The sequence below is a fragment of the Phasianus colchicus genome, chromosome 1 (assembly GCF_987193195.1).
Source record: "Phasianus colchicus chromosome 1, bPhaCol1.hap1.1, whole genome shotgun sequence".
Taxonomy (NCBI): Eukaryota; Metazoa; Chordata; class Aves; order Galliformes; family Phasianidae; genus Phasianus; species Phasianus colchicus.
The window spans coordinates 112,936,648-112,995,609 of NC_143436.1; the positions used below are offsets into that span (position 1 = coordinate 112,936,648).

Sequence of the window (58,962 nt, forward strand, 5' to 3'; positions counted from 1 at the left end):
AGGAAGACAGGGACCAGAATAATCTCAAGCCTAAGTAAGGTGGATGTTAACCATCTGTAACCATAGCTATCTGTGATAACTGTCCAAACAAAATGACTTTCTTCTGCTTTTAGAACAGCCTTGCTCCGCATTCAACATTTCACATGGGATTTGAAAAAAAATATGTACAACTGTTATTTCTGGCAGCCATTTAATAATTGCGTGTCCCTCACTATGAAGAGGTCTTGGAGTTTGATTTAATCTGCTTGAATGACACAGATTGTCTTTTAATTGTATTTTAAATTTATTTTAATGTATTTAATTTTAATGTATTTCTGACAAGAAACACAAAAATTGCACCTTCTGTTAATTCAGCCTCAGCAGCCTCCCAACAACTTTTTTTTATTCAAGTTGCTCACCTATTTATCTCTTCAGTGTTAACTACTTTCCTCAAAAATAAGGTACTTCTCCCTGTAAGTAATCCGTCAGGTGGAACTGTTTCAGGCAGGGCTGGTAACACTCAGAAAAACTGTTTTCAGAGGGAGATATTTATTATGCTTTTAATGAGGCAAATGTCCTTATCTGGACAATGCTCTCAGACACATGGTCTGATTTTTAGATGGTCCTGTGTGAAGTTAGGAGTTGGATTTGGTGATCTTTATAGGTCTCTTACAATGGAGGATGTTCTATGATTCTATGGTTACTGCTATCCACATCCACAATGATGGAAAATTTCAGAGACAACTGATCAAGAACAAGAATGGAAAAGAAAACTCCCATGGCCTTCCATAGGCTATGTGGAGGCAACACGGCTCTGCAGATCTGGTGATCAGCAGCAATCATCTCCCAGCATCTCTCTGAAACACATACATGCCTGTTTTCCACTGCCTCTAACAACACTAAGTCCCAGTTCATCCTCAGCCATCCCGAAACACTATGTCAAGCAATAAACACAAGGGCAACAAGAAAAAAGAGATGAGTCCAAAGTGATTAACACTGCAGGCTGTTGATCTGAACCCATCTTTATTCTGCCTCCTATCTCCTACATTTTCCTCCCTTCCATTCTCCTTAAAAAGACAAGACTACACCTGCTGTAGTCAATATTTGTGACTCCTGTCACAGCTCTCTCTGTCTCTGCACACCAGAAACTATCAAGTGAGTTATTATGGAAGAGAGAATTCTGTCCAGACTGTTTCTTCCAATGTATGGCTCCAGAAAGCGGAGAAGGGCATAGAATCAGAGAATCACAGAATGGCCATGGTTGGAAGGGACCTCAAGGATCACGAATCTCCAACCCCCTGCCACAGGCAGGGCCACCAACCTCCTCATTTAATGCTAGACCAGGCTGCCCAGGGCCCCATCCAATCTGGCCTTGAACACCTCCAGGGATGGGGCATAGACTGATAAGTGCCTTGGTTCAGAAGGTTCTTGGACTTGAATCCCTTCTGCCTTGAGCTAGCTGGGTGGGGAAGATCAGGTATGACTAACACAGCTACTAGATATAAGCTGTATGGATAGAGACATAGAACTTAGGCTTAGGATGAAAGGGACATTAAAGATCATTTATTTCGAACCCCCTGCCATGGGCAGGGCTGCCCCGCACCACCTCAGGCTGCCCAAAGCCCCATATTTGAGCACTACTTCGAGCAGCCTGTGCTGGTCCCCATTGCCTTCTGTGCAAAGAATTACCCCCTAACATCTAACCTAAATTTCCCCTTTTTTAGTTCTCACAAGGACAGAGCAGAGGGGGACAATCACCTCCCTCTCCCTTCTGGCCTCCTGTAGTTTGTTACAGCCCAGGACACCATTGGCCTTTCAGGCTGCAAACATACACTGTTGGCTGATGTTCAGTTTTTTTGTCCACCAGAATCCCCAAATCCTTCTCAGCAGGGCTGAGAACTCAGAGAGTTCTCCCCCCCAGTCTGTGTATGTATCTGGGATTGCCTTGATCCAAAGACAACACCCTGCCTTTGGCCTTGCTGAACCTCAATAATTTCACTTCTCAAGCCTGCCCAGGTCCCTCTGGATGGCTTCCCTTCCTTCTATTATGTCAGCTGTACAACTCAGCTTGGTGTCATCTGCAAACTTGCTGGGGGTACAACCGATCCCACAGTCTATGTCTGAGAAAAAACACGTTAGCACACATGTACCATCTCCAGACTCCTGGAGCCTCGCTTATAGTTAAAGCAGAAATCCAAGAGATCGAAAACCGTGCTGGGTTTGTACGGAACCAGCCTAAAGACCGAAGGTGAAGGTGTTGACACTTGTTTCTGGAAAAGCCAGTCTTTTTCTCTCCTTTCACTATGGGCCCAACCCCGCGGGACGTAGGCGAGAACAAGGTGCCGTGACCCCCCTACACCGGCCTCACCCCCGCCGCCTCCCTAGGCGGGCTCCCTCACAGCCGGGGCGACGAGAGGCGGTGCCCGGCGGCTGGGCGGGGCTGTGCTGCCCGCCCAGCGGAGCCGGTCCGGAGCCGTCGCCGCGACAGGGCGGGAGGCAGCGCCATGGCACAGAAATGCGACGTGGTCGTGGTCGGGGGCGGCATATCAGGTGGGTCCGGCGGGAGGGTGATGGGGACGGCGGCTCCGGGATGGTGTCTTGCGGGGATCCCCGCCCCAGGAGCTGGGCGCTGCCGGGGACAGCTTGGGGGAGGCAGAGCCGGTGTCTCAGTTTAGGAGTCTTTAAGTGTAAAGTGTCCGTAATTTGGGCTGTGACACGTTGTACAGACTTATGTTCTGCCCCAACATCCTCCAAACCGACGTCATTCCTACCCCTGGAAGTTTGGGATAGATGAGAGGTATGCACTCTGTTGCTTCTAGGTTGAGTCTAGGGATGTCACGGCCCTCGGTCACAAATGACTGATGTAAGTGTTGGGATGTCTTCTGTTTAGAGCAAATAGAAGCATAAAGGAACGATGTCAGAAAGCAGCTGGGTCATTTCCCCAGTCTCTAGTTCCTCTCAGCACAGGTGTGATGGAGGTGAGACCCAGCAGCTTGCAGAAAGCAGCAGCAGGCCTGGGAGCTTTGTTGCAATTTGCTTTTTAGACTAATCCTGCTGGAAGGGTGCTGTGCGTGCCCAGGATGAACCTTGCTCGTGCATTTTGTTCTGAGATGCATGGGCCCGATTAAATTGCATTACGTGTGACAGATTATTTTAGTTTTTCTTCTGCGCCTTTGACGTATGAAACAGCTGCTATTTGGGCTGTGCATGTTGGAAGGTATGCAATGTGGTAGTTCCTCTGCTAATGACATTTTAGTCCCATTAGTGCATAATAGTATGCATGTCCACAGATCCAAACAGCATCTCTTGTGTTGGAAACAAATTAATCGAGATATGTTACAAAACGTACAGAATCATCATTAAGGTTGGAAAGCCCAGTAAGATCATCCTTCCTTTTTTATTCAATGTGGCTTTTAATATCCCCTACTTATTCATATAAGGTGTATTAATTTTTGCATAACCACTATGCTGAGATGTGCACCATAGAAGGAAAGTGTACAATATGCAGTGGGTAATGGTGTGCTCGTTCCACAGGGCTTACCCACCGTGGGTGCCTTAGAGCTGATTATTTCCATAAGCTGCCTGGGCCTTTAGACTCTCATATCTTTTCCTAAGGATGGTGGTCTGATAAGAAACTGCTGAATAATTATTAAATGTTTAAAGTGTATTTATGTGGTTAGCAAAAATCACTGTTTTATGAAACAGAATTGATTATAAACATGCTGTTATGGCTAATTTTTAACTTACACCTTGTTTCATAATGAAAACATTACAGAAAATTAACCACTGTTATCTATTCGTGTCTTCTAAAGCCTCAGTGGCATGTTTTTGTACAGAAGCAGTGCTACAGGTTCCTTCTCTTCAATGAGTTGGAATCAGAGTTAGTGTAACAGATTTTAATATGTCCTCGCTTTTCATTGTTGCTATGGGAATATTATCATGGCAAGCTTGCACAGACTTCATATGTTTTCTCTTGTAGCAGAGCAGCAGTGCTGCGTTGTGTTCGCTTATGTGCTTCACTTTTTTCTACCTGCAAACAGAAGCAAGTGGTGTGTGGTTGTAAGAAACCGGTTTTCCATTTACTTTTTTCTACACCAGGTTGCTCCAAAGTACTCTGTTCTTGTGCTGTAGCAGCTTTTCTCCAGCTCCCACACAGAGGCTTGAAACATAAACACACACAAAAATTACTAGTGACTCTCTTCAGTCACTTTACTTTAGCTGTTACTTATTACTCCAGATTTACCTTATCTTTTATCTGTGTGCTTTTAGTAAATCATTGGACTTGCACCCAGGTGCATATAACACCACGCTTTTATATCTTCTTGCCCTTATTGAAAACTGCCCGTGGCATGCTAAACTGCTGCAGAGAGCTGGTCACCTGTTGACTGGAGAATGAAGCTTTTGAGTTTTGAAATGGGTCGCTTTTTGGAGACTAGGTTTCCTAGTGCTCTAGGTTTGATTTCCTTCAGAAAGTCACTGTTTCTGAGCTGTTCCAAGAGCAGCTGACAGAGATTAGCTGTTCTGCCTGTAGAGGAGGCAGGCATTGGTAGGTGTGCTGATGTAAAACAGCAGAGTGCTCCCCTGTCCTTCAGGCTGTGTTGTTGACTTGGCTGATAGAGCAGTGAACACAGAAGCTGATCAATGAAGAAACAAAAAGCTGCTGTACTGATGCAGAAATGCAAACAAACATTGCAGAGACAGCTTCCAGCTCTCTGTTTTCTAGCTATTTACTTTTTTTAAGGTAATACAAACTGTTCATTTGAATACTGCCACAGTTTGATATTAATTGCACTCTCAGCAAGTCTGGAGGCAACACCAAGTGGTACAGTTGAAAGGGCAGATATAAGGGATTCCATCCAGAGGGACCTGGACAGGCTGGAGAAGTGGAACCATGTGAGCCTGGTGAAGATCAGCAAGGCCAAATGCAAAGTGCTGTACTTGGGTTGGAACAATCCCAAACACAAATACAGGCTGAGTGATGAATGAATTGAGAGAAGCCTTGTGAAGAAGGACTTGGAGGTACTGACAGATGAAAAATTATGCGTTAGCCCGCAGTGCATGCTTGCAGCCCAGAAAACCATCAAAAGAGGGGTTGCCAGCAGGGAGAGAGGGTGTGATCCTGCTCCTCTATGCTGAGATTCTGCATCCAGGCTTAGGGCCCCCCAACACAAAAAGATGCGGGGCTGTTGGAGCAGATCCAGAGGGGGCCATGAAGATGATCAGTGGGCTGGAGCACCTCTCCTGTGAAGACAGACAGAGAGAGCTGGGCTTGTTCAGTTTGGAGAAGAGAAGGCTCCTGAGAGACCTCATCATGGCTTTCCAGTACTTAAAGGGGACCTATGAGAGGGGCAGAGACTTTTTACAGGGATGTGTAAAACTTGTCCTATATAATAGGAACAGCAACAGGAGGATTTATTGAACAGTAGGTTCTGTTTTATGTACAAAACTGCTGCAATCTTTGACGTTACTGTCATGGTGTAGATTAAAAAGAAGTGCCTGTATGTATGAAAAGACTTAGCCACAGACTGTATGGAATATGCTTGATGCTGAGGAATATTTATATTGGAAATGTAAGGGAGTAATTAGTTCCGTGGAGCTTTCAAAACCTGCATAGTGACAGGATCTTCTGATTGTTTAGAAGCATTGGAAAACTTAAGAAATTTTCTTAAATCAAATTTGGGAAGCTGTTCAGAGGTTTCACTTAAAAACTTCCTCTGTGTGTTTTCAAACCTGCCTTCCTGTCCCTGCTTTTGCTGTGAAGACCTCTTTCCTTTTTTTCAAAAGACCAGATTTTGCTCATACTTTAGTCATTCTCAGTCATACTTAAGAAAATACTTCTCATAAGTTAGTCATGCATAGATTTTGCAATCAAAGTGAGGTTAATCAATTCTTTGTGAAAGGCAGTCTTTTTTGACATACAGTAATGTAATTTGAGGTATGTTTAGTGCTTTCTTGTTCACAAGCAACCCGATGTGTTCCTGTATGTTCCTGACTGAAAACCTGCCATAACAAAAATATTTCTATTGAAATGGTAGATTTATAAAATATTTACACTCCTATCATTGGCGTATTGAATTGTGATTGTACTCTTCAAGTCTTTCTCTTTATTTGTGTGAAGGTTTAATGCACTGTATGATTACAGTATCTCTCACTCCATCTTTAAGTCAATTTCAATTTACTTCGAAAAGAACAAAACAGAACAGGTCAGGTGTTCTGGGCGCCGTTATCTGAATATGTTCAATTTGTTTTAAAATAGACTGAAGCAGAGGGCAAAATCAGTTTTTGAAACAAAATGTAAGATGCACTGCAAGAGAAGTATATGTGAGATGCATAACTTCTGCTTGCTTACTGGTGTTTTCCTTTTTCTCCTTGGTGGATATCTACAGTGTCATAATAGGTTTCTCTTGTAGAAATCCAGTTTGTCAAAGATGGCACTATTTTTGGAGAGCATTCCCAGTCTAGCAGTCCTATACCATCTGTCTATTTGGAAAAACAAACAAACACACAGGCATTATTGAAATAGCTGTGAATGATGTCTTGGATTGGACCCTTCTGAGGGAGGACTGTGACTATCTCCAAGTCCCTCTGCAGAGGGGTACCACTCTCAATGGTAGGATGCAGCTGGCAAAGAGAATCTTGGATATTTCTCTATTGGTTGAAGCTCTTTGTTCACATTTTCAATTGTCTGTCCCTGCCATCAGGAGTTCTTCCTTCTGTTTTCAACTGTGTTCATGGCTACTGCAAAGGAACACAAAACAATTAAGTGGAGCCTGCCAACTGACTTAGATTTTTCACACAAACCTTGGCAGTACATAACAAACAGTGCAGAAAGCAGCTGTGTAATGCCGTGAGATAGGCTGGTAGTCTAGGCAGCAGGGACAGTAGTTGTAAGTCATTCACTGATACCTCCTAATTGAACTGAAAGCTGATTTGATAAGAAGCTTTCCCTTCTGTCTGAAGGAGCAATCTCATCTCCCAAGGCTTGAAGCAATGCATCATTAAGCAAAGCTTTTCCATTAACTTATTTAACTGTTATGAAAGGCTGGAAAGTTCATCACATGCAGACAGCAAAACAAGAAAAACACCTCAGGAGCAACTAAAAGGTAAGTTGGGATACTAAAACTTTCAGCAAGAGATTCCTGAGTAACTGTTACAGAAATAACAGCTGGAGAATGCAAGTTTGTGTAGCAGTTCGTGTTAGTGTTACAGACTGCAAAGTTCACTGTTGTTTTCTTGTCTGTACAGCTGAATTAGACATAGGAGAGGATGAAAGTCCTTTGTTAGAAAGTTCAGTGCGTTGTTTGCTTGGGAACCTCCCACTGTGATACTTGTAGTTCAGTAGATTGGTCAGAATCTGGTTTAGCACTGAACTACCACCTAGTGACACCAGGGGGTGGTACTAGATATTAGTGTGCATTAGTGTGTTGGGTCAGAGCAGGTGTGTACCTTAAGCAGATCTCTTGATTGACCCTATTTACTGCTCTATGGTGTGTATCACAGAGCAGTCTCAAAGCATACACACTGCATTAATTTTTCCTTGAGAAGTCACGCTCTAGGAGCTCGCCATTTGAGCTCCAAGCCCTGCATAGGATGTTCAGTCTGGAGGATATAAGAACTAGTCTGAAATAAAGCTCCTTTAGCATACGTGACGTGGGATGTTCAAGGTACAGTTGTTTTGCTCTGCGAATCTCCTGTTCTGCAATATTTGTTAGCATAGACACTGCAAACTTGCTGTCTTGGAATACTTTTAGTTACACAGTTCAAAGGTAGTAGCATGAAAGGAGTAAACTTTCCACTTCTTCTATAGAGGTGCAGTCAAAAATAATTTGCTGTGCCACCCTGATGGCAGATATGTACCTGCATCCCTTGTCTCCATCCTCTATGTCCTCTCCTTGCCTAGTTTTATTCTTTCTTTCTATAATTGTCTTGTAGCATCAGTAGATTGTGGAAAGGTACATTTTGCATTCCTATGAATTTTGATTTGCCCATTTTACTCTTTGGCTTCAGTAAGGATAGGAGTAATTTTAAAGTCACACAGTTCAGCATGCTCCTCCCAGCGTGTCTGTAGCATCATTCTCCACCAAATGGCAGAGATATTCACCACTATGACACAAATCCAGGTCAAACTCCATTTCCCAAAGCACTAGAGGCTGTGAGGAGCAGCCCGTTCCTCTGGCTCCATCCTTGGTTTGTTCAGGGTGCTGATGTGATCTCAGGAGTATCCAAGGACTTAAAGAGAGCTGGTGAGTTGTGTTAGTCTTTCTAAAAGGTGGAAAGCTGTGGCAAAAAGCTAAGTGGGCCTGTTTGTATTGCTTTAGTAGACAGCCTGAGCAATGCAAGCTTAGACAGCCTGATTGTCCCAGAAGTAAACTTCTAACGCTGCGTGTAGCATCATAAACCAGCAGAGAGTTTGTTCTGTTTACATTTCTCACAGCAGCTAATGACAATGAATTAGGTCTTATACATAATTCAGTCAACTGAGAAGGCTTCTCTTCTTCATAAGTTACTATTGTGTGTGCAAACAATCTGGGTGATCTTGGCATGCTTCCATTTTGCTTCTCTGTAGTGCAACCAACAGCTATAGTTAAATAGTTCTGTTAATTAAAGACAAAAAGCAATATTGTTTCACTGCTTCTTTCAAGGACAGGAGGAGCTTGCCTTTGTGTTTTGTCTCCCTTTCTTAGCAGCTACTTCATAGAGTGGTACAGTGGTAAAGTTTATGTTAGTTATAAAAGTTTTCTAAGCAGTGCCATGGTTGTTTAAAAAACCTTTCTTTAGTTTTCCTTTACAGAGGACTTATCTTGATATATTTATAAAGCACTCAGTTACGCTGTTTCTGAAATCAGTCGTCATTTAGTTGGGGCTTTAATTACATGAGGAAATTGCATTCATATCATTATAGTTTCAATCATTTAATTTTTGTGTTGCTGTCTTTGAACTTAACATGATTTTCCTCCAGGGCTGATAACCTATTTTATGCTTGTAAACTTATGTCAGATATTAAGGTTCTTGCTTTATGAGATGGTTTGTTAAAATGTGATCATTCATCTAATGGACTAGTCTGTGTAGAGGCTGATGTGTTTAACGTTTATGTAGGATCCTTGTTTGAAGATACATTTTTCTGATTTTAGTGGTCAGTAAGAGCACGCTACAGTACCTTGTTACTTGAACCATGAATGTCTCAATAACTCATCTGTGCATTTGTATTTTGCTCAGCTTCTTCTTTCCTGTCAGTTTTCAGTATCTCAGTTGAGGAGATCCCAAGTTCTGAGTGGCTTAGCAAAAAGATTGGAAAGTGCATATCAAGCCACACCAATGTTGCCTTGACTTTAAAGTCTATAAACAGTGATGATGCTACTTATGGGTAAAACAGGCTTCCAAGAAGAAGAAAAGTAAAATATTTTTAGGGACAAATCTGCTTGAAGGAATTCAATTCATCTTTTCCTTCATCTGTTCTTTTCTTCCCTACCCCTTTCCATGCTGCCCTTGCTGCCACCCACCTGAGAATTTGTACAGACCTGGTAAACAGGCAGCTGTCTTGCTGAACTGAATAGTCTCTGAGTAAGCTTGGGTGATTTCTATCTGAGTTTGCCTCAGCTACCTCTTTTTTTATTTAAAATAAAATTAATTTTGAGGAATGATGTTGATGCTGAAATTATGCCATATTTCATTATGCCTGAGCAAGGTGGGCATGCAGCTGCCCTCACCTCTATGCCTCTACTCTGTGTGCTCTGTGCTTAGCAGTGAATGAAGAGTCTGGCTGTGGTTCATTAGGGCCTCTGGCATCTTGCAATTGCAACAGTTAGGATAATGACCTCTGTTTGATATCCCTTGCTTCAAGAGGTTCAAGAGTTCCACGAAGTTTTAATTAACTCAAAGCCTTTCTATCTATTACATTATGCCTGTACTATTATTTACATATGCCTGTACTATTACAACATGTCTCTATTATTCAACTACACTGTGTTTTCCAGTTTCTACAATATGACTCAACTGGGAGTGAAAAGCAAAAAATACCTCAAATATGCCTCTGTAGCCTTCTGCCTCTCAGCCAGCTAGTTTCTGTAGATGAACTATGCCATCAGGGTAGAACATTGAATACAGTCTTCATGGTGGACTGCACACAGCAACAGCTGATCAAACAGCCAGTTCATTCTATATAATATCCTGGTGGCCTGGATAGCTTGCATATAAACTTGCACTCTGTTTGCTCAAGTGATAGATCTGTGTTTGAATCATTGAATATTGGACCAAGACACCTCTTTTGTTCCAGTATGAGTTAATAGTATGAGACTATCTTCATTAGAGGCTGAATCAGTGAGTCGTGCTAAGTAACGAGCAGAAGTGAGGAAAGGAAAGAGTGTAAATTCTTTTGTTTTACAGTTTGGATGCTTCTTTCTTCCTTTGTGTTTCCTTCACTTTCTTTTTCCTTCACGCATTCTATCAGAATGGGGAAAATACAGTGGTAATGTGTTTCTTTTTTCATAACATGTTAAATAAGCTGCTAAGCTCATATGGCTAAGAGTGGTGATGCAGTGGAGCGGGCTACCCATAAAGGTGGTGGGGTCACTGTCCTTGGAGGTGTTCAAGAAGCATGAATGTGTGGCACTGAGGGACATGGTTAGTGAGCATAGTGGGGATGGGTTTGTGGTGGGACTAGATGGTCTTAGTAGTCTTTTCCAATGCTTTTGGAATGATCTTAATGATTTTATATGCTTTCTCTTGCCTGTAATTAGAGATAGAGGGAAGACAGTCAATTGGAAATCTTCAACGGTTCCCTTTTGAGCTTCCCTGGGTGACATCTATGTCCTCAGCTTTTGGTTTCTCAGCCCAGCTGTCTTAGTTCAGCTAGGCAGTCCTTCATCCTGAGCCAGTTATCAAGAAATGCAGTGATCAACAAAAAGCTGTCAGGCATGTATGATTATTCAGTTGATTATTCAGGATACAGGGCAGCAGAACACTTTTCAGTTGTTCAAGTGGGGGCAGAGTTCACAAATCTTTGTAAGCTGCACAAGCTATCAGCACTTAGCTTATACAGGTGCATGTTTGTATCTACTTGTATACATGTAGGGTGTACATACATGTAGCACAAGTTCTCAAAGAATGCCAGAGCATGATATGGTGGATATTTGAAAGTGACACCCAGACAAGCCCCGGCAATGTAAATCTGTAACTAATAGGGGCAATTGGATGAAAATAATTAGTGAGAGATCAAGCAAAAACTAAATGAAAATGAACAACCATAGAATGAGGATGTGGTTGCTTAGCTAGGGGCTTTGATAGCTTCCCTGTGAACTGAACATCTCTAGATGGATGTCTGTGAATAACTGGAGAAATGTGAGAAATTACATGTGTTCCTTAATGTCAAGATCTGAGAGTGATAGTCTGGTGATTTTTTTTTTTTTAATTTTTTTATTTTTAATAAATTTAAACATGTTTGATGTTATATTTACTTTTCTCTTTAGAAGGCTTACAAATAAACAAGTAATAATGATGTGTTTAAGAACATGCAAGGTTTATTAAAACGGATGAACATTTCTAAGGCAAGTGCTGCATAATTTTGCAAAATTTTCCAAACTTAATTGAATCTTTTTTTCTCCCCACATTACAGCGTAGAAAGAGAAACTCATTTTAAGGGTAAATCTGCCTGGCATTTTATTTGCTTTTATATATTTATGTAACAGTAATGCCTAAAAGGATGCTTTTAGTAAGTTGCCCTTGTAGGGCCTCAGCCAGGAAGGGGCTGACTCATGCTCCAGGTCACTGTGCTAAGCTTTGTTTGTTCTAATGCCATGGTATGTTTGATGTAGTGCTACCTTGTCTTTCAGTTATCTCTGTCTGCTTTGGTTCTTTCCTCTGCTTGTTGTGTTTTGAGGCAGCGTAAATTGTAAAGTAGCAGGAAAAGGATTAGGATTATCCAAGCTGAAGGAGGCCCTAGGATTGAAACTATTGGATAATATTGCAGTACAGATAATAATAATAATAATAGAAATGCAATTGATGTTAACTCTTCAGCATATCATAGAATCATAGAATCGTTTGGGTTGGAAGGGACCTTTAAGATCATCTAGTTCCTGCTATAGGCAGGGACATCTCTCTCTGGACCAGGTTGCTCAGAGCCCCATCCAGCCTGGCCTTGAAGGCTTCCAGGGAGGGGGCATCCACAACCTCTCTGGGCAACCTGTTCCAGTGTCTTACCACCCTCATAGTAAAGAATGTCATCATAATATCTAGTCTAAATCTACCCTTTTCCAGTTTAAAGCCATTTCGCCTCATCCTGTCACTACCTGCCCTTCTAAAAAGTCCCTCCCCAGCTTTCTATAGGGAATATATGCATATATATGTGTGTGTATATATATACACCTATATATGTATGTGTGTATATATATGCATATGTACATATATGCATATGTGTGTGTGTATATATATATATGTATATATATATTTACCTCACTGGAGCATACAGAGTAACTTCTGACTCTTTTAAGTATGAGACCCAAGTGTGAGTTGGGCACTGAATAGAGCTATCACTCCATGTGTAAGATACTAGAATTCCTTAAAATAAACAAAGCATGCAGTAAATGATTGATACTAGAAGTATTCATCCTTTAAACTGCTGGAGTGCCCAGTTTGTCACTCTGAAGTTTCATTGGAAACCTCAAGTGTAAAAATACAACAAAAACTAAACAGAAGCCCTGGTCAAGGGCAGCACAGCTGTGGTTTCAGTGCTTGAGCTGAGGCAGAACTGTGTGGAAGACAGTGGTTTTCCACAGAAATGCAACAAGCTGTCTTCATTCCACATATAGAAGAATTTGAGCTAAGGTGCTACCAGTTTGTTTGTCTCACTCATTATTAACCAGACTCTGTATCGCTTCCAAGGTGTGAAGCTTTGGACAAATTTAGGTTGCTTAATAAATACACCTCCCTGCACTATGGATGAATCATCTAGAAACATTGCCAGAAAGGAAAGATCACATGAGGCTGAGGGCTGGGACAAGAACTGATGCTCTTGTAAAGTTGCATTAACTCACTGGGACATTCATCCTGACCTTAGTGACAAGGTTATGGAGCCAGCTCACAGGATGGAAAAACTCATTGCCTCAGTTCAACAATGAAATGTTAACAATGTTAACAAATGTTATATTTGCTCATAAAGTGCTGTATCCTAGGCAGAAATGTTATGCTCTATGTACTAATATTTTAAATAAATGCACATTTTGGACAAGCAGAATAATAACATGTTTATTTGTTCACAGGGATTTCAGAAACTGTTGCTTTTTTAAATTCTCAGACATTGTAGATGGCATTCATCACTGCACAGTAGTACAGCTTAGAAAGAGAGATTATCTCCCCTTACACTGAAACTGCGTGTTGCTTTGATACCTTCACTGTGCTGTTCAGTGCATGGAGGTAAGGTATTGAGAATAACCAAGGCAACAATTTCTCGACGCAGCTCTACGGTGTAATGAGGTTCTGAACTTAGATTTTGTCTTTCTTCCATGAGATTTAGTAAAATATCTAAAGTACTTTTGTAGATGTGACGAATTGTAGAGGTTAAAAGAGTACATTAATATTCAAAAACGTCTAAGTGAAGAGCTGGTTTAGTAAAAGGTACTGTTGGGTTGCAGTATCTCACAGTCCATGTAACCCTTTGCATTTCATCCCTTTTTGGCTTTTTTGTCATTTAGAACTCTTGGAGCAGTCTGGATGCTGCAAACCTTATATTGCAAAGGACTAAGGATGCAGTGAAGAAGGAAAACTCACTATTATTCTCTTATGCATGCCATCATTTTTGAAAGCACTTGGACAGCCTGATGTAAGCTGAGTTTTAAGCTGTGTAGTCCTAGCTGTTTCTGCTGTAGGGCTCCCATTACAATTCTGAGCATGTCTCTTGAATTTACAAAGGAAAAGTATTCTTCGTGAGACCAAAAATTGCTTGGCTGTTTTATAATGAGTAGGAAGGTGCAAAAAATGGCTGTACCACCTTATCTCACCCAGACCCCAGGCTACTGTTTTCTTTTGCCTTTTTTTGCTTTCACTCCTTACTTACAATGATTTGCAGGCATTATTGTCTGAAACCATTATCTCAATTAAAATATTTTAACTTAATTATGATCACGAGTGACAGAGGTAAAGGTGACCAATGCCAGGTTCAATCTCTCAGCAGCAGAGCAGTAATTGGATTTTGTTCATTAGAGAGGTCAACACAAACAAAAACAGTGCTATTAAATTGCTGTTTCTAATACAATCATGCAGTAAAAAAAACCATGGAAGATTTCAAGGAGAAAACTCACAGGTGCCAAATGGCTGTTCAGCTACAGGCAGGAAAATGTCTTTCCTCTGGTTCTGCTCCCCATCCCTCCTTTTGCTTCAGCAGTGCAGTGATATGCTGTGTTGTGCTCCTGGCACAGGTGCCAGGTAACTTACATGACAGCTCTGAAAAGGAGGTCAGAGAGTTGAGTCTTAAGTGTAAGCATGGAGGCTTTGTATTTGAATTTGAAATATAAACAACAGCAAATGGAATTTTTCCTTTAACTGAACTAACTTTTAGATGCTAGGAACTTGTACAGAGGGTTTTCTTCATTGAAGGAGTGTTTCTCTGCTTCCCCTTAGATTTACCTCAACTTCTTAGTGCATATTCATCTTTGTTTCTTCCTATTGCTCTCAGCCATAACATTTGTGTTAGCCATGAGCAAAGGGGTTCTCCTTGAAATGTCTTGTGCTGTGTATTTTGACAGATGGGTATATTCTGTTTTACTGGGTACAATGCAATTCCAATTTTCCAATTGGAAAAGACCCATAGGATCAAGTCTGATTATCAACCTGACAATACCAAACCCACCACTAAACCATGTCCCTCAGTGCCACATCTACACGTTTCTTGAACGCTTCCAGGGACAGGGACTCCACCACCTTTATGGGCAGTCTGTTCCAGTTTCTCACCACCCTTCCTATGAAGAAGTTCTTCCTGATGTCCAATCTAAACCTCCCCTGGCAGCATTTGATGATATTTCCTCACCTCCAATCACTGCTCCTAGCTACTTCAAGATTTGTGATTATGTGAGACTTGTTGCTTTCGTTAAGAAATTACATTTCTGGCCCCTCTGGTCAGCTGCTTGCCAATTCCAAAGGTCATACAATCATAGTCCCATCACTAAACCAAGTTCATTATTGTGACATCCATACATCTTTTAAATACCTCCAGGGATATGTCTGCCTGTAGGCCTTCCTATACAACCAACATTTATATGCAGCTCTGAGTGTGTGCAACATAGTACAGATATTACAATTCCCCTGCCTAGCATGTCAGAAACATACCTTTGGTGCCAAAACAAGCAAATAGATAAAGAGAGAATCATATCATAGAATGGTTTGGAATGAAATGGACCCCAAGGATCATCAAGTTCCAACCCCCCTGCCACAGTTTAAAACCATTCCCCCTTGTCCTATCACTATCCACCCTCATAAACAGCTGTTCCCCCTCCTGTTTATAAGCTCCCTTCAAGTACTGGAAGGTCACAATGAGGTCTCCCTGGAATCTTCTCTTCTCCAAGCTAAACAAGCCCAGTTCCCTCAATCTTTCTTCATAGGAGAGGTGCTCCAGCCCTCTGATCATCTTAGTGGCCCTCCGCTGGACTCAATCTGGTGTCACAAAATTGAGATCAGTTTTCAAAAATCGTGCTTAGAAATTTTTTGAATAATCAGATTTCTTTGATTCTAGGGCTTCACTGTAGTCCGTAATGCTTGGAAAAATGTGACTCATCACACTTATCAGTCCAAATGTGAGTATGGATCATGCCCTAGCACAGAAATTTGAGATTATCATTAAAAAATAAACACACATTGATTGTTCTCTTAATATAAGGAAATTTTGGAGGTTAGAAAATGAGATAGTGATGAAATCCTTTCATCAAATGGTGCATTAGGATGCTTAGTAGGCACATAGGTATCAAACAGAAAGAAGTTGTAAGTAATGTTAAATGATTCTTCTGATTATTATGTCTGTGTAAGATCTGTGTGCATGCAAAGTGCTGCGTGATGGAAAAATGATTTCTGTGGCTTGAACTTACATTATAGCATCCCATGGAAAGCAATCTCCTACCAACATCTCCAAGTGGCTGCATTTAGATAACGGGTTGCCATGGTAACTGATGAAGGCTTGCCTGCTTTACCATAATCTAAGCACAATGGTGCTTTCAGTCTGAGGTTTCAGATAAAACCTAGCATCTCTGCTTCTTTGTTGTTTGTACTAATTGTCTGTGTATCAGTTCACTGAGTAGAACTGCAGGTGGGGCTGCTTAGCCGTTTGTATGTACATATACATATATATAAAAGTATGCATGTACATATATATTCTGTTGTACTTCTGTAAGCTGTCTTGCAAGGGGTGCTGTCCTAAATTCCTGTCCCCAGTCAAGTGGTTAAAGGGTCTCAGATTGCAATTCATGTATTCATATTTTGAATATTGCAATTCAGATCAGTGTTAGTAGAAATATTCCCAGAGAGAAGGGCAAGTTGCTGTATGACAAAACATTGTCTAAGAAATGGGAGTAACAACACTCGCCACATTTTTGGATGAACTTTATGTTTGAATATGGTTGGTTGCCTTCCTTTTGAGCAACAGGGGTAAAGTGAAAATCTGCCTCTTGCCTAGTGATATGAAAGATGAATAGGTGAGCTGGGAACAGTTCTGAGATGTGAGAGGTTAAACTTCTCAGCCAGTCTCTGTGCATGCTTTATGGAATGCTTTATGGAATGTTAATCACAGAGAAGCCTCTTGCTCAGCCTCTGTCTCTTAGCAAGAAAAGAGATTGTAATTTGTAAGAGTTTCCCAGTTCTTTAATTCTGAAAGCACACCCCAGCCTTGTGCCTGATACTTGTGTACTAATATTAATATCTATTTGTTGTTGTTCTGGCACCCTATCTGTCCTTGTATCACTGTGGCCAAGAGCTCTCTGCATCATCCAGTCCTCTCACTGTTATTGCAGTGTTGCTCCAAGAGTCCTTCTGGGGGTCTGAGATTCAGCTCCAGGTAAAGAATGGTAAGGGGATGTGGCTGTACTGTGGCAGCGCTGTGATGTCAAATATGTGAGATACAAAGAACAGCAAAATTCTTTGGTATTGATACCATGCTGAAATGTGATATTTGCAACAGCAGTCTTGCCTTATCCTGTTCTGTGTGTGCTGCAAGACCTGATCTGGTTCTCAGCGGTGCCATCTGGATCTTGAGCTTCTGCCTTCACTTCTTAGAATCATAGAATCATCACAGTTGAAAAAGACCACTAAGACCATCTAGTCCAACCATCAACCCATCTCCGTTAACCACGTTCCTCAGTGCCACATCCGCATGGTTCTTGAACACCTCCAGGGACAGTGACTCCACCACCTCCCTGAGCAGCCTCTCACTGCTTCACTGATCTTTCTGAGAAGTTTTTCTTAATATCCAACCTTGAACCTCTCCTGATGCAACTTAAGGCCATTACCTCTCATCCTATCATTGTTAACTAGGAGAAGAGGCCAACCCCTACCTCACTACAACTTCCTTTCAGGTAATTGTAGAGATAAGTCTCCTCTAGACTAAACAATCCCAGAAATTCTTCCCAAGTGTTAGATCTCTGTTATTACTGAGGCAGGGGTGTTAGAGGGTGGTTACGTTCCCCACCTTTGCATCATTTCTCCACCAAAATTTTGGACCATTCTGGAGCTGGTATGTACAAGAGAAAAGGAGGTGGATTATTAGCTACTGATAAGGAGTAAGTGGTCAGATGGTGCCTGTAGCCTGCAACTGTCACTGTAGAGCCAAGCCCCAAGGATACATCCTTATCCTTACAGAGATTCAATCTGGTGGAAATTGGCATGGGACAGTTCAGTGTCATTGGAGAGCGAGGCTCTGCTTGGTCTTTTCTCCTTTGTAGAATCACTAAGGTTGGAAAAGACCTCCAAGATCATTCAATCCTACCATCCAATATTTCCCCACTAAACCATGTCCCTTAGTATAACATCTAAACGTTTCTTGAGCACCTCCAGGGACAGTGATTCCACCACCTCCCTGAGCAGCCCATTCCAGCATGACACTGTGACACTGATTTTTATTTTTTTATTTATGCATCAGGAAAAACTGACCCATCCTCAGAAGGTACATCTATGAACATATGGGAAAGGAAAGTGACACCTGCCCCCTGATAAACAATAGGGAGTGAACACTGGGTAGCTGAGAGATGAGTGCAGTAGTATGGCTGAGATGTGCGTAAGCAGATGACATGGTGGGGTCTGTGCTGAGCCGTGTGAAACCAGCTGCCTTCCACTTGAGTCTTGGGAGCCATCTCTTCAGAGGCTTCTCTGTCTGTTCAGCTCCTGGGAGTAAGCTTGTTCTTTTCCCAGCTGGACTGAGATGTTTATTCATTAGATTTTCATTAAGAAAGTCAGATCTCATATTGCTTAATCAGTGTTGGTTACTGAGTAGTATTAATTGATAAGTCAATATCTGTTAGCGTGATAAGTCAGCAGAAATAAGTCAGCTTCCCTGATAGCAGGCTTGAGATTATATATTCATCTGTAAATTATTAATAAATACTATTGAACTTGTCCCAGCTGATCAAATATTTGTCTTTGCTCAAGAGCAACATTTTTTATTTTTATTTTTTTCTCTTTGCATGGTAAACTTTGTTTGTTTAGGGAATTTTTTGTCTATTTTTCCTCTTAGAACCGATCTGTTCTTAAAAGTTGCTTGGAAATCTGGGCCATGTTTGCGCACTACAACTGTTTTCTGTATTCTGTTCTCCTTGGCTTCCTTAAATATTTGTGAGAGTAGTCAAGGCTGCTGAACCAGCTGGATGTTTTTATAATGTAATTTTCTTGATAAGGAAGTATGGAAATACGAGTATCATCAATGGTTTACTCTACTCATCAGCACTTACATGAAAACTTAAGATAAATTAAGTTCATGAAGCTGGAAGTAAAAGCAGGACAATATGATCTTTTAATGAAAGCTCCTCCTACTTTATTTATTTATTTATTTATTTTCCAGAAAATGCCTAAATCCTTTAAAAATAGGTGTGCGTCATCTCTTTTTAGACACTGGGAAATGAAGAGCTTAATTTATTTAACCAGCATTGCTCAGCTGTTTATCTGCTGGGAGCAAGAACTGGATCTCCCAGTCCCAGGCTAATAGTTTGCCATCAGGATGTTCTGTAGCGCCTTTAGTAGCTCTCATTAATACTCTTTCTATCCAGGACTGCTATATAAAGTGTTTTCATCATTGTCATTTCATTCAGTCTTGCCTTGCTAGCTTTGGCCATCTGTTTTTTCTGCCAGTGCTTTTGGCATTTCTTCCATGGCTGACTTAGAACAATCTCCTTTGACCCTTCATTTCCCTCCTCCTTCTCAAAAACTGCATGTACTAAACATCAAGAGGCAACTGATTGCTTTCCAATGGCAGCAAGATAGTGAGCCAAATGGCTAAGAAAATTACACTGTGTGAGTGTGGTTTCTAGCCTATTGTGTGCTCGGCTTAATTCAGCACATTCTATCATGCAAGACCACACTGCCCTTCAGAGTATGTTGCTTGCTGTACCACTGGAAATTCAGCCACACATGACCAAAATAGGAACCTTAGATTATACAAATCTCGGTTTATTCATGCTGAAATGTAAGGCAGTGGTGATCCTAAAGGCTGAGACATTGCAAGTTGCATTCCCTTTGTCTTATCCAACCTTTGTATTTCCTTTAATTCCCATAGTGGCTTGACACACTTGCTGGAGAGACTGACTGATATTTTCTCTGCATTTGTGAGGATTTATGGCATCAGAACTAAAATGAGATGTTCTTTCCTGTATTCCCACTGCTCCCTTTCTTGGTGTCTCAGCTTTAAGAAAAGCAAAATGAAGAAAAAACATATAAAGAAAATTTTTATGGAACGAAGCTAGTTCCTAGTTCATTTTTACTTTGTTTCTTTTTCTTATCTTTCAGGTCTCTCAGCTGCCAAACTATTGACTGAGTCAGGCTTGAATGTTGTGTTGCTGGAAGCCAATGACAGGGTTGGTGGAAGAACCTTCACTGTAAAGGTAACTGTCTCCAAACCCACTTATGCAATATATACATACATATTTTATATTATACATGTGTATAATGTGAAATTGATGATTAATGTATATGCATGACATATATGTATGTACATTATGCATACATTATATGAATATTATGTATAAATGTATTTATGTATTTATGCATATTTATTTAACCTACCTGCTACAGGACGCCCTTGTGGGAAAATTGCCAGAGTAGTAGCAGAAGGGAAGTTTCCTGATACCATACAAACAAGAATAGGGAAAAACTGGCAGAATGATGGGGACAGGATGTTTCCATGTTATCTGCAGGCACTGAAATCATTCATCTTTTCCTCTGGGAAGGAGAAAATGGTTAGCTAAGTTTTGAAGTCATTTCCCATGGAGCGATTCAGGAGAAATCGCTATTTAAAAACACCCATAAAGGCCAATTGTGTGATAAAAATCCTTGAGATGAACAAGCCCTATGAAGAATGATATAGATTACAGGAATGGCAAAGGTAATTGGGGACCAGTGTTCACTCCTTTATGATGTGCTCTCTTGACCCAGGAGATCCCCATGTACTTCGCTCATCAAAAAACCTTACCTGTGCTGTTCCCTAGTGTACTCTATATTGGGCTAGTTTCTGGTGAGATGTCCAACCAAATAAGAACTGTGCAGACCTCTCTGACTCCATCTTCTTTGTTAAAGTCTTTGTTCTTATGCTTGTTGGGAGGCCTGTTCCTTTACAGCCTTCAGCTGCTTATGAAATCCACATACGAGATTCTTAGTAAGTGCTACTCCTGAACTTAACCAAGAAAAATAGAGTTTTCTATGGGGAGAGGAATCTTCACTAGAATACTTGAATAATTTCTTCACAACTTCACTTGAATAATTTCTCTAGATTGCTCTTTTAATTTGTGTGGTGTTTGCAAAAGTCACATATCTTTTTTTTAATCTTTTGTGTGTTTGTGTGTGTGTGTGTGTGTGTGTGTGTGTGTGTGTGATATACCAGAATAAGCAAGTTAAATATGTGGACCTTGGAGGAGCCTATGTGGGGCCAACGCAGAATCGCCTTCTACGATTATCTAAAGAGTTAGGAATAGAGACATATAAAGTGAATGAAGTTGAGCAGCTGATACATCATGTCAAGGTAAGATGCTCTCAAGTTTGTTACTATAGACAGACAAGTTCAAGTAGGCATCCTCTGAGTTTCCTGAAGAAAAATAAGTATGCTGGTAATGAAGAACTGATACAAATCACTATCTGCATGCATATCTACATGTGTACCCTTGTAGATGCATCCTGGCAACCAATGCTTTGGTTCAAGTCTGAGCTCATAGTTAAAAGCTCTCAAAAAGTTTCACGGTTTCCAAACAGTACAACTGCAACTGTTCTATATATGCCAGCTCTCTTATATATTCTACATGAGGTGTCTGAAAGGCCCTTTCACAAGTCTGGAAAGTGGGAGTATCTGGAGTCAGACTGAAAGTTTCTCAGAGTAAGTTTCCTAAATTCTTTCCCCCTTTCTTTATACTGCTTGATACCATTCTACGCGAGTGTTGCACTCTCATAGAAGAGCAACATTCTGTGTTAGTTCTGAGGAAATTAACATTGAGATTCACTATATGCTTATGAAAAGACATGATGATAGTTGTGTACGATCAAAGGTTAAAGAAAATGTTTATGTATTTAAACTGACAGCAATAGAGAAAAAAAGTTCTAATATGTTTTAAAGTATCTTTCCCATTCAATTGTTATGAAAATGAAGTGTGTTCTCAAAGCATTTTCACAATATTTTGCTTTCAGGATCTCCTCAATTGTAGCAGGAAGTCACACTGTGAGGGAAAAGTTCCTGTTAAAGACAATTGATATGGCTGATCTGCATGTTGAACTGTGAGGATAACTTTGCTCTCCTAGCATGGTGGCATTCCAAAATACTGTCAGAAGTCACTGAAACATACTGGGTATTGCCAAAGCTGGAGTTGATATGGGGATCTTGTCTGTCAGAAGCCAGCACAAGCATGGCTGCTTGTTTTGTAGGCCAGACCCCATTTTCTTTTCAGATCATTAGGAGCCAACTTGTGGGAAGGATGCTAGCGTATGCTGGTTGAAATGAAGTAGAAGTTTGGGCTCTTTCCAAAGATAATGTCTTTCAGTTGACCACAAGTGTCTTAACACATGGATTGCTAGAGGTAGGTTGGGTTGCAAACAGCCTTTTGCCATTATCTATAGACACCTTTAAGCACAGGGCTGAGAGTGCTCGTGTGAGTCAAGGTTCTCAGCCTTCCTCCCTATCCAGAACTGACAGAACTTGCTGGTGTTCAGGAATGTATCCCAGGTTGGCAGTAAAGGATGTGCCTTGGCTCTGTCTGGGTATAGAAAGGGCCTTGCATTGTGGCAGTAAGGCTCTTCTCAAACACAGGGCTGAGCCAGCAGAGTCTGTCCAGGCATTAAGACTCAAGTCAAGGGAATTTATGCAGCTGTACAACTTGTGTCTAGAGATCTAGAGTTGAGAGAAGCCACTCTTATCCAGAAGACATTTAAGCCATCCAAGTCTGGAGATATGGGACGCTTGACACTTTGGCTAAGGTCTGCATCTGTGAGTTATAGGTGCACACAGAACCCAGGAGGTCTGCAAGAAGATGGAAAACCTGGGCTGACTCTAACACTCAAGTGCTAGTGCTGTGGCCTGCTAGTAGAATGCAAGTTGTGTCCTTAGACATACCAGGGAGATGTGGCAAATGTGATAGTTTTATACTTGGAAGCGTGGTGGTCTGAAGGTTGTCAGGTATGTATGAGATTGGCACCCTGACTTACAAAGACCTATGGAAAAAGAGATCCTGGAAACAGCAGGATCCTTCGAGACTCCAGTGTGTCACAGTTTTATCATCCTGCTTAGAGCCATATCCAGTCCTGTGAATTACTGAAAATCATCTGAGGAGACATATTGCATGTCTTGGTGGTGGCTGCTTGTGGGAGAGCTTCTGAAGGGAGACAGGGTAGAAGTGGCCAGGGAGAGAACTGTGTACCAGGACTTCCTGGAAGCCAAGCAAGGCTTAATGAGAGAAAATATCACACAGACAGTAGCTCCTCTTTGGAATTTCCTAATTTCATTCATTTTAAAATCTTTTAGTTCTTTTTTACTGCTATGTTTATACAACTATGGAAAAATATTATCATAGTCAAGGAATTACGATTAAAGAGCTAGAATGCTATATAGTAAACATGTACATAATTGCATGTACAAATGTACAATGTACATTTGGGTCCATTAATCTTTGAAGTTTTGCATTTCATGTAACTGTAATACAGTCCTTGCAGATCTCTGCATGTGGCTCCCTTCACTTTCCCTGCAAATGGACAACACTCTTGTGTGCTCCATAAAATCCAAGCTACATTCTCAAGTCATACCTTGTAAAACAGATTCAAAAATATACAAAGGTCTGAGTGAATTTAAATTCACATGCTGACTGAAGCTTCATGACTATAGACTAATAATCTAATTAAATTCTGGACCACAGCATTCTCTCTGAATCCAGAGAGGCAATGAAACCTAAAGGTTTTAATTTTTGTCTAACTACACTATCAGGCATCAGAGTGTATCTTGGAAAATCAGCTGCTGTTTTTACAAGTACCCAAAGGCAAAATCAAGCCTTTCATAGTTAATTAAATTCATTTTACAGGCTTTTTAATACAAGTAATATATGCAGCTTCTTTGTACTACAAAATGAAAAGAATGCATTTTGTTGATCTCTGGGTGTGTCTGTGCTAATTAAGCTTTACCAGCTTGATTGGATTGTGTGTTTTCTTCCCCTTTAATCATTTTTAATGCCAGGTTCTATTGTGAATGTATTTTTGAGCTCACTTATATTGTGTTTGATATCTTCACAGAAACTCAAAATTGTATTTTTGCCCTACATATTTTTTTATTTCCCTCCACTTGTTAAACATCCTCTTTTATGGTTTTTGAAAGGAGATTTGTGTGCTCTTTTCATTTGTTAAGCGCAGTTTCATCAGTCTCAGTGAGAAAATTAGTATGGCTCTGCAGGTTGTATTTGGAAGGCAAATTGCTATCTGAACACCATTGCTTTTCAGTAGCATAATCAAAGTTAGATTCATAAATCTAGATCTAAGAAGTAAAAGTATCTGAGATATCAGTATCTCCTGACAGTTGTCCCTTTGGACCAGTAAGCAGATACTAAATGCTTCTTAAAATCAGGTAATTTTTCCTTACCTACTCAAGAGAGTTTTCAGGGCCTTATCTTAGATAGGTAGTTCTGCAGCTTTTCACCACCGGCTTTTATTTTTCTTACTAAAGTGACAGCGTTTGTCTTCAGAAAACAAGCCAAACCATATACAGCCCACATAATTTTTACTTTTGGTATGTAAGACTCTGGAAAGAGATGCTGAAATACAACAATACTTCAAATTGTTGTATTGGATTAATTACGAACAGATTTGCTTGGCTAATCCACATTGCATTTAACTGCAATCCCAAAAGCCATGCAAACTTCTTGTCTTTTAAAAAGCACAAATCCCTGTTATCAAGTGTAACAGATACCAGTACCATTGCTAAGTAAGGTAACTACAGTTTTTGGTCTGCTATTATAACTCTGTAATTAAACATTTATTTGTATGACTGGTTTGATAAATCAATCTTTTTAGAACTTGATTCCTTCATATATGGTATGGATGATCTGCTTTTTGTCCTGCTCTGATGCTAGCTGAGCACACTCTGATCCCATTTTCAATAATGGAAGGATTGCATGAAAGCTGGCAGCACAGACTGTCAGCAAGACTCCTCTTATTGACTACATGAGACCAACAGAACTTGTTTCTCAAAATCTAATCATTAGTCTGTCGTAGGTCCCCTGCTCTGTTGATGTTCACTGTCACTTTTTTCCAGATCTTTTTTCCACCAGAACTGTTGTTGGGGTATTCTGGACCTTTCTGGAATTTCCCCAGATTGTGGGAACTGGCTGTTCCATTTCTTCTTCTTCATCTCTGTGTTGTCTTGATGCAAACTGGAGATAGTGCTAGCGATTAGCTAAGTAGCTAGCTATTGGGATTGTGTGTTGCAGCTGTAATATTGCTCGTGGTGACAATTGATATAAACCCTGCTAGTTGTTCCATTACCATCAAAAGTCAGGAAGCTAAATGCTGCGTACATCCAGAGGGGTCTTTCAAATGCTGGCTGAAATATGAAGCATCTCTTCCCTTGTCATCAGGCAGATTCTTAGCAGTGAGTTTCTTGTACTCATTACTGTGGTTCTGCTCCCTGTGAGGGGATGGGCTTTCCTCATGCCCACTCATGTTCCAGCAGCGCTGGCTAGAGTGTCTGAATGTATGTCATGTGCCCTTCCAAGTTTAGCACAACCTTCATAGTTATCTACAATCTGGCAACTGGGGAGAATGCTAAGGTGAACCCAATTGTCCTGTTCTTGGCTGAGACAGAGCTAAGTGCAGCACAGTGGCTGCTGTGGTGCTGTGTTTTGGACTTGTGATGAAAACAATGTTGATAGCATACCAATGTTTTAATTATTGCAGAGCAGTGTTTACACAGAGCCAGAGGCATGTCTCAGCTTCTTATGCTGCTCTCCCAGTAAGGAGTTGAGAGTGCACAAGGAGCTGGTAAGCAACAGAACCAGGACACTGACCCAAACTGGCCAAAGGGATGTCCAGTACCATATGGCATCATGCTGAACTGTAGAAGTGGGAGGAATTGGCATACCACACTCATAAAAATCTGTGCCAGCAGAGGTGACCTGTTGTTTTAAAGCTGCTGTGATGACATACCTCACTGTACTCACATCCACTGCTTGGTCTCAGTCAATGTTCAGTTAGTGTTGATGAATGTCAGTGGGTGCCATCTTTTCTGCTTGGAGGAATTCAGTGACACACCTTTGCTTCATACACGCTTCCATATCAGATACCATTCTGTCAGACTGCCCCTCTGCTGCCATCTGCCACAAAATATAAAGGGATATTGGTGGGAAGGTTCAGCCTCTACTGCCATATCACCACCATCCACCTCTTATTTTGTGGGCCAAGCTCATAAAATATGAGGCATTGCTTTCAGAGCAGCTCTTGTGTATATGTGCACAAACAAAATATATTTCCATTCATTTTCTGTCCTATTAAACTGTCATTATATCAATCCACAAGTTTTATCTTTTTCCAGTTCTTTCCCCCCGTCCCATTGGAGAGGAGTACTTGACTGAATAGCTGTGTGGTGCCAAGCTGTTGCCAGGGTAAACCTAGCCTGCAGGGCATTGCTGGGTTGAACATTTGATCTTATACACACAATACTTCTAGCTGGGACCACAGATCAGTTCTAACGTTAGCAGGCTACATGCTGATCTACAGTGAATCTGCAGAAAAAATTTTTTACAACCTCCTGGGTGCCATTCATTTTCAGCGCTATTGTGTTTATTAAAATGCAGTTTGCTGTGATCTTGTTCATGAATAAAAATGTGATGGTCCTGTTCTATTAGGCTTTAACTTGCAGCAGGAAGAGTGATTGCTTATAGAATATATATTGCTTATAATTGGGGAATTTGCTGGTGTTTCTTCTGTGCTATCACTGATGCATACGCTAAAGCAACATGATTTATTTAAGCTTTTGACCTGCTGCTTTGCAAATCTAAGGGCAGTATCTCCTGCCATAATATGTAATGTAACAGCTTTAATGGATTTTGAATGACTAGATAAAAGCACTTTCATTTCTATTTTGTTTGTCTTAATTAGAGTGCGTCCAAAGAAGGAAAAGTCTGTGAGGCTATTAGCTACCAAAAATTTAAGTGAGGCAGAATGGCATCGTGTCTTTATTTTTCCCTTTTTCCTGACAGTTTGTAGGTGAGAACTTAAGAAACTGGGGAGAATCCTCTGAATCTTGAAGAAGCTGGGGATCTGGCAACTTGTGAAAGAAGCCATGTAAATTCCAAGACAGTGAAATTACTACGGCGCCTTGGTAGTTTCATATGTTCTTGCCGGAATGCAGATCTGTGTTGATTAAACTGTATCCTAGATATAGGGATGCAATCATTCCTGTCACAAAATGCCATGTCATTATTCACCCTGACTGAGAGCCTCAGGGGAGACTCCGAGGACTGAACAGGCGGAGGTAGGTGAGAGCATCTGCCAAACCCACAAGGGATGTCCTCCATGCTGTGAATGAAAAGCAGCCACTGGCAGTAGTAGAGGGAAGGCTGTTCTTTTCGTACCTACTCTGTAAATAATGGACGTTTTCCCTTTTTTTAATGCCAGTCTCTTGGCAGCAATTGCAACAAGTTAGATTGTAATTAGATCTTTTTAAAAATAAAATGAAAAAAATAATATTTGTATTACAGCAGTCTAAAATGGTCAAAATGTACTGCAAGTCTGCAAAGTGATCTCTGTCAAAGGGGACCATAAAGAAGAGTCTCACAAGAGATGTTTATTGATCAGGAAAATTGGCTGGAAGGCTGACAGCTGTGACCCGATGGCAGCACCAGCATGAAAGCAGTAAGGAAAGTGAACTGGAAATAAAATATGCATTTCTTAATTAAAACTGAATGCAAACAAAATTCCTCAGCCTCAGCCCTCCCAGTCCACAGGGTCTGTTTCCTAGAAGATAAGGAAAAGGATCTGTACTCCCACCTAGCTTATTTAATTCAGGCTGCTAGGAGAAAAGCTTCAATTGCATTTGATTACAAGAACTGATTTTTGTTTCCCTTGGGAAGCTGGTTGAGGCCTACAGAAATGCAGAATTAAATACATACTGGAAGAGCTGGCTGAGCCTACTGTGTTTCACGTCTGTAAAATTTTCTGTAAGATTTCAGTTTTTAGATAAAAAATGTAAAAACCTCAAGTATCTCAGAAGCAAAACCAGTGATGCTAATGTTATCTTCTGCTTTAAACAGCATTTTCATTTTGAGAGGGCAAGGATGCCCTTGTGTTTAGGGATTGGTTTTGTGTTGCTTTTTTCTGTGGGTAGAGAGCTGGTTTCATGGTTAACTCCAAAATGACACTCCTCTTTTCTTCTGGGGTTTTTGTTTTTTTTTTTTTCATTTTTGCCACTTCTCAGCTTCTGGGAGGGGAAGGAAGTTTTTTAAGTTAAACTCCAGAAATATTCTGAAAAAATTTCTTTTGATTTTATCCCCTTCATTGGCAGGTTTAATTCAGGTATTGAAAGCCACTTGGAGCCAGTTTCAGAGAATATTTAGACTGCAGTCCATTGAATTCTGTGCTTCGTAAGGTACCTGAACACTGTTTGTAAAGGTGTTTCTTAGTATCTCTAAATAAAAAATCTGGTTCAAGTAGGAGGGAGACTTAGTCAACTCTTTTCTCAACTGCTTGGATCCAAGAGTTATATTCGCTTTTAAATTCATAGCAGAACCTCAAGCTTTTTTTCTAAATACTTTAGTGTTATATTTTTTTCTCATTCTGCTTTTTTCAGTTAAGACATATATCTCAGCTTTTGTGTGACTGATGTGGTGGCAGAGTGAAGATGAACTTTACATCTATAATACATTGAAAACAAATTGCTCCCACTTGGCTTCTTTTCTTTTTCAAGATGCATGTTTCAGGCCAGAGTGTATAGCTATGCTACATTTAAAATGAAATTACTTGTGCTGATCAAATTTCACGAAGTGCTTAGCATCCAAAGCTTACAATCCCAAACTGAGTACTGAAATATGATTAGAAGGTATTTTGGCACATCTTAATATTGTAGATTTGCATCATTAGTTATCTAGATTTTCTTTCACAGCATTTGTATTTTCTAATCTTTGTATCTTTTTATCTTTATGATAACTGTCAGCACAGTAACCAGTTGAACTTAGAAGAAGGCCAGGTTCTCAAAGAAAAGACTTTACTGTCTCAGTTTTCTCTGTTAGCTTACTTACCTTTCTCTGCTGCTAGAGATATCATTTGGTGCAACTAGCTGCCACCAGTTCTCTAGTTTTCCTGAGAATTACGATTACATGGGAGGCTGAGTCCCAAAGGCTCATAAAATGAAAACAACAAGGAGAACAGTTTTCCACAGTATAGCAAGTGAGGAAATGAATACGAGAGTCAGGTACTGAGTTCCAGCCTGATGTGACTTCTTGCTATTTCTCATTTTCCTCCTCAGGATTTTATATCTTAGAATCATACAATCATTATGGTTGGAAAGGATCTTTAAGATCACCTTGTCCAAGCACCAGCCCATCCCCACCATGCTCACTAAACCATGTCCCTCAGTGCCACATCCACATGGTTTCTGAACACCTCCAGGGAACGGTGACTCCACCACCTTCCTGGGCAGCCGTGCCACTGCCTCACTGCTCTTCCCGAGAAGAAATGTTCCCTAATATCCAACCTCAACCTCCCTTGGCACAACCTGAAGCCGTTACCTCTTGTCCTATTGCTGTTACCTGGGAGAAGAGGCTGTTTCCATGCTTTACATGGATTAGGTTTCTAGGATATTCAATTGAGAAAACAAGGTGTGATGTACCCACGCTTGCAGATCAGCAGAGGGCACTGTATGCCCGCAAAGCTGTGTAACTGTGAGTTAACATGCAGAGTGGCATCCTGGTGAAGTTAGAACCTGCTACTCTGAGGTTTAGAGGGCTTAGCTGAGGGAGTATCTGTGCTTATTCATGGATGCAGAGATTCCATCACAGGGTCTCGTTTCCTACAATAAAAGCTGACTGTATTGGTAAGATGTTTATACCAGCTATAAAACCCAGACAAAGAGCTGCAGGTCATGATGTTGAACACTGCTGAGGCACATAACATTTAGAAGAACATGAAGGGGTATTGTGCATGCAAAAGCAGCAGTCTTCTGAGATCTCAGTGCAGAGAGATACTGATGTCACTTGCTGGTAGAGCACGTCTTTTCTTCCCTAACCATTCGCTCACTGCACTCTTCGAAGGGAAAGTGTGTGGGACCAGCCCTGTGGCCTCCCAGGTCCTGGGAATGATATGCAAGGGGTTCCTGATACTCAGTTGCTGTGTTATATATTTCCTTTATCCCGCAGTAGTAACCTATTTCTTGTTATGTCAGCTCTTTGACCTGGTGTACGTAGAAAGTCTATTTCCATACCATTTACATTATGTAAGTCCAGTATAACTAGCCCAATGTTGGTTGACATGACATTCTTCAAAACATGAATGAGAAAATGTGTTGGGAATTATAATAGTTCTAAGTTGGATTCCTCATTTCCCTGTTTGTTTATTCTTGAGACAGCTGTGTTCTTCATTCAGTTTGCTCCCTCTAGTTTCAACTTTTTCAGTATGCTTTAGCTCATGCTACAGCAACAGTCTTCAACAGTCTTTTCAAGCAGCAAGTACAATAGCACGTAGTCTTCCAGCTGCCAATGCTGATGTTGGAAGCATTGCAAATTGCATTATGAATCAGTTTCTAAAGACTGTGCATGCTCTCTACTAAATACCATTGAATGGAATCCTGTTTCTCCTCCCTCAGGAAAAAAAAAAAAAAAAAAAAAAAACAGAAGGAAAAAAAGATAAGAAATACTTCCGAGCATTATTACAATTGTGATGTAAAAATATTGCATCAGATGATCAGAAGGGGTGATTATTATTACAGTATACTGCTCTGATTTAGGTATTAAAAACATTTGAAAAGTAAATATTTTGTGCATTTTGAGGCATACTTTTATCTACATTTCTTGTTTTTCTTTGGAGATTATACAGCACCAGTAGGTATGGCCTAAATATCAAAAAAGCTTGTTGTCTTTGTAAAAGTGCAAATTCCTCTATAGAACTGAATTGTTTCAGTTTTTGGAAAATACTCAGAACTATAAGTAATTTTTCTGTACTGCTATTTTTGTTTCTGTGTAGATCCTGGTCCTGCAGTCTCTTTGCAAACAGAATTCTGACATGCAGCACCTGGAATTTTGTCTCTATAGGAAATAAGAATCAGGCCTTAGATAATGCCTTTGGACCCATTAAATGCAACCTTTACAGTAGATTCCCTCTCTTTTGTGATTGTTTTTATTTTTCCAGGTTGAGATTTGCTTTTGTGCTTATGAGACCCGTCACCCCAGATTTCTACAGGAGAAGTATAGCCAAGTTTTCCCTTTCTACAGTTCAAATGCAGTGAAATAGAAGAATACTAAAACAAAGATATGTTTTATGTGTCTCTTAGCCGTGCACTCATGAAGAAACACCACAGGGAATTTGTAAGACTTGAATTAACTCAGAGGGGATTACTCAGTTAGGATTGCCTGTGGCAGGGCAGGAAGCTCAGAACAAAATCAATAATTGGAATAACCCATTCTGATGTTGTCCTGCTTTTCTCAAGCGCAGCAGTATACATATTTCATAAATCTCAATCTGGAAATGCTAGGTACTAAAAACCAGACTGATACACTCTTTTTTTGAAACACCTATGCAAAGTATTCCACCTCCAGTGGTCAGAACAAAGCACAGCAAAGCTGGCTCATAGCTGGCATGAAATTTTTATGTGCACCAAAAGGCTAAAAAGTAATTACCAACAAGGTTCAGATTTTACTAGCTGGGACAGGAGCTTACTTACTTTGTGACTTATTGCTCTTCCGTTATGATGCCCCCTGGTGAATAGACCATGAGGGTGCATCCCAGTTCAAATTAAGTTCACGTCAAGAGTGATCATAATAGTGTCAAAATGTCCATTTCAGAGCCAAGAGAAGGATAAACTCACTACTATTCATGATCTCCATCTGCAGGAATATATCTTTCATTGTTCTGGAGTAATGTATTTTTATATGACTGAATAAGAAAGCTGTAGAGATGCACTTTTTTTCCCTTTGAATGAGAAGTTCTTTCCTGACATTTTCTGCAGTATTTCTGAATATGTTGTAAAGTCCATTCTTAGATTGAAAATGCGGTGTTTTGTACCTTCGTACCTCTGCCTCGTGGCTGGGAATCAACTCCAACTGTAACAAAACTGCTGATTGAAAACTTTTTTTATATTGACATTTTGGCATGTTACAAACCATAGTCTCTCCTCTGAAGACCTGCGAAATGAAGTTGCTGTTTTGCAGTTACTTCTTCACATGCCATTAACAAAGAATGGCATGTAACAAAGAATGAATTTCTTTCATCTTACACTTTGCTTTCTTTCTGACTTTCCTTACCTTGGTGTTTCTTAGGAGGATTCCATTAGTCTTACAAAGACTAGGTGAAAAACCAATTTCTTCTTCCTCTAATCTGTTGTGGGGCTTTGTGTGTTTGGGTTTTGGTTGTGTTTGTTGTTGTTGTTTTTATTTGTGTTTTTTTAAACAGATTTTTAATTTGTTTTTACTCTTATCCCTGGATTTTGGCTTTCTGAGTTTCTTTTTGAATTAGAAGCCCTCAAGGTTATAAGCCAGCATTTTTCAAGGTTATATCTGATTTTGTTATTTCTAGACCAAGTTTTTTTAGTCTCTCAATATCCCTTTCTGTTCTTTTACTGTCTCTTTCGGTGTTTGCAACACCTGCAGTTTTGAGTGTCCTTCTTTCACATAAAGAGGCTAAATCAAACCTAACTCGACCCTTCTTCATGCAAGTGATCTTTGGATGCTATCTTCAATGAGATACAGTCTTGTTTTTTCATTTTTACCTGGTTGTAAATACTTGATCATGATGCAGTGTTTCTCTTGAAGAAAGACTGAGTAAATCTTTTTTAGCATTCAGTTGTGTGGCACTGTATCAAGTATCACTTAAAAGTTAGTACTTCTGCCAACTAATGTTCATGCAAATGCACTGCCCACTTAAATGTGTAATTTAATATAAGTTTTGAAATATAAGCTGTGGCACATTTAATGATCTTTATTATTCATTTACTCGGGGGAGTCCAGAACATGTTATGAAGAAATGAGTAACCATATAATGCTAATGAGCAATTCTTTGTGACTTTTTAGAACTATTATGTTGCCATACCTGTAGTCAGACAGGGAAATGCCTCATAAATGAAATAGCTCTACCAATTACCTGTCATATTCTGCTCTTAATTATGCTGGACCTTCTGAATTCATAGTAGTGGCTAAACTTTTAAAATCTAACTATTAAGTGTATAATGGTATAACTGGGACATTGGTATTGGCCATGCTGCCACTCTCCAGAATCTCTATATTACCAGAGATGTGGTTGTTGAATGAGAGGACTGGGGGTTTTGTTATTAAATGCTATGTTTTCTTGCAACTAAAATCAGTTTATTCCAGGAATGTCTCTGAGCTATGATTTTAGTGCTTGACAGAGCTCATCACAGCTGCTTCGGTCTGATTTTGAGAGAAAAAAAAACCTAAATGCAATTACCAATTCAGTCTTTTCATGAGCACTTAGGAAAATGTGCAACATATGTTTCTTATTTTCAGAAACAGCCAGTTTCTCATCTCATCTGAGCAATGCTGTTCTGTCTCATTTTCGAACTGACGTTAGTGACTTAGTGATTAAATTTGTGCATTCTTCTAGTGAACTTTCAACTATTTAGTGTGGTTTCCTGCAAATAGAAGCTATGATTGTGATTTAATTTTAGTTTTTATCAGCTTATTGTTTTTTTGTTTTTTTTTTTTTTAAATCATCTTGTAGGGTAAATCTTACCCCTTTAAAGGTGCATTCCCACCTCTGTGGAATCCATTGGCTTACCTGGACTACAACAATCTGTGGAGGACCATGGATGAAATGGGAAAGGAGGTATGGCTTGAGGAATTGCAGCTGACTACTTCAGCTCTGTGAGGGTCTGATCAGAGGAGTAAAGTAAAAATTGAACCAGGATGCAGATAGGCAAAGCTGCTCTAGCTTGAATGTTTGTAGTGCTGGCAGGAACAACAATATTTTGGTATGTGTATTTTGCTCCACGCTGGTAGACAGAACACATGTATAAATGGCATCCTGGCCAGCTTGTCCATACTGCTGAGCCTGTCTACAGTCATACCTTTGCAATTTTTTATATATGGGCATCCAGGTTTATGCTTGTGATTTAGCATTTTGCAGTCACTGAGGAATTAGCATTTTAAGAGACTTGTTGGCCTGTAACATATATCCTTCTCCACACTCAAATTCAACCCAACCACTTCAGCTTGTCACCAGTAGTTCATGATTTCCATTTAGTCACGCAGTTTTGAAAAGAAGCGACTGTACCTTGCGTAGATGACCAAGAGAGACACAGAATAAACCAGAATCATCCCTCAGTACTGTGCTTTATGTTCTAGCTCTTAACTCAAAAATTAGTGTCTGTTAAATCTTACAAAAATACATAAAAATGAATTACCCTCAAGGCATATTCAATTACGTTCACTGTACTACCTGTCAGGAATTTGCAAGCTGAGTAATCATATAAAGATGAGATTATATTGGTGATGTTGCAAATATTGGCAATAAAGCAGAAGTTCTGTTCCCTATCTTCCATCTTACATATTTCTCTTTCATGTAGTCATTCAGCTTATAATGTTAATTCTCTCCTTTTTTGCCTAAACTTTTAATTCTAACCCCAAATGATATTTCTTTTGAAGATAACACATTCACAATGAATTATTAAAAATGAATATTAAAACACTACATAAAAGTTATTTTGAAAATAGACCTAAACAAAACTCCAGATTTCCTTATTTTAATCTGAAAACAATTAGTTCACTTTTTATCTTTTTCTTCTAATATCCATTCATTTGCTGATGAACACTGTTTTATGTTACTGTAGATTCCCAACGAAGCCCCGTGGAAGGCTCCACATGCAGAAGAATGGGACAGAATGACTATGCAAGATTTCATAGATAAAATTTGCTGGACAAAGTAAGAAACTCTTCAGTATGGAAATAGATATAAAAGTTTATGTGTATAAACCTTAGAACTACAAATAGGGCCTACTGCTTTGCAAACCAGATGTAATTACCACTAAAATACAGCCTTTTTAGGGAAATGAGATGAGAAAATATTTTTATGATAGACTGCAACATCTATCAGCATATGCAGTAGTTTATATTATATTTCCATAACTTTTTAGGCTGATATAAAGATATAAGGAAAATGGGTTTTGTGTAAGGGATTACCTCTGAATACATGGGGAGTACTTTTCATCTGATATATGTCAAAATGTGTTTGGCTATTCATGAGAAAATGCTCTGGCTACAGCAGGTGTCTGAATCACACCATTGATGGAAGATCCTACCTTTATTCAGTACTGGACCACTGATTTTCCAAAGTACTATAAGAATAACATTTGTCTTGAAATGGCACTAAATCAGTCTAACACCCATCACTCTGTTGTTTAATGGCTGCACTATATACCACCCAGGGAAAAACTGAGAATGAGTGCTTCTTTTTTTTTATGTATACATCAAAGCAGTTTTTCTTTACTTGCCATTCAAGAGCAGTTTCATTGTTTTTCTTCTCACTGAAACAAAAATACATTAATTCTTCCTTGCTGTAAAGGAGATTGATTTCAACAGCAACAGCTTCAGAATTTCTAAACACCACACACTCTGCTGCAGGGTGTCTGAACAGCCTTAGTGGAAAAGCCTGACGCTGCCAGTGGCATCTGGGGAGCATTTTTATGGTTTCAGCCAGTCTTCAGAGGGTAACACGATCTTGTTAATCAACAGCAGGCTCTAGTCCAAAATTTTTAGTGTTCTGGTCATTTCGTTTTCATTTGCAACAAGAATTAAAATTGTGCATACATATATAGAAAGCCTTTCTCATTTGTGCCACCATCCATATTTGGTTAAACAAAATAGAAATACATGCTTTCATCCCACTGGCCATCTTAAACTCTGTTTTGGTAAGGAATTATTCAAGTTATCAGAACACCACATGCTTTAGTCAATATCTGATAGCTCTACAATCATAATTTTTTGATGGAATAGGTCTTGACATTTTACTTTAATATTGGCATGACCGTCAGGCTCCCTTAATTCCAAGATGCTTTTCAGATTTTATTTGTGCATCTCAACTTGATTTGCCCACATTTAGATAACGTGCTTTAGAAACTTCCCACTCCGGAAGGTAGTGATCCAGAAGGGTAGCCTTCTACTGTTTCCTCTCATCTAACAGACCGTACAGATTTGCTTTTGGCTTGTCTCATATGCTGGAAGTGCCCTATGTGCTCTTGGCTGAAATCATACTGCCATTTCTAGGTAAAACACCAGAGGAAACTAGGGAACTGAAATGCTGAAAAGCAATGGGAGAAGGCAGCAGAAATGATAAGGTTTTAACTACTGCCTAGTAGCTTCTGCCTATGAGATATTAGTAAACGCATGCACTAATTCTCCCATTAAACAAAACATCTTTCAGTGCTGATCATATTTTACAGTATGTGCTTATGCAGACAAAAATGCTAAATATTTTCTGTATTATTTTTTAGCGGTCAATAATGAAATCTGAAGACACTCATTTCAGAAAGTGGGTTAGCTTTTCACTTCAGCAGGGCTGTGTGCATTTTTAGCAGGGATAGGAGACTTTTTCTTCTATGTAGAACTGCAACTGAGTTCGGAATAGTATGTTTGAATTATGCTTTTCTCTTTTTTTTTTTTTTTTTCTATTGTATTGGAAGTTCAAAGGCTGAAAAAGGCTCAGCTGAAAGTGGATTCAGTGCTGGCTTTGGAGTTCATTCATTATTTGGTGCTTAGCATATGAAATACATTTAGACGCCCAATCACTTTTGTTCATGGTGCAATTAAGCTGACCATCTTGCGGTCCTGTTCTAAATGTCATTTTAAAGTCTTTCTCAGAATGAGGGTAGAAGAAGCATTTACTTTTCAGAGGAGGAATGAGCCATAATTAACTGTCCTAGAGCAACCCAAAATGTAGAATTTTATACAGTAATTCCCATTTTGTGCTGCCATTTTACTTCTTCTACTAATGAAAGTTACCAACAGTAGGACATAAAGCAGTAATCCTTCTTCAGACACAGACCGCTTTTCCACTGCTGGGTAAAAGACCACCATTTAAAATATTGAACTGTGCAACCAAAACTGTCCTCTTCTTTAATTTTATTTATTTATTTATTTATTTATTTTTGGCAGACATTTGCCTGAGTCTGTATATACTGTGGCCTCTCTTATGGCTTCCTTCTTGTATTTCTTTCCTCGGCGTGTTCCTGCTGCAGCAGCCCCCTCCCCCAAGCACAACAGAACAGAACAGTGTGGGGGAGTGCTGACTAACCAGAGACCTTAGATAATTAACATCTAAGATACCTAACCTTTTTAAATGGCAAATGTTGAATAATCCGTATGCTGTGTGCTTGAGGGGCAGACATTTCACAAGTGCAAACAGAGCAGCAGATGTTGGATATAACCCAGGAACCGGAGGACACGATGGTTTTGCTGTCCTGTGAAGACATGAAAGCTTCCTTCCCATAATCCTGAGTCTGGGATGGCAAGCTGATTTTGTATTAGTAGCCTAAAATGCTATTAGCTTTCATTGGCTCTTGTGTTTTCTAATTTTGCTGGAATACAGCAGTATTTGATTAACATTTTTTACAGGATTCCTTGAAAAACTTTCTATACAACCAATTGCTACTGTTTTCTCTTTCATCTGACATCAAGGAAGTCTTTGCCCTCAACTCCAGTGAAAAAAGAAGTTGACAAAGTCATTATCTCCCCAACTAAAGAACAAGATTGACATCTTTCTTCAGTCTTTAAAGCAACACACTTTCTTGTCTTTGCTGCAGGGCTGCCAAGAGTTTTGCAACTCTGTTTGTAAATGTGGATGTCACTTCTGAACCCCATGAGGTATCCGCTCTCTGGTTTTTGTGGTACGTGAAGCAATGTGGGGGGACAGCCAGGATTTTCTCAACAACCAATGGAGGGCAGGTATTGTCAGCCATCACCTTCTGCAGCTGTTGATGGACCTTTCTTTAAGTTCCATTCTTCTGCTCATATATAGTTAAGTTCAGAGGGCAAGCTGATACACCCCTGACTTTGACCAATAGCACAAAAGCAACAGCACTATTTGTATGCATTTACACAGTAATCAGACTCTTGGAAAACTCGTGTTGAAGGCTGTGTGCTGAAGTCATTGACCTAGGGATCAGTACATTTGTAGCAGTTCCTGACTCTGTCTCTTTTTTTGGGTTCTGGTCAGAACACATTGTTTACTCAGTTTGAAATGTGGGGCCGAAGCAAGCCTTACCACTTCAGAACTACTTCATGAAGATGGGAATGCTAACTGCAGGAGCTTGTAGAAGCGCTCCAAATGGATACTGAAATTGTAGCCAAGAGCTCAGTTCCAGAAGACACAAGCTTTCAAGGATTAAGACTGTAAAGATTTTAAAATCAGTCTGAAGAAAATGAACACATATGCTGAAGTATAGTGTCGTTCTAAAATGATTGTAAACTGGTACATTGGTGCTACTTCTGCATTTCAAGAAAGTGAAGACTCTATTAATAGTCTACTTTAGAAATGCAAATTTTATTAATATGTTAGAAACAATTGTATTTTTAGAAAAGTTATTTAGTCATAAATAAATATCTAAAAATAAAAATATGAAGAATTCATTACAGCACATTAAAATACATTGGGAGATATGCACAGATAAATCAATAATTGTAGATAATTTGATTATAAATACTTTTCATAAAATATTATTTGTATTTCTCCAGTATGTTAGAGGTGATTTTATTTTTTTTTTAATTAAGTTAGGTTACATACTGCAGGATACATTTTTGGTGTGAGCTATTTCATTTCTTATATTTTGTTATTCAGGGTTTCTATTTCTCATGCAGACTTAAGCAATGAAAAGAGTGAACTCAGAGAAAGGTTTAACAGTTTAAATTCTTATAGGAAATGTTGCTTATTCACACATATCTGTGGAATCTATTTGGAGACTGCATGAGAATAAGTTTTTCTCATGACATTACTGATACTTCTAGTTTTGGCTGGTAGTCAAACATGGGAGGTGCAGAAGTTCACTGAAAGAAAAAGTAATGTGGAGACATTTTCCAAGTGATACAACTAAACTCAATTAAAAAGGTTTGGCAATAACAGAAGAATAGAGTTTGGTTTGAATCCCAAGGAAAAGACTTGTCATGATACATACAGTCTTTGCAGGCACTGTTCTGCCGATTTCTCTCTGCTATGTTGTTTTCTGCGTTTCAGGAGAGGAAGTTTGTTGGAGGCTCTGGACAGATCAGTGAGAAAATAATGGAACGCTTGGGAGGCCGAGTGAAGCTGAAGAAACCAGTAGTCCGCATTGACCAGTCGGGTGAAAATGTCATAGTGGAAACCTTGGATCATGAATTATATGAGGTGATGAAACCTCTTACATCTCAGCAACCATTTTTGTTTGGACAGCTAGAAGATTTTAGTTTTCCTCTGTGACTTCTCCTAAATCCTGTAGAAAAATATAACAGAGACTGAAATGACTGTGACAAGTCACATTTTCTGGTTGTCCCTGCCTAAAAGTAATCACTGACAGGGCTTTAAAGTGATATCTAAAAAGCAAAGTTTATATTGAAATTCCTTCCTCACGAGCATCTTTATTTTGTGTTCTGTTAGCTTCGGAATTAACAGGCAGTAGTAGGGTGAACACAGCAATGTAGCTTGGTAATAAACTGCCTATGAAAGCATTTCCGTTTTGGCTTCAAAGTTGTAAGGAAAGAGACCAGATGGAAAGAAGACCAACAAACTCTTACAACATACAAAATCTCTCCCCTGGATTTTTTCAAGAGCTGGGAAAAGAGCAGCTGCCCATCATTGGAACAGATGGCTGTTTGTATAATGCTTGTTTGTTGTTTTAGCAACCAGGATTTTGTGAGGGTTTGATTTCACAATTCTTATGCAAAATGCCAAAATTGCTTTTGAAAGATAAACCCTGCAACCTCTCTAGAAGTCTGCTGAGATCATTAGAGCAATATTTAGGATAAAGTAGTGGAGAATGTATTTGGTTTATGTATAATTTTTTTTTCCAGGGCAAATATGTGATCAGTGCCATTCCCCCAGTTCTTGGTTTGAAGATTCATTTCAACCCACCTTTGCCCCCAATGAGAAACCAGCTCATCAACCGAATCCCAATGGGCTCAGTCATCAAGTGCATTGTGTACTACAAGGAAACCTTCTGGAGGAAGAAGGGTATTATGTTTTAATTAAAGGAATTAGTAGTAATAGTTGTGACAGAGAGAGGGAGAAGGTATATGGGAGCAGAACAGGCTATGAGTTCAGAGAATTATGGGTCTTAGGAAATTTCTTATTCTCCTATGCCGTTTTTGCCTTTCCCTGTTTGAGATATTTGAGGGAAAGAGGTTTAGAAAAGAGAGTGGGTGGGAGAAGAAAAAGAAGAGGAGGAGTAGATGTGAGGGGGAAAAGAAAGTGCACTCTTGCCTGTTGCTGAGTACCTTGGTTGTTCTTTGTTGTCCTCTCTTTTTCCTTCAGATTCTTGAGATTCATGATTATGAGATGAGTCTCTCCCACTTGTAAAGTAACCTAATGGTACAAGTGATATATGATGGAGACAGGTCTTATTTCATCAATTATCAGCCTGCAAAACCTGTGCCTTCTGGATGCATTGGGAAACATTCACTTAGAGTATCTTCCCATAGACATTCCTACCTGCTCCATTTATGTCCTGATTCCTCAGATTTCTTTTGCAACTTACTCTCAGACAAACTGTGCTGTCATAAGCACTCATTTCTCTTCAGTGGTTATGAGTCCCCATTTGTACTTGTGTAGAAATGTCACACACCCTTCATCTCTGTGAATGATTTTAACAGTTCTGGATTTTGACATATTCTGGCCATTAGGGTTTGGAATGGATTAGCAAGAGATGATTCCATTTCCTAGTAGAATCCATAGTTTTCATACTCTCCTTTTCTTCTGATTGTTCTTTTAAGAATGCCTGCATTTTCAAAACAATGTACAAACATCTCCTCCTGGGTCTGACATAATGTCACATATGGAAACGATTGTCCTAGGGGCATTTGAATACCTTCAGTATCTGAGAACAATCTGTTTCTCTGCAATTTCTGTGCAACCTTACTAACTGGGTTGCAGAATAATTCATTTTTATAACTTGAATTCAAGAGTAGAAGATTCTTTTATTGTCTTTTCTTAAATAACACTTTCAAAAGTTGTTGTCAACAGATCCCTTCTAGATAGTATCTAGCACTTCCATGAGCCAATGTGATCTGCCTTGAAGCTCAGCAAGATATGTGTGTTAGTTTTTGTCACTTGATGGAGATCATTCTCCATGTTTTGTGTTGTTTTTTCTTCTTTCTCCTTTCCTTCATTTTCATATATCCCTGTATTAGAATTGAAGAATCAGAACTATATGCTTTGGGAGGGAACTCTGGACGTCAGTTAATTCAGTTCATCGCTCAAAGCAGCGTGAATTTAGATTAGGTTGTTTAGGGCTTTTTCAGATAAATTTTGAATATTTCCCAGCTTCTCAGAAGTTCACTGCTGTGTTCAAATGCATGGGTCCTATCTTCTTTCCCCCTTATGCTTACAGGGTATTGTGGTACCATGATGATTGAAGATGAGGATGCTGCAATTGGTTTAACACTTGATGATACTAAACCTGATGGCAGCTTTCCTGCTATAATAGGGTAAGAGACAGAAAAGATGTCCAGTTCATGACTTTTTATTCTGTCTTAGAGGCAACAACTGAAACAGAAAATCTGCTACTTTTGAATGCTCTGATAAAATAAGCTCCTTGATCCTTGTGGGTCCTTTCCAACTGTGGATATTCTATGATTCTATGATAGTTAAAGGGTTGGATCTCTCTGTATGGTGAATATTTTCCATGAGTCTTACTTCTAATAGAATTCTCATTGGGATTTATTAGCAAATTTTAAAATATAAAATACTATTTCTTCTCTTCTTCTCTTTTTCTCCCTGTCATATTTTGCCTTGTCATGTTGCAAAATATAAAAGTGGAGAAGCAGAAAGAAAGGAGGAGGAAAAAAGGGAGTGAATGCACAGGTTTAATGTTTTCTCCAAATATTTTGCTCCCCCAAAACTTGCAGCTCTTGAAATGAAAATTTGTTCTTTAGCACTGCGTTATTTTTATTTTAAATCTGGCAGATCAGTCTTAAAAAGTTACTGATTTCCTAGTCAATCTCAGATTTCAGCTATTGTTATTATACGATGCATGCACTGCTGTATAAAATTTAGGTTGCTGGGAAACAACTCATACAGATATTACAACCTATGAGTTCCATCCATAGTGAGTAAAGCTTAAATCATTACATGAGGTGAAATGGGTACTTTGGATAGCGACTTGAAAGCCAATATTACAAATCACATCATCTCATCAAAATGTTTGGGTGTTTTAAATAATGCAGGAAACGTAGTAACATAATGGAAACAAATTATTTGTGGTCTTCCTTTTTTACAGTTTCATTCTTGCTCGAAAGTGTAGAAGACTCACCAATCTCACAAAAGAAGAAAGGTGAGTACAAACATTGGAAATTTGAATGGGTTCAGAGTCCAGCTTTTGTTATAAACAACCAGAGCAAGAAAAGGTGCCCAGATTGGAAGGAGGATGTAATCCTGTGGCAATAGGCAGAAGTGTCACTTTCAGGAAGAATTTCTCCTATTTGTTTTTTGGGGGGTATCCTGTGGGGCCTTCATCCAAAGTGACAGCTGATGTGGCAACTGGTCTCTTTTCTTTGGAAACACTCTGGAACTGGTTCTCAGACTCCAGCAGGGCTGCTCTGGTTGTGTGTCCCCAGTAGAAGAACTGCTGTAAGCTGCTGACTATGAAGTAGTGCATATATCCTGCTGAGCTCACTGGGAAGGATCCAGGGCAGCCTCATCCTCCACTGCTACCTGTGTAGCTTCCTGCAACTGCTCTGAACGCTTTCAAAGCTTGTCAGAAGGGATAGGTCTGTCCACTGTGCTTGATTTTGTGAGTCATCCTGGTGGGTCCTTTCAGCATCTTTTGCTGAACCCTAATGCTGCTGTATCTGCTGTGAACAAGACCTTAGGATCACAAAGAGGTCAAAAAGCTGCCACCAGCTCTCCTCCCACAGTTGCAGACAAAAATGCCCTTCAGGCACAGATGAAGGTCTTTGTTACTGTCTTGAAAACAAATGTGTGCATACAGAACTGCTCTTTTGTCTATTATGAAAATAGAACTTACAAAAAAATGAACTTTTTTTTCCATCATGCTGATTCACGGGATCAGATTAAATTAAAAGCTACATGTAGACTGTGGAAATGAGAAGAGCTTTATTTTGACACAGAGAAAACGTATTTGTATTTTAAGCATACCACAAGGAATATCATATCCAAATAAGCAAATATTTTTAGGGTAATGGCTAGCCTAACTAGGAGATGTAGTCATCTCAAATTGGCTTTACGAGTAGTCTAGCAGTCTGTGGATAATGGATCTAGCTAGGGCTGTTAGTATCCCAGTCTTTTGAAGTGACAGCCTGGAATCACAGGCTCTCTTCATTTTGTCAGTATTGGATTCAGGCTTTGGTGGATAGAAGTAATGTAGTTATTTCTGAAATCCAGCATGCCCAATGTTCTCAGTCATCGTAAAGATATCGTGAGATATTACTGAGCAATACCTGCGAACAAATTCTATTTCTGTAAAGGGTTATTCTATTCTATTCTATTTCTGTAATTATTCTAGTGATGTATATGCCACAACTGAAGAAAGGAATTTGTTTCAGTAAAGAATGGTCATGAAATGTCCGTGCATGTGGTGCAGGGATCAAATGTGCTTCTCTGACCTATGTGGTCTTGGCCACAGCCAGTCCAGGCAAGAGCCTCTTTGACCTTTGTTCCTTCCTTGTACACCAGCACAAGTCTCCTTCCACTGGAAACTGGGGTCCAGGAGAAGGCACAGTGCAAATGGTTTCTGTTATTTAGACAGAGGTTATGATGTTCTGGTGCAGCAGTCCAATGGAGAGTGGCTGAGGGAACTAGTATTATTCAATCTGGAGAAGGATCAGGTGAGATCTTATCGTTGAATCACCAGAAAGAAGGTTGTAGCAAGGTAGGAGTCAGCCTCTTCTCCCAAGTAACAGCAATAGGATGAGAGGTAATAGCCTTAAGTTGTCCCACGGGAGGTTCGGGTTGGATATTAGGAAAAAATTCTTCTCTGGAAGAGTGGTGAGGCAGTGGCACAGGCTGTCCAGGGAGGTGGTGGAGTCACCATCCCTGAAGGTGTTTGAGAAATGTGTGGATGTACTGAGGGACATGGTTTAGTGAGTAAAATTGGTGATAGGTGGATGGTTGGACTAGATGATCTTAGAGGTCTTCTCCAACCTTGATGTTTCTATACACACAGATATTATGAGCAAAGGCTGGTCTCCAGCTTTGTCACAGGATCAAGAGAGTCAGGTTTTCAGTAGTGGATGTGAGGAGTGGGATATAGTGTCTGTGGCAGCTATCCTAAATCATGGCTGTAAACATCAGTGGTGGGAGGACATGGGAAATGCTTTACAGTTTAAACCAGATGTAAGGGGGTGAATCCCACCACTTCCTTCCAGCTAGGCCAGGTGCCAATGAGTAGTGACAATGTTAGGTTTTACCCTACCTTTCATTGCTGCACAACAAAGGTATCAGATAGCCTTGGGATAAAAGACCAGGGAGCTGCATGTGTGCACGTGCACTTCATCTTCACTGCAGGGAGGAATCATTGTGTGTCATTTTTGATAGGATCCTACCTAAACAGCTCCACTTGTAACATTCTTCTTATTTAGTACTGGTGGCAATTTCACAGCTAAGTCCAAAGCCAAGAAATAAGGATTATACTTGCTACATATTCCATATGTTCCATACAAGCATTAGCAATAAATTCATAAATAAGAATTTATTTAAACTAGTCAGAAAAAAAGGAGACAGATGGTACAGAGAGGCCAGTGCATCTGCAGGGATTGCTCTTATTAGGGAGAATTATCTCAGTAACAGATTACTGTTGGTACATTTGCAGCCCTTTGGAAACTACTTTTCTGTACGTTGTCTTGTTTTTCTTTCTTTTGAATACCGTGTTACTGATAAATAATTCCTTCCAAGGTCAAAGTTTCTTCATAGTCTGAAGATGCCCTTGAACTGAAGCTTAATATTATCTCTTACACAGCTATCTTTAACTAAATTTATGTGTGTTTGCAATGTGGTTGGCAAACAGCAGCGAACTTGCAGCATCCTGGAGCCCTTCGGATGTCCATACCTGAACATCCTTACCACCTTCTGCTCTGCCATTTCTGGGTTCCTGGGAGGGTCCAGACGTCACATGTGGAAAAGGGGCAGGGCACATGTCCATCTTGAGGGGTGCTCCTCACCCTCATCATGGTGCTGGAAGAAACAGGAGCAGATGGCCCCTGAGTGATGCTCACTGGAGCCTTGCGGTGTTATTGACCTGCCCTAAAAGCAGGAGCCCAGTGGGCATTTGTGAGGGGTGGTGGGCAGATCCTACAGAGGGCTTTTGCTGGTTCCTCCTGTTAAAATGGCTTTGTTTAGTCAAGACACTGCAGAGGTGCTAGTGGAATGTAGGGCATTGTGGTCACTTCACTCGGAGAGTGAGAGGCAGAGGAACTGGTATCTTTTGTTATGGCTGTTGCTGGATACCTGACTACAAGGAGCTGTTCATATTTAGGTCCCACAGCTCTCTAGGTCCCCTATCCAGTAACTCTGTATTTCTGCTTCTGTCCAGGAGCTTCAGGAAGGAGTTGCTTCTCTTTCATCTACTGCCACTAGGCTCATTGCCCTCCAGCAGCAACAATGCCCTATGCCCACAGCTCTGCTCTAGATTGCACAGAAGGACACCTTCTTCAAGGGCCTTCAGGCCTTCCTCTTCTCTTTCTTGTCCTCTTTTTATAGTATTCCTTGAGTTCAGCTGCCCGTGGGTATGTTTGGGCTGCATCCTAGGGCACTATCAGTAGGATTTTCTCATACTCTCATAGGGCTGGAGATGGGACCCATGCAGATATGGAGCTGGGGCTGCTGCATTGCTGTGACGTGTGGCCAGCGTGGCTTTCTGTGGAGCATAGGGTTTGCTTCCAGAAGTAAACACCTTTTCAGTGATGTGTTTATGTGTTTATTTGGTTTTCATAATGGCTTAACTATTATTTCATCTTGATCTTCTTCTTTTTGGAAATTGGTGCAGTGCAGCTAAATGTAAGATCCGAAAGCTTATAAGAACAAACTTAATTGCACTTGAGGCTTGCTACAGAATGAACTATATTCAAGGATTTATAGACTCATAAACTAAAACAGGAGGAGATTTTATAGATACAGAAATAAAGAACTGTTTCTTTGAGAGCCTCAGGCTATCAATACCTGTATCTTTGTAAGAACAAATTTTATCTTGGAGTACGTGCCAAGAAAAGAAAGTCCAATCCCTTACTTCTTTTTTTTTTTCCTGACAGCCTAGAGGACCTTTGGGTAATATATGAACTTGGGCTGCTAGAGTTATCTTAAGGGAACAGCTTGCATAACTGCTGGTAATATTGGCATTTATGCAGCACAGAAGTTTATTGAGTGAAAGATATTCCTAAAGTGATCTGCTCCAAAGTCTGAGCAATTAGAATAGATCCCAAAAGTGGAACCTCAAGTCTGAGCAAATACTTACACTTACTATCTTGAAACTTGAACATTTTAGGGGCAGTGTATTTTCTCTTTTCTTACCCAGAAGCCTTTTGTTGTTTTTCTCTTGCAGGAAGACAAGGCTGTGTGAACTCTATGCAAAAGTTTTGGGATCAGAGGAAGCGTTACATGTAAGCACACAATCTAAATCTTGGTGTCTCTCATCAGTCTTACTGCAATTGGGAAGGGCAGAATGAGACTGGAATGCAGCAGTACGCTGGAGCACAGCACTATTTGGGAAGTGGTTCATGATACAGGAGGTTTTGCTGCTCTCTGTGGAGAAGTGGAGAGTATGTTACAGCAAGTCTCATGTTGTACCTGATAGAGAGGGTATGAATACTTTCATGAAGCAGTTAAAAAGACAAATATATTCTCATTCTCTGCATTGCTGAGGGTGGGATTCATTGTGTTTACCACCATCAATATCAACAGTTCTGAAATTCCATCTTAATCCATGTTGAGCACAATGTTTCTTCTCTCTTACTAGTTGCTAAGATCCACTACTACACATATTTTTCTTTTTATCTTTGCTTTCCCTTCTCTTCTCTGTAACGGTAAATAACTGATAGGATTTGTGTCATCTCCGACTTAGGTTATGTGATCAAAGCCCTTTATCCTTTAAGGGCAATTTTACATGAGCTAAATGTAGACACCAATTTGAAGATTACATCATTTTAAACATAGCGATACTGTATGTCAAACCATGCAAGTACCATACTTTGCATTTTTTAACAGTATGTTTTTGTATCCAATGTACACATTACAAATATTACACCAGTTTATACCAGAGGTTAATTTTGCTTTTCATGGCTCAAAGCATAAATTTGTGCTCAGAGCATAAATTTACACTGACAGATTAAGAGGATTATCTTCTGCAGTGCTCAGATTGGCTATTTTTTTAAACAGCTAGCAGTGTCTAAAATTAAGGTTTATTGTGTCTGATCCATACTGCATTAACAGACTTGTTAAATGTGCTCATCTTGTCAGGCATTGTCATGCAACAAATCATAAGCTATTTTCACTGCTGTCTTCTCCGTTCTCTTATTAGCTTCTCTGGGACTTTATCCTTTCCTTTAGTGAATTAATGTCTGTTTTACAGCCAGTGCATTATGAAGAGAAGAACTGGTGTGAAGAGCAGTATTCTGGAGGCTGCTACACAGCCTACTTCCCACCAGGCGTAATGACTCAGTATGGAAGGTACAGTGTCTATTTATAGTGGCTTCGGAGTAGCAAGATAAGACCAAGTTAATAAATAATCTCAGGAAGGGTCATAAATCCTCTGTCACTCTGTTGGCTTTATACCTTTGAGATTGCTAGAGAATATTTTACACAGATCTTATAACCTTCCACTTGTCTCAGTTGGGCTTTATGATGGATGAGTACAGTATCATTAGGGTTTGCTGTGTGGGGTGTTTGTTTTTTTTTTACTGTTATTTCTTTTTCCCCTTTTTGTTATTTGGTGAATGCAACTGAGTAGATTTTTGGAAGTGAACTAGGAAGTTTTCAGCTTCTGTTTACAAAACGGACGTTAGGTATTTGAGATCATTGTTGCCATTTCCAGACCATCTTTAGCTGGTGTTTTGTAAATACTTGTGGAGAGTTAATTCCTATCAACAATGACATTCTAGTCATTTCTTTGGACAGTTCCTTTTAGCAGACAAAGCTTAATACCTTAAACAATGTGCAATTGTATATGGTCTTCCCGGGCAAACATTTTTGCATGAAAATAAGATTTACCAAGAAGAAAAGGGTTTGCTGCTCAGAGCAGTGATTGGCTTTCAGATACATAGTTTTTAATGCTTATTTGAAATATAAGTTTTCAGAATTAAAAAAAAGCAAACAAAAAAAACCTGAGACCAACAAAACAGCTGTAATGAAGAACATATGGAGTCCTTAATTTTTAAAGTAATTTTAATGACACTAGTTATTGTGAATTATGGAAAAATACAGCATAAAATCTTTTATTTCCTGGTTGTTACTTAGATATTATGGGGATAAATTTCAGAATGCTGCACTGTGAAGTATAAAGATGGAGTATCACCTAGCCCTGGTATTTAAGACACTGTATAAAATTATGAGATGTAAAAAGTCTCATCTCAAACTAATTGTCTTTTACATCTACACAAGCACTAAATTCACATCTAGAAACAGTGCTGCAAGAACTTCAATGTGAAAGTTTAGAAAACATGAACACTGATTTGTTTACCTTAAGAAATGCCTTGCAATGCCAACTACCCATCCAGCTCAACTCACTCAAAGTTAATATCTCTAAGTAACTGCTATTATTTAAAACACATTTACTCTAATGTTAATCCAAAGATTCCGTTGTCTTATCTGATATGGTTGATGTGATTTATTGCTTGTTCTCCCTCAAGGATTCTTCGACAGCCCATTGGCCGGATCTACTTTGCTGGCACTGAGACAGCCACAGAGTGGAGTGGATACATGGAGGGGGCCATACAGGCTGGAGAAAGAGCAGCCAGAGAGGTAGGGGCACAAGCCCAAAACTGGGGATGCTGTCAAATAGTCTATGGAAGATTAAATATATTCTGGTTGGAGGCAAAATGGGACCTGAGTATTAACATTTTTAGACATTCTGAAAAAGAGGATAGACTGCAAAAAGGGTGAAGAAACATTAAACGTGGAATGCGTAGGAAAGGCTCTTTGAAAACCCCCATAGATTGTGCTACATGACCTCTTTAATGTAAGAATACCATCTGTATTCCCCACAGATGGTAGCAGAGAAGTTGGCAAGTGAGCTTGATCAGTAAAAATGTGATGTTTTTCATTCCCTCATTTACTTGTGAACGGAAAGTAAGTTTAAAATCCAGTACAGGGATGTTTCCCACTCTATTTTATTGAAAAGTTGACAGCGTTCCTGAATCTTGTCTAGAATAAAAGCCTATTGTAAAACACAGCAAATCTTGTTAAATCTACAAGTGACTAGAATAGGAAGAACATTAATATCACCACCTCCGTTTCATTTTACTGTAGCAGTTCATCTTGCTGTCTTTTATTACTCTCAATTCAGACAATCTTTGCTTTCCTATTTGTATCTGGTGTCTTTGATACTATGAATGGTTACTTTTTCATTGTGGAGGTTTCCTTTTTAATCTTACTTTTTTCTGGCTGAAAGCGGTGGTATTTCATTATAGGATTGTGTTCCTCTCCCTACATCATGGTAAAACTTAATAAACAAACCACTCAAGACTATACTGGTTGCTCTTGTTGTATCTGTGTATGCACATCTCACTTAGCTGTGAGTGTATACTTAACTCTTAGTCATATTCATATTACCTTAGTCACATAAGTCTAATCAAGTTCTGGTATCTGACATGGAGCAACTAAACACTGAGAGCTGCTTCTGTTATATTTTCTGTTTTCTGCTAAGAGGGGTGTCTTATTAAATATTTGGCCTCCCCAGAAATGTGTTGTAAAAATATCACATTTTCTTTAAAATTTAAATACACAGAGATTTATGTGCTGAATTGTTATCTTAATCATGCTATTTTAAAACAAATATTGAAAGCCTGCCTTTTTCCCCTTCAAAGGACAAGTGGTGCTTACTACAAAATGCTATTTACTTTCAGGTACTGTTTGCTATGAGGAAAATCCCAGACACTGAAATTTGGAAGCCAGAACCTGAATCGATTGTAAGTTTTTATGTGGATTAAATGGATTATTATTTTATCTTTGGTATTGTGGATGAGAAAAAAAAAACAAAAAACAGTGGCTTTTTTTAAGCTTTGAAACCAAAGCCACAATAATCTTTCTTACTTAACAAAACTGCCCTTCTCTAAAGGAAAATAGGAGAAACTAAGAGAAGTTATCCATCCAACAACTCTGAAACATCAGATCAGAAAGAATTGCATTTTTTAACTGGTCAATTACTCTTTTTCATGTGCCTCTTCCTATTCCTTTTAACTGAGTAGAAAACTTACATTTCTGTACTTCTTAATAACACGAATGGCTTCAGCCTAGTTCTATTTCTGCTCAAGAATCTTTTTATATGTATCCTGCCATGGAGATGTTATGTTGGCAATGGATGTTTTCTCTCCACAGGATGTTCCAGCTTTGCCCATCACAACCACCTTTTGGGAGAGAAACTTGCCATCTGTACCAGGACTGCTAAAGCTGATTGGGTTTTCCACTTTCTTCACCTCTGTGGCTGCTGCAGGGTTATTTGCCTACAGAAGGGGACTTCTGGTTCGAAACTGAAAAATGTGCCAGTGCAAAGCCTCACACTCACAGTTTTCTTTTTCTCTGAGGTTTTTTTGGCATATACTTCCCTGCCTTCAAAGACAGGCCAGAACTAGGGAAGAGGAGAAAACAGTAGAGAGAAGACTCTAGAGGGGAGGGTAAATGAAGGGGATCCATATTCAAAAAGAGCCCCTTGAATCCAGGCCTCCTTCTAGCAGTAATTTTTATGTTTTTGAATTTCTAGGAAACCTTGCAAAGAATTATCACCTTGAGGTTTTCATTCAGATCTCAGAACACAGGTGACAAAATGCCTTGATAATACCTGTTTTGATAAGATTTCCAGTGATTTTTACACATATATCATAATCAGGCCCTGAATTATGAGTCTTCTTGGCACTTCCATCTTTAGTTGAAAAAAAAAACCAACAAAAAAAAAAAAAACACTTCTGCCTTCCTTTGTGGTGGACTGAGAAAAGAAATCCATAGCTTAAAGAATAATTGGTCAGTTAATATAAATTTTTTGTGAGAATACTTTTAGTGATTTTTTTTCTCTCAAATGTCCAGAGCCCAGGTAGTATTTAAACAACAAGTCAGGCTACTTTATCAAATAGTGGCCTAAATGCATTCATCCCAGCTATGCAAGTGTGGCCTCGGGTTGTTAATATTTCCAATGGTGTCACTGTCCTACAGTAAGTTGAAGGAGAATGTTTCTACTGCCTCTTGCAATGAAGATGAATTTCAGGCTTCTTATCTGTGTCTGAGTTATCCCTGTCCAGGATCAGACCTTCTTGGCCTGGAAAACCAACAGTCTCCAGACAACACCCGATGTAGTGAGCAGCATGGCTGGTCAGGCTGTTGGGCCTGAGTGTGAACCAGAGGCCTTAGGTTAAATGTGATAATACAGACAAAGCATTTTGAACCTTTGTCACCATCTGACTTCTTTCTGACTCCAAGCCTCTCCTACCTTTTCAGCTCCCTAAAGGGAACTGCAAGATAGCAAGAGAATTACTTCTGCTTATCCCTGAAAGCTGTAGAGCTGTCCATACAACACTTTTAGCACTTTTTCTTATCTCCTTCCTTTCTTTCAACTGCTTAAATTTGTATTTTGAACACCTTGAGGGTAGCTCTTGCCTAGTAGGGCACAATGGGTTCAGAAATGTAGCTTTAGCATAACAAATAATACCCTTATCTGTCCCTCAGCACTGCTTCATGCTGAACACAGCTCAGCTGATTCAGAGTTCCAGTCTCTCCTAACAACCATGTTGACGTGATTAGCACTTCCACTTCTACCTGCTGTGCAGTGTTGTACTGACTGCGCGCTGCTGGTGACTAATCAGGGATCTAAATGATGAAAAGATCAAAGGGAACCATGGCTAAGACAGTCACATACTAGTGCTTCTGCCCTTCCTAGCTTGATACCTTTCAAACAATGCGAAACAGAAAGAAAAGGGGGAAGAAGGGCAAGAGACAAGTGGAGAAAAAAGCCAGAAGAGAAATCATCAACCCCAGCAATACTTTAGATGCTAGCCTGCCATCTCAGTATTTCTACTGTTTAACATCTGTGCATGACAAGAGGAAGTCAGAGGTATAATTAGGAAAAGGATTTGGCACGGTGCATGAGAAAAATTGGATGGAATTCTTCTGAGTCCATTTGCTGCACTTCTGCCTTCAATCAGTGGTAATTTATTTGCAAAAAAAAAAAAAAAAAAAAAAGAAGTCCAATTGCATTTCAGTAAAAAGCTGTGAAGAGAAGTATAAAGTATAATAATATACTCAGCAAAGGGGAATGAACAGACAGTAGAGGAAATTTACCATCAGTCTCACGCAGACTTTCTGGGCCAGCATCTGATGTCCTTGCTTGTGCTGAGTAGTACTTTGCTCTCCAAATAGTCCCATGGAAATCCACCGAACTACCTATAAAGCTGTAATATTTGTGAGCGGTGCATCGGTTTCTGGCCCTTAGGTTTCATTCTTTTTATCTTGATGTGCCAGTTAAAAATCTTCTTGTAGCAGCAACTTGGATTTTATCACAAATGAATATCCTCATAACAGCCTTTTAAAATACACGGGGGAACTTTTCAGACATAAAGATCTTTAAGTCAGAAGAACAGTGCAGCACTGTACGTATGGCCTTCCTCATTGTATCGCACCGAGCACTAATTGGCAAGGACATTTGCCTACCACAGAGTGTTTCTGCATGGGCTTTTCTTTCTCTGTGAATTATTTACGAAATGAATTAGAAACCCAGAGAATGGGAGCTGTGTGAGTTCAGAGCTTTTGCAGCTCAGATGGTTATCTGGTTGAAAATAAGTGTGGGAACCTAAATCTGGGAAGATGTTCTTGAAATCTTGGCCAATATTTCTAAGTGTTGTATATTGAACAAATACTTAACATATAAAGAACCGCTACCGTTGCAGATCATTTCACTGCCAGCGCTGGAGTTCAAGTCCTATTTCTGCCCTAGAAATAGTCTGCATGTCTAGAAAGGGGAGTAAATCTTTGAGATTAACGAGGGCAAATTGTTTTTATTTATGTGCAAAATGTGTATTTGTCTTTTTTCCTCCTGAATCTGTCACTTCTTTTTTCTAGTCTAACAAGAAATTGCTCTGTGCCATAGAAGCAGAAAACTCAAGGAAAAAAACAAATTTAGGTGTAGTTTGAACTGAATTATACAACAAAAGCTTTTCATGAGTATGTATTGATATAAAACTTTCTCATTCTTAGTTTTAAAATGAAACACAAATGCAAAAAACCAAAACACCAACAAAAGAAACCACAAAGCATTTCAGATGGATTGACATGAAATTGGAAGTTTGGATCCCCTGAGGTTTCTAGCCAATACTTACAGAGCCGGCAGGTCTGTTTTTGCTGCATATGTATTAGCACAGCAAAGTCTTTGATTTCTTCCTCCCAGACTACCAAAGTATTAGGACTGGTCTCTTTGTCTCCATAGCCACGTTGTCCTATTGTGCTGTGGAACTTGTTGCCACTGTGTGATAAGAAGCTGTTTGCTGTTGTTTCCTCAAGATCTTTCACATAAAATGAATGTGGCACATTGTGTATGTCAGTGTGACCAGAAAACTCATTGATGACAAATACAGGTAGAGAATGAAGCTGCTTTCTCATGGCTAGAGGGAACTGTTAGCACTAGCTTACTCTCATGCCAACCCTCAAAGAGAGGGATTGCATCTGTGTAATAGGCAACTGGTAGTGCTATGCTATATTCTTAACTTGTTAACACGTTTGATGAGAAATCTGTTAATCATGAAGGTTCCAGAGTTTACCAGCTTAGTAAGATGCACTATAGGCACAACCATGGAAATATCTGTATCTGTCTCTTACAAACTAATTTGTCTAATTGTATATATTTTAAGGATCTTTAGAGTTTGCTACAAAAAAAAAAGAAAAGAAAAAAGAAAAAAATGGTTTACTTGCTTGTCGACTGTTGTAATGGTAACTGCTTACTGCACAGGACATCAAGATGTGGCGTAAAAATCTGTGTTAACCAGAGTACTGGGAAGTTAATTGTACAGGCTGTTCAATACTAACTAGGAAGTGAGCAGTCTGAGGTAGCCCCTTGTCTTTCCTTTAACTAATACATTTTTCTTCTCAACGCAAATCTTGATTGCAATTAGCATATCTGCTGTCAGTAAGACAAATACATTAATCATATTTAAGTATATGTCGTAGCACTGTCCACGACTGGATCCCAAGACCTGGTGGAGAAGCTAGGGGTTTCTATTAAAATAATTTCCCTCTTTCCTCAGTGGGACTATTTCTCCTTTAGGTAGATTTTACATATGTCCAGAATTTATGATTTTATTTTATTTTATTTGATTGAGACATGAAAGAAGAATGTTTTTGAGGAAGAAGGAATTGCGTGTGCTACAGAAATGATTAGATGCAAAGGGGACCAAGAATTAAATGACAACAAAACTGCCACTGTTCTCAGGCAAGAAGCAAACCCACTTAAATTTGAGATTACAGATGCTCATGAATAAACCTGACCTGTGTTTAAATAGATTTACATTCTCTCTCACTTCTCCACCGTAAGATCACCTTGATCTAACCATCCATTCTTAAACAGAGATAAAAATGAGATGGCCAAAGCAGACTTGCTTTCAAAGCATTTCTACAGTGAAATTGTTTAGGCTCTGTCATAGACTGCTGCTTCTAGTGTGTCTCTTGTGACCATGTGCAGGTTGATGTGAAGTGATGCTTGCCTCTGCATTTTGGAAAAAAAAGGAAAAAAAGTGACTTTGCTTTGCAGGAATATGTATGCTGTGTGCGTGATGAGTCTGTGCCTTTTATAACTGTAGCATTTTCTCAAGTGCCTCTGTGGTGACTGTCTCCCTTGGTTTCCTTCTTAAGTTCCCTTTTCAGTAGGCTCTGCAGATATTTTTATCTGACAGCTGTGAACCTTTTTTTTAACCTTAATTAGAATCAATAAATATCGTCATGTCACATTAATGTTTGAGGCTTTTCTTTTGCAGACCCAGAACCTCCCTGTAGATTTGGCTGTGATGGTGGGTATTACTTAGTAACATAACATTTCATGTAAGATATCTTTAACTTTTCTCTGTAAAGAAAGAGAATGACATTTGTCTGTAATTGTTCCTGACATATAGGTAGCCAATTGTCTCACAGTTCAGAAGTATTTTTTATTGCTGCAGGTGGATTTAGGGTGTCTGCATCTGAACATGGGAAGAAACAGTCCTTATGCCAAATACTGTGTGGTGTAAATGTAAATAAATAAATAAATAAATGGAAGAAAAGAGAGGCTAAAACAATGGTATAATTTCATCCAGCAGCTCTGTATCGGTGCTACAGAGAGGTAGTCTGTGAGTACTGGAGAAAGCTTAATCATCCATGTGAGAAACATACTGAAAGCACGCAGTGCTCTTTGTGTAGGCTGAACCATCAGAATTACAAGCAAGTTATATAGGAACACAAACCCCGTGAAAGCAAATACACTGCACTAATCCACTGTATGCACTATAAAGCATATATCCCTGAAGAAATGTATCAGAACCAGCAATGCATCACAGCTTGACGGGGTGAGGCCTCAACCTATGCCAGACCGCAGGAGGCCTATGGAGGTCTCATATCTTCTGCAAAGACTTTAATAGCAGCAAAGTTAGATATTTTCAATGAACATGTGATAACTACCCACCTAGAGAGCAATTTGGGCACTGAAATTGTTGTCTGGTGCCACTCTGACACCTGAGGGCAACTTGTCTCACCTCCAGATGCTGAGTCAGAAGGCCAGAGGTCATCCTGAGACTGTCGAAAACCAACCTCATGCAGATGGCACAGATCTGCTGTGCATATAAAATGAGGCAGCTTCTACCTCCCACTAAATGCTGATGACAATTAAGCACTAAACTGCTTTGTTGGGATATTTAGCCTTAGAGAAGTGCAAACAGGCATATTGTGGGTCCTGTAAATCTTCCGTGATGCAAGTTAATGCACTGTGTGCTAAGAGGTAGCTACACATATAGGATATTGGCGCATGGCTGTCCTTCACACAGAAAGGTTATGCAATGATTTTGTTGGTCACTGGAAAGGAAAACAAAGGTGTATTATTCTAGTAAGGTTGGGTACTTGTGGTGCTTGTTGGAAAAGCAGTCAGTGAGCAGCTGAGTGCTAAGTTAAGCTGTACAAAAATACAACTGTGTAAGAGGGCTTGCAAGCTGATGTTTATTTGCATGATTTATATGGACAGCAGCAATAATATATTCTGAAGCTGGGCTAGGAAAATCTCAAAAAAGAATTTTAAATAACTGTGATAAATTGTAAAATACACATTAAAGGTCTTGTCCATTGGGTTCTTATCCAGTGCTGTACTGGCTCATCACTGCTTTTCTATTCTTTCTGCCATTGCCAAAAGGGGCAAGCAAAATTGTTTTCAGCTCTTAGATCCATTGTAGATCAAAGTTAGCCTTGCTGTGCTTTCACTGAACGTGACAGAGACCTCTTCTGCTTTAGAAGTGATGGGCTATTTAACTTTCACTCAGATTTGGATTTTGGTAAGCAACAGTTTTCTGTTAGGAATTGTTATAATCACCCAGTAGTGGAAAGGCTCTAGTGAAATAATTACCACCTATCCACCTTCATTTCATCTGGCATCAGCAAGTTCTGTAGACTCCAGACCCCAGCTTGGCAGGAGAAAAAGTCTCATCCATCTCCAAGTGATCTGTTTACCTGACCTATGGCAAAGTGGGACAGTCATACAGCCCAGTCTCATCTGCATATGGATGCAATGTCATTGAAAACCAATTGTATCTTTGCGGGGTCTAATTGATGCCATTTTGTAAAACAGCAGAGACCTGATGAAGCACTCAAGCTGGGGAAGCTCAAGTAAGGATGGAGCACAACCCTGAGAAAAAGTACTCGAGGAGTAATACTGGTGCATGGCAGGTGGAACATAAGCCAGCAATGTGCCCTTGCAGTACAGAAAGCCAACCGTATCCCGGGCTGCATCCAAAGAAGTGTAGCCAACAGGGTGAGGGAGGTGATGCTGCCTCTCTGCCTTGCATTGGTGAGACCTCACCTGGAGTACTGCACCCAGATGGGGAGTCCTCAGTACAGGAGAGACATGAACTTGTTGGAGCGCATCCAGAAGAGAGCCATAAAAATGATCCAAGGGATGGAACACCTCTGAGAGACCTGGGGCTGTTCATCCTGAAGAAGAAAAGGCTTCAGGGAGACCTGAGAGCAGCCTTTCAGTATCTAAAGGGGGCTGTAAGAAAGAAGGGGACAGACTCTCTAGCAGATTCTGTTGTGATAGTGCAAGGGGAAATAGTTTCAAAGTAGAATGGGAGATTTAGACTGGATAAAAGCAAGAAGTTTTTTACAGTGAGGGTGGTGAAGCACCGGCACAGATTGCTCGAGGAGGTGATGATTGCCCCATCCCTGAAGACATTAAAAGTCAGACTGAACCAGGCACTGAGCAACCTGATGTAGCTGTAGGTATCCTTGTTCATTCTAGGGGAGTTGGACCAGATGGCTTTTAAAGGTTCCTTCCAACTCAAATGATTCCATGATTCTACAAAGCAATATCCAGTAGAATCACTGACCTTTGGCTCGTTGGGTTTGTCAGACAGCTCAGTCTGCTCCTGCACTACCATCTCATGGCATTCAACCCCGCATTTGTATATGCTCTAATACTTAGGTGGGAAGGAAATGAGGAAAGGGCATTAGTAATGCACTGAGGCATCCTTGTCAGCTCTCAGGCTGCTCACTAACAATTTGCATATGCTCCAGGTTGTAAGAAAACACTTTGCACAGCAGTGTTGCATTTAACAGAAATTACATTATAATTTCAGATGTGGAAACTACTATTCCAGAGCTGAGTTCCATCGGGCTGTGCAGTCATTATCTGAAACAATCGAAATGTGTGCTTGTACCTAATCAAAATTAAGGAGAGATGTTACTTCAGCATGTTCGACCCCAAATGGAATGAGAATATTAAACTAAATTAAAAAGTCTGTTATTTTCCAATCGTTTCTTTATGAGCTGGAGCTTGGCCAGAGTGCTTTCTTGAAGATGGTATATTTGAATAAATGCTTCTATAGAATAATAGAATCATTAAGGTTGGAAAAGACCTCTATGATCACCAAGATCCACCACTAATCCATCACACCGTGCCCCCTGCCCACGTCCCTCAGTGCCACATCCACACAGTTCTTGGACACCTCCAGGGACAGTGACTGCCCCACCACCCTGGGCAGCCTGTGCCACTGCCTCATCACTCTTTCAGAGAAGAAATGTTTCCTAACATCCCTCCTGGACTCTCCCTGGTGCAATTTGAAACCATTACCTCTCTTCTTATCACTGTTACTTGGGAGAAGAGGCTAGCTCCCACTTCACTACAATCTCCATACAGGTCATTGTAGAGAGATTTATTAATCTTGATAAAGCAAAATGCCTCAGAGAAATCCTTTTTCAGAGGAGGGAGGTGTTCAGGAACATTTAGGTTTATGCTCACATTTTTATTCCAGGCTCGTCATGCTGCCATGCATCAGCCAAGGCTTAAGCTGTCCCTTTTGGAGAAGTCCTGAAGCTGGGGACTTGTTTCAGTGTTTTGATTCTGGAATTACATATTTTGGTTACCCACCAGGACTGTTAAGAACCAGTACAGAAAAAACCCAGAGACCTTTGTGCAAAGTCCAAGTGTTCAGCTTTTGTCTGAGATGATAAAATCATGCAGCCAGAAGATGGCAGCCTTTACTTCAGTGCTAATCCCCATCATGCTGTACTGCT

The 58,962-nt window shown here is 39.8% G+C and overlaps 1 protein-coding gene across 1 annotated transcript; it reads left to right on the plus strand.

Moving 5' to 3' along the window:
• The first annotated feature begins 2,415 nt into the window (after nucleotides 1–2,415).
• MAOB (monoamine oxidase B) lies at nucleotides 2,416–55,463 on the plus strand. The gene is made up of 15 exons (XM_031594599.2): nucleotides 2,416–2,529; nucleotides 19,948–20,042; nucleotides 21,038–21,175; nucleotides 33,559–33,663; nucleotides 34,667–34,758; nucleotides 37,634–37,775; nucleotides 39,061–39,210; nucleotides 39,873–40,032; nucleotides 41,408–41,504; nucleotides 42,296–42,349; nucleotides 46,571–46,628; nucleotides 47,597–47,694; nucleotides 48,873–48,984; nucleotides 50,088–50,150; nucleotides 50,560–55,463. The coding sequence occupies exons 1-15, from the start codon at nucleotides 2,484–2,486 to the stop codon at nucleotides 50,713–50,715; spliced, it is 1,566 nt and encodes a 521-aa protein (XP_031450459.1). The 5' UTR covers nucleotides 2,416–2,483; the 3' UTR covers nucleotides 50,716–55,463.
• Nucleotides 55,464–58,962: the final 3,499 nt, after the last annotated feature.

Excerpts from the sequence above, each read along its gene's own strand:
- MAOB (XM_031594599.2), top strand. The coding sequence starts at position 2,484 with ATGGCACAGAAATGCGACGTGGTCGTGGTCGGGGGCGGCATATCAG. Across the intron at positions 41,505-42,295 it reads AGCTTTCCTGCTATAATAGG|TTTCATTCTTGCTCGAAAGT; the intron begins GTAAGAGACAGA and ends CCTTTTTTACAG. Across the intron at positions 46,629-47,596 it reads GATCAGAGGAAGCGTTACAT|CCAGTGCATTATGAAGAGAA; the intron begins GTAAGCACACAA and ends TCTGTTTTACAG.